We start from the raw sequence: 55240 nt of genomic DNA on the forward strand, positions 1-55240 counted from the left end.
TTTCCATCCAGTCTTCCTTGTTCTCTCACTTGTTCAAGCTCTTTTTTTTTTTCATTTCCCATCATCCCTTCTTTCATTATTAATTAGTTCAAAAACCTTTCAAATCCCTAAGAGTTGCCCTGCCCAAACTGAGTATGTGTATGCATTTGTGTTGCTCCAGCCAAGTAGGACTTCAGGACCCACTTTGCCACACTGACATCAGCAGTTGCCGGGCGTGTTCATAACTACATTGACCCTGTTGTCTAGGCGACCGCCATTATGTTGTCACAGAAGCACTTAAGCTAATGGAGGAGCCATATTAATGATGATGGTCTGTCCCCCCACCCTCTTTTCTGTTCTTTTCCTCACACACATACACATGTGCATACATTACTAGCAGACTTCTATTATAAATGGCTTCTTCTTCCCTCCGATGCCAGCTATAAATCGATGACACTTTTACCTGACCTGCTTTCTTTTACTCGTTTGCTGACACGCACTCAGACACAGACACAGGCTCTGTGTTTACCTGAGTCATTTCATTTAGTGATTAAACTTTTATTGAGGCCACATTGCTATTCTGTGTCAGCAAAAAGATGTAGACATCCACCCTTTTCATAGACATGATCTCTGACACGCACACAAGCACACACACACACACACAGAGGCAAACATACTGTATACAGAGCAGATGGAAATCATTATCAGTCATATCATGATTTTCTTTCAGTCAGAGTAATGCTACAAGAGATGCATGCGAAAAATCTCCTCTCTGTCAGTAAAGAGCAACTGTGTTTGTATATTGAGGATGTGTGTGCCTACATATTGTGCTTGTATGTGTACCAGTTTTTGACCGGCAGCTAAGTGTGTGAACATGCCTGTATTTCAGTCTGTCTGACTGCATGTGGCGTCTGTGTGTGTGTGGGTGTTCTTGCAGAGCACTGGTCAGCTGATCTTCGCAATAATGGACGTCAGAAGTTCAAACATGCTAGTGAAAGGAAATATTAGTCACAGGGGGATGGATGCATGATGGAAGATGGATAAATGGATTCAGCTAGTCAGCAAGTAGTGCAGTGTGTGTGTGTGTGTGTGTGTGTGTGTGTGTGTGTGTGTGTGTGTGTGTGTGTGTGTGTGTGTGTGTGTGTGTATGTATGTATTTTTTAATTCAGGTTTAAAAAAAAAATCCTGAGCATTTATGTTACTTGTCCATCCATCTTCCCCACGGACAGACAGAGGTTAAGTGAGTTTGAGTCTAACTGGCCTGTGTGGATGTGTTTGACAGTGTTCGCCCTGTGATAGACTGGTGACCTTGAAAAGCAGTTTAGAAAATTGAGCAATGGATGGATGGAGAATGAGAACATGGCTGAATTAACTGTAAATACACCACGACCAACCACTACCCTGTAAAAGATGTGTGCTCAAAGGGTACAAAAACCATGCATAGACTCCTGATATGACTGTTATTAGAAAATTGAATAAAAAAAGTTATCATCTTACATCTGTCCAAATGATATGGGCTATTGTACCTACAGTGGAAGCCGCACCTGCTAGTAGGCCAGAAGGTTACAGTAAGTCTGAACTCTACTGGCCATTGTAACTTTGACTGGAGCAAAGGAAGAAGTCAGGTCACGTAGTCTAAACAGCGTCAAAGTCTCCATAAGAAGGTTGGTAGCCTCCCCGACTAAGTGTCTGAATCTAAATGTTGTTCCAACAACTGCAGCAGTGGTTGATTTTGGTGCACAACATGGTGGTCAATGGTGATTATTGAAAGGCTGTGCCAGTAGTTTTATAATTACTAATTCAGATGCAATGACTGGAAACGATTCCCAACAGAGTGCAGCCAGACCCATATATTCACTGCATGACTGAATGGGTCTTGGAGCAGGCTAGGAGGTAGGTTCAGATTGGTTGGATGGGTCTAACAAAGGACGGACACCCAGAAGACCACTGTTTGTCTTCTATTTGTGTCCTGTGTAAAAACAAAAGTCAACATTTACTTATTTTTTTTTAACATTTACTCTTTTTTTTAACTAAGTGATGTAACGTTTTTAAGTAATGTAAGATTAACCAAGTAGATTTGGTGCCTTAACCGAACCAAACTGCAATCATGTCACAACGTTAACTATTATCAAAGTTCCAATATGCTATTGCTGGTGCTATCGATCGTTATTGATTAGGGCCTCGTAAACTGAGGTTTTAGTTAGGCTCCCACTAGCCCATATATTTGGGACAGACGTATGATGGTAACTGCCTATTCTGAAGTCCGACAACAGTCAGAACAAGCGGCATGGAATAGACAAGGTAGAGATTAGATAAAAAGCTAGACAAAAGATCCAATTTCAGGAAAAGTACACTATTACCGTGCCTACTGGCAAGCAGTGAGTCTCCTTAAGACACTAATACCACATTTACATTATAACATTGGAGAGAATCCCATGTTAATAATTTACCGACATCAGAAGTGGGTTTCATTATCAGGGACAATTTTTGTTTGATTTTCCAGCACTTATGTATTGTGATGTTGACATGAATGATAACTACAGAAACGACTCATTACAGAAACCCTGTTAGGACATTAACATGGCATAAACCTAAAAAGAAGGAGAAAGTAATATCAAAGACAAGCTAACCAGACGTTTCTTTTGGGTATATTCATAATATACGTATATGTAAGGATGTTGTGAACAGCCAGAGAGTCAAACAAACTATTCTGGTTCGAGCATACATCTCCCTTAAGAATCTCAAACTGACAGCCAGACAATACACTGCCTTTGGCTCAATAGTTCCTAAATTAACAAACAAGCATTTCTCCTGAACTCTGTCATTCAAGAAAGGCTGAATTCCTATCAGTAAGACTATGGTAGCACTTCCTGCAGGCTGTGACTGCATAAGAATTGGCTCTCAAACAGCTTGGCTGGCGAAATGAAGGTTAGGAACTCAACACAGGCGTCCAAGTCTCAGGGTGCAGAGGAGGCACAAGGGAATGAGAAATTACAGAACAAGAGCAGTCTCCATCACTCCCCATTACGTTTCAGTGATGTTTAGATCAGATGACTGGGGAAGCACCTGAAGAAATGTCAAGGATTAATCTGAGTATGGGACCATCATGAGGCAGTCTGTGTTCACACTATGCGGTGACTTGTAAGACGTCCTTGTAGCTTCCATCAAGAGCAATAATCTAATTTAACGATTCCCCACAATGACATCCAAACTGCTGTAGATCATGTTTAACAGCTGGGAACACAGCTGAGTGAATTCTTTGGCTACCTTAGTCTGCCCAGATTTCGGAAAAATTTGAAAAATGACCATTTGGGCCATTTATCCCACTATCCATTTTGTAATGCTGGTTGTGTTCAGGGTCACACGGGGACTGAGTCCAATCATTCACTCAGCCAAAGGCACTGACTTTAAGGTTTTTTTAATGACTGCCACACGACACAGACACCAAGCCAACAGCACTCAGTGCTACATTTTTTAGAGCTGTTGTTTCTACATTTGGCACATTTAAAAGTTAGATGCTTTTCAATCTATCTCACTAAGACTGTTGTAAATGAAAGCAGTATACATACTATTATCTTGTTGTGTGCTTCCACATTGTTTTTCTTACCACATTAAGACTAATCAGATGATCAGATGCTTATTTCAAATTGAAAATTACAGAGACATGACATTCAATTTATGTAAACTGTGAGTGCAGTTCCAGGCTGAAAATCACTGCCTTCTCTTGTAGAAAGTCTGTTGTGCTTCCAGCCACAAAAGTGCTGCACCTGACAAATCTGATAAGTCATACTTCAACTTCACTGAAGAAGGTAAACGTTGGAGAGCACCAAGGAAAGTTAATGCCCCCTTTTTCATCAGGTGTTTCCATCATTTTATTAACTCCACCAGGTGTATCTCTGCTGAATCAGCAAAGTCTTCTGGGTTTCAGTAACACCAGGTGTTGGAATCAATATGGGAGATTAGCAGGTGGAAATGTACAAGTAGATCAAGGCATCTCGACCTTCTTACAATCCCTCTGAATACAGATAATGAAGGTGAATTGCTGTAGTAATTTTGGATAATAAGGTTATCAGTGTGCTCCTTTACAAAGACTGTTTTACAAGCTGTTTTAGAAAAGGAGCGATACAATGCCATAATGTTATATACTTACAATACAGGCATTAACAAACTATATGCTTTACTATTTACAAATGCAACTTCTGCAGATTAAGTGTTTGATCATTTCACTGGTGATTACAATGACTACAATCTGCAGATGCAAAATGTTTTGATCTTGTCACAATTGCTAAGTTTGAGATTCTTGTTGGGCTGGTAATAATTCAAAAAAATTGTATACTGGAACTGATACCTTGACTTTGATGCTTATGCCTAAACTATACTTTTTTGCTATACTAATGTTATTTTTATGTAATTTTTTAAAAAGCACATTATATCTGACATTGCAATACAAATCTGTATTTTCCAGATAGACTAGTGGGAGAAAGTGAAACCCAAGTTATTTTCTCTAGCTTCAGATAACAGATGTCCTCTTAACAACTGAAACGTAAGTTATTGCTTGATGCCAAAATTTACCGATTTTCCCTTAATGCCTAACATGGAAGCCATCTATCCAGACCAATCAACCGTGCCGTTCTGAACTGCCCTTCTGAAACCTTGCTGTCACCATCTTGTTACTTTGGAACCAGAAGTGATCTTATTTGGAGAAGCTGGGGAGAAGCATTGGGGTGGATATGAGTCCTACACTACGTCAGCCCACCTACAGCGGAAACCTAACTGCACCACAGGCCTGTCAATCAAACAGACACAGCCCCAAACACCACTTTTTGAGGCCGAGTATCTTGATGGAATTATTTTCAGATGGACGACCAGAAAACTAATAAGAAGAAGTAACTTTAGCGAATGCCAACATAATGACATGGAAAAAAGATGTTGACTTTGTATTTCATGAGAGAAATTGAATGGGAGTCTGTGGAACCAGAGCGTTTTTGGAGCAAAACCCTAGCGGCCCTCGGTTGGTATTGCAGTTTCAGGCACTTCCGCATTGGCCTCATTTTTTCAGACCCAGAAGTTACGTCCACCTTTATATACAGTCTATGATCGAGACGTGACAATAAACCGATGTTCCCTAAATGAAACCGCCTCCTGGTGACCTAATTGTAGCAAACGTTATGCATTCTACAACAAAAATGTTTTAATGTGGACGTAGCCTTGGTATCAAAAAATTCGAACCAAATGACGAGGCATGTTTTTAACATTCAGTCGGTGCCATAAAGGTATCAAAGTTCAGTAACCAGCCCAGATTCTTGTACCACCATCCACTGTAATCTGTATTCAGTGAATAATAATTACAAGTAATGAATAATCTACAGGGGATGTGATTGTGTGACACTCATGCCAGCAACTCTAACCCCTCATATTAAACCTAACATTTCATTCTGCAGGCATTTAGCTGACTGTCATATACAGACACTACTAAAGACAAGAAATCTAGGGATACGATTAATTCCTAGTCAAGAAATCGATAGCATGCCACAGAATATTAAGAGTCTGACAACAGATGTCCATAATAACTCTGGAATGAACAAGTAGCAATGCTGGTTAAACAAATCAGAGGTAGGAAGATTTCATTGTGTGCATTAAACAAATATGATCCACTGAAAATCTGCTCCTATCTGACAGGCTGCAATACATAAAAAGCTCTCTCATCTCTTTTTTTTTTTTTTTTTTTCCAGCCAGAGCCAATAACATCATGACTTATTACTCCCCCACTGGGGAGCTCAGTAGACCAGGCTGACCTTAAAGACTCACTCCAGTGATGAATATCTAAATTTCCTCCCCTCTGAGTTCCTCATATCCATCTCTTCTTCCCCTCTTCCACCTCAGCAGCTGCGTAATTTTCTCCTCTTCCCTCATTGCTTACTCATTGATGGCACTTGAAAACAAGATATCTTTTCTACCAGTGGCTTCCTCCTTTTGTTTTTCTGTCCCTGTACCTTTGCCTTGTACCGCCTTGTACCACCATGTCCCCTCCCCCTCCTCTCCCTCTCCTCATCTCCTCCTCAGTGAAGGACAGTCGAGGTTACAAAGCTGGGTGATAGCCTGCAGGCAGAACACGCTCTCACAGAGGAGAAGACGGAAATTTACTGTCGGGGGGCCTCTCTCACCAGTCATATAGTCACCGAGTCCTCAATACCTGTTTTTTTTACCTCCATGCATATATATGGACTTTCCGTTACCCTAAATCAAATGTCAAATTCCCTGACTAAAAATCGAAAAATGTCATGACCTGTATAGAACATAAAAACAGGCTGCCGTTGTGCTGAGCCAACCCGGTATCACGGCAAAACGTGAAATGGACACGCTCGTCCACTACACCAAAATATGAAATAGCAACCCTCTCTAAGCGTGAAAGTAACACGTTTTCCTCTAGTGGAGTAAAATGAAACCTACTGCATGCTTACAGCCATGGGTCCATGATTTACAGGGAGAAAAAAACATACAGCTAAAACCCATTGTTGGGGTTAGGGAAAAGAACATGGTTGGGGTCAGGAAATAATAAACACATGGTTGGGGTTACGACACAAAAACAACTCAACAAAACCATTGTCACCTCCTGGATTCTAACTTCATCGTCCCCCATGGTAGTTTGTAATGCCACCCCTCCTGCCTCTTAACACCGCGGAAAAATGTCTTTTGTTGCCTCTGTTGTGGGACCTTAGTCACATGACTTTTAAGTGTGTAAGTTTCACACTTTCAAAACATTTAACTTTCATGACTAGACAGCCCTAAGCCTGTCTATTTCATGCTTTGCTGTGAGAGCGGGTTGACTGAGCAAACAAGAAACAGCAACATTTCTGTTAAAAATGGGCTCGCACATGCCCCTCCATTTGCACCGATTTTGAAAGAAATTAAATAAATGTCTAAATACCGGTTGTAGAGGCAAATAATTTATCTAACAAGAATGGTAAATAGCTCGAAACCTAATAAGCCACATTTTTTTTATTTCCGTCAGTGACCACTGATGCTACCAAACATGCACATTAACTAACGAACTAAAATTATAGCTACATATAGGCAAAATATTACATTTTTATATTCCATAACTTGGCCCAGACAATGACCAAAATTTCCTAACTTTATCTGTCTGGAAAAGAGTTTTTAAAACACGTTTGTCTTTAAGCTATATGTTCACTGCTTGCTGGCTTTAATTTAATATCTTTGGACAGATATTATAGAAACATTTATCTTCTCATCTAACTCTCAGCTAGAAGGCAAATAAGCATGAATTGCCAAATTATTCCTTTAAGGCTGACGTTGTTGACTTGAGTGTCCCTTACTGGGAAAATGTGCGCACAAGTTAAGAAGGAGCTTTCAGCCTAAACATACCAGCCTGATTCTGGACAGACGGGCTCCTGGGAGCCCCAAGGACTCTGAGTCTAAGGCAGAGGGACAAATGGAAAGAGACAGAGGGGGGGCATCATGAGGGAAGAGGGAGGGCAGTTTAAAAATATGATGTAGAGTTTTGGTGCCTCTCCCAGAGGGAATAGAAGATTTAAACTGGGCCAGAGATGGACCACACACACACACACACACACACACACACACACACACACACACACACACACACACACACACACACACAGACACACACACACACACACACACACACACACACACACACACACACACACACACACACACACTTGCCGACACGCATGTACACCAAACTGTAAAGAATTTAACCACAGCAGAAATCAGTCTGGGTTACATGAAGACGACTTCGACAAGAAACTTGTGCAGAGAGTTTAGCCAGAAAAAGAGGGAGAGAAAGAGGCAGAGAGGCTCACCTGAGGAGGAGACAGTCACAGGAACAGATCATTAAACTGAACGTGAAGGGCAGCAACAGACAGTTTGGACTTTTTCTGTTTTGACAGGCAGAATATATCGACGGTTGCATCATTACATGGGTAGTTGTCATCATAACGCAACAGAGAGCAGCTGGTGTGAATTAACAGACATCTCTAGAATAAATAGCCCAATACAACCCAGTCTGCCCTTTTTAGGTGGTTAGTGAAGCTATGACGTCAGTTTAGTTAGTCAGAGACATCATTTCTAATAGTAATAACAAAGATGATGTCATGATGGTATCAGTGGCATTGACATGTTTAGGAAATATTTCTGCATATTTTTTCAAATCATAAGTCTCCCCTATTTCCTCTGCACTCACGTATTAAATATGGATTACATCAGATCATCTATCTATCGGTTTTTTTTTAAATATATTTCATTCCATCAAATGTCAGCAAATGGTAAAATCCAGCCAAAGATGACCAGCAGTTCAAACCTCAAAGACAGAACAGCAGAAAATATTTACATCCAAGAAGCAGACACGCGTGAATATTTAGCATTTAAGTATGATAATTGATTTTGAAAGGCTCTGCACACACCCACATGTGGCTGACAGTCAGGTTAAAGGTGACTGGTGCTGAAAGTTACATGAGGTCTCTGATGGACAAGCACTATTAGGAAGAGGGGCCTTATCACAGAAGATATTTCAAAATGTCACAGCAAAAAAAGCACAGGTGTAAATATTACGTTTAAAGATGGCTTTAATTCCATTTACCTGCTCGGTTGTCAGTGTCCCGGAGACGTCAGTAATATCATCAGTGCTATCATGTGCTTTCCCATGATGTGCTGTAAAACGACCTGTAACTCGTCTCGCAACAATAAGAGCAACAAAGCTGACAGAAAAGTGGAGAAGAGGTCGAGCACGGAGCGAACACACCCACACAGTCCTGAGAAGAGGCCTTGTTAGGCAGCCTGAGGGGAAACACCGGAGTGGGCGGACCACAGTTGTGCAGGGCCTTTTGCAATTATCAGAATTACTGTCAATTCATTTTCTGTCAGTTTGCTAATTGACCAATTTCATTTGTCACTTCTCTTTCTCTCAGTATTTTCTCTGCAGCTTACCTCTCTCTGCCTTTTACACCTCGCACAACCAATTCTTCGATGTCTTTACTTCACTTCTTTTTTTTATCAATTACTTTCTATCGCTTCTACTGTTTCTGCTCTTTTTCTTCATTCCCTTTCCATCCACTTCCTCTTTGTTCCAAATGACAGACTTCCCTTAGTACACTAACAAATAGTGCTCTTCTATGTCAGGTCTCTTACTGGTGTGGTGCGGTAACTTTGACAGGGTAGTGTTGTTTCAAACCGCACTGACTGGAAATAACCTCAGCATGTGGACACATGACCTGCCAAACTATCTGCAGCTTTAATTGTTTTACCCAGAAATCAACTTGTTTTTGTGCCCTCCGTTTAACACACTCAATAAACACGTATGACTTCTGTCCAAAAATAAACTTTTTGTGAGGTGTTCAGGAACAGATGCAGCTTCCCCAGATGCCTTAATTAAAAAATTATTTTTATCGGTTGTCCTGCCCCTTCCTCTACTGAGCCAAGATGGAAAAACATTTAGGGTGGAAAACCTGCGTTCCAAAATCCATATTATCATACTATTTAGTATGCCAAAAAAAGATTTTGTATATCCCAATACATAGTATGTTCAACGTAGTATGCCAAAAGTACCAGGATGTTCAGCTGCAACTATGTTCTGGCTGCTCTGACTCACGACCCTCAACGCAGCAGAAGAGACGTCACAATGACTGAGCCGCCAAGACAGTTGGAGGAGCTAATGCTCCGCCTGCAAAAGGAAGAAGGAGGAGAAGAAGAAGAGGCATTAAAAGGACGCATACACGTTCCAAATCGCATCCTTTTTGTTTTTACTACAAACATTGCGCTACGGATTGCGACAGATATGACCGAGAGGGTAAAAGTTCAAGACACATTTTGATGATTAATTAGTATGTCCGAATTGTATACATACTACATGCAACGGGGTCGGTAGGGTAGCTGCAGTACGTACTAAAAGTAAAAAGAAATAGTTGCCTATGCGATAAGGAATGTAAGGAAAGTGTCCAAGGTTTCACACTTCTTTTTTGGACCGCTTTGAGTGTGTCATCCTGGTACTTTTCGTGCACTGCTTGTGTCTGTACTTGACAGTGTGAACTCACTCAAAATAGTACACAAAGCCATTTGGAACACAGCATTCTTCTGTGTACTTGCTATGATTGCCGACTGCGTCTATCATTGTCTGTGTTGTCACCTCTTCCTCCTGTCCTCCCCACCCACACCTGCGTATTCTTCCTCTTGGGCAGCAGGTGAAGTGTGTGGGCTCCTCTCAGGAGAGAAGTCGCTGAACCGGTGGTTGTAAACCATTAGTCACAGCGTGAGACATTAACCTCCATCAGCATGTCTCACTTCTCTAATCTATGGGTGCTTTGTGTGTGTGTGTGTGTGTGTGTGTGTGTGTGTGTGTGCGTGTGCACAGCCGTTTGAAAACTAGATAAATATGACTCATTAAATTATGCTTGTCATACATAATAGTATGTGACAAGTTGTCAGAGAGTCTGTGAGGTGAGTGTTTATGTGTATAAACCAAAATAGGAATGCCACATTTCCCAGCATACCTTTCTATTTCTCTCGATCTCTCCCTCCAGTTTTTCTCTTTTCCACCCCGTTCTGGATGAATCACACTCGCCCAGTGCAGAGCGGTTAAGAGCATTTCAGCGGGACATTTTCTCCAAGACAGCCTCCAGGCTGTGCAACGTTAAACAAATCCTCCTATGTAATACATGTAGGAAACATGTAGTGTAACTTTCAAATTACACAGGGACCTATAAAGGACACCAGAAGGACACTTGAAAACAGGTCCATCACTTGGCCTTTAAGCAGTGAAAATACTTGTAAGGTGTATAGAAACCTGATTTCTGGGCTTGTATGTTAAAATTCACATAAGCACGTAATTATATTTGACAGCACATTTAATGATCAATATTTAAAGGATCACATGTTTTTTCATGAGGGTTTCGAGTTGTAAATGGTTATAAACATTCAGGATCGCCAAACTTATCCCACACTGAATTTAATTAGTTTGTGTGAAGGTGGAGATTCACTATCAGGCGCCCTTTGCTGAGTCTGATATGCAGTTGTAGAAGAAAGGAGAATCACAGTGCAAGCAAGAAACAAGAAAAAAGCAATAAAGAAGCAAGCGGTGGATCTGACTGAGAACCCGATGACACTAAGCACCGCCCACCTACAGTGGAAACCTGACTGCACCCCCGGCCTCTTAATCAAACCAGATATGCCCGCAACTATACTTCTTATTAAGGCCAAATATCGAGTTATTGATGAGTTATTTTCAGAAGGAACACCAGAATACTCATCATAAGGAGTGAATCTAACAAATGTCACCATATTGGCTAATTAAAACACATTATTCTTTTCGAAAATGATTAAGGTAAATAAAGTAAACTGTGTTAAGTATGTCGCATAATTTAGGTCAAATTACTTATTTGAACCCAAAGCATGATCTTTTCCTTCACCAAGTTCTATTGTTTTGGACAACTTCTGAGTTTTTCTGGAGACAAAGACAAAGAAACAAAACGGGTTCAGATGAGGAGAAAGAAACAGGAGGGCTATTGCAAGGAGTGGGGGATAAGAAGAAAAACAAACAGACATTGGGGAGAGAGAAATGGAGAGAGATGGGAGATGTTGGCAAGAGGAGAAAAAGCAATGAGGAGATGATGAAAATTAAAGGGGGGAGATGCAGAAGGAGGAGAAACAACCAAAACCAAAACACCAGACATAAATTTGGCAGGTGAGGACGAAGGAGGGACAGTGAAGTGGTTGGAGGAAGAGCGGGAGGGAGAGGGAGATGCTGGGAATGAGGTGAAAAGTGATAGTGGGAGTAGTGTGGAGCCAAAGGTTTGGAGGGAAATATGCAGGCAAAGAAGGAGATATTGGAGGAGGATATGGAGGAATAGAGCGGGTGAGGAGAAAACATTCCCCTTGTAAGGAGTCAAAAGAGGAATGATTGGAGGGGGCGGGGTTTCATCAGAGGAGGAAGAAGAAGGAAAGGATGTAAAAGTAACATAAAAAAAACTATGACAGCAGGATAAAGAAACTATTTAAAATTGTTACACTAGCTTTTATTTTGAAAGCTACGGAGCCGTTATATATGGATATTTACTTATCAATAATTACTTGAATGTCTAAAGGACGGATTTCTGTCTGCTGACTGCTTCCCGTTTACTAATAACAAGTTATTACTTTATCAGCAAAACCATTCAGGCATTGGCCAGAGCCAATAAAGGGATAAGTAAAGGGATGGTGGCCCGAAAGAGAACTGCTGTTTTGGGCAGTAATAAAGGTCAGAGACTCAGGAGGCCGACTGCTGTCTGACAGCAGGACGCACGGCAACCAATCAGACAGACAGGAAGGACTCTCTCTCTCTCTCTCTCTCCCGCTCTGTGGTGGACGAGTGGGCAGATGGAGAGAGAGACAGAGGGGGAATTATTGGGGCGTGTGTGTGTGTGTGTGTGTGTGTGTGTGTGTGTGTGTGTGTGTGTGTGTGTGTGATAGAAAGCTGATAATAACAGTTGATTTTCTATACTAAATGTAAAAACATAATTATGTGAACAAAAGACAGCTAATGGCTATGTAACCTAATAATTACCCTGAATGCTATTTTGAGTGCAAAGTCCTCCATAAGAGCGACGCTCCTTAAAGCACCACGGGGTTTTGGGACACATCACCCATAAACTACTGTAATTACTGCTTGTTACAGACTGCTTACATGCAGCTTTTTGGAGGAATTCAGAGTGTTGAGTCTAAACTTCCCAAGTGCAAATACTCACTTCTGAAAGAAATCAACACCATCAAAAGGTTTTTCTTTTTCATTTATGTAAGTTAAATTATAGTCTCTGCAAATGTCTATGATAATTCTGTTGGTGAAAATAATGAAAATTCATCTCCTTTCTAATTATTTTTGTCAAAGGTTGTTTTGTTTTGTTTTGTGTGGATGGAATAAAAAATATGTTTCAATGAAAGAGATCAGAGTCACCCGAACATGTCCTTGGTTGTCCTCGGTGGTGCAGAGCACTGGACACAGTTATCTGCTGGAAAACTGCTCTTCTACTTGTGTTTAAAGGACATTTTTAACTCTTAACATTTGCCAGCTGCTTACATTTTGTGAATTAACGATACTTAATTGCAGTGTTTAAAATACATTCAATTCTGAACTTGTTATGATAAAATAATAGACAACGCAGGTTCATTGTGTTGCCTTGGTCACAGTATCACAGTATGCAGCACTTGACAAATGAAACCTTTGAATTTTGCCCTTCAGTGGCGAAAGCCAGTGTGGTGACATCATCTGTGTTCAATCAAAAACTGTCTGTCACTTGTCACTATAAGTCACATCACCAGCGCTCCTCAGCATACTGACAATCAGGAGGGAGATTTTTTTTTTTTTTCTACTTTGACCGGTGCAACCTTGAAACACGTACTGCTTTGGATTCTTTGAGGTTTTAAAATATCTTTAACAGGTTTAAATTTAACCTCTTAAATCCTGCAGAACGTCGGCTAGGAACGCTGTAATGTTTACTACCGCGCTACATCCGAGAGGGTAATAATGTTTATTGTGACAGTTACAGTCACCAGGTGCTACTGATGGATGGATGAAGTCTTATTAAGCTTAAAGGTGTTTTTTTTTCCTATTTGATCCAAAAAAAAGATTTGAGGCTTTTAGGCTCAGACTGAGCAAACAGGGACATCTGGTGGTTTGTAAACGTTACAGCAACCTGCACAACTGGGACTGACACACTGCGATTACAAACACGACTGGTTCTAACACAGATTTTAAGTTTTCGTTTTGATCCAGAAGAGCTACATAATTATGATGTAACAAGTCATGGTGGAAAAAAAAAAACATTATTAGCCACCTATATTTAAGATTTTTTTGTTGACAGTATGAATACTTTCTAAGTGTCGTTGAGGTTCAGTGTTGATTATAGGCTTGAGTATTTTAACATTGTGGTTGATATTTATGTAACATATTATTTAGTCTAATGTCATGGGACTGGAGGAGGCCTTTCATTCAATTACCTTTTATTTTTTTATTATTGTAATATTTGGTAACAGGTGACAACATCTTGTGTATGTAGGCACATTTCTTAATTATTGTCTCCCTTCTTATCAGACTGAGGTACATGTCACACAGTTAAACGACAAAACTGTCAGACTAAATAAATAAATCTCGTTCTGAGGCATCAGTAGCGTTTGAAGCCTTACACAAACAAATCATTGGAAAGGATTTGCAATGCTTTTACATCTGTGTTATAGCAGGTGGCAAATAGTTTCAAGGAGCACAGTCCTGTGTGACAGGACACTCCTCCTGATAGCAATATTACTTTTATTTTTGTTCAGATTTTCTACAGAAATCACAGGAGTACTTTTTGTGAGTTCTTTTGGCTGAGATAATAGTGAAGTGGAAATCTGATACTCCAGAGAAAATAATTATTCGACCCACTGTATATTGAGTGTTACTTTATGTTTTAAAAAGTATTTCTTTGCTTTCATTAGACAGGAGAGGACATGAACTGGGATGGATGAGGTTCATGTTCAGGGTTTGTCACAGAGGCCACCAGGGGACCTTAAAAGCGGCTCCGCCAAATAAAACAAAATACAATTCTGCATGTGCTAATAGTTGGGCAATAATATTCCTGTCATCTTTGACCATAAGACAGAGAAAGAGTTCATTCTGGCGCCTAATTAATACGTTTTAATTTTGTGTCAAATACTACTTTAAATTTTTAAGTACACTATTTAATTCCCTCCTTTACTTTCACCAGTACTTGTATTTTTACATCTCAGTATTTCTACCTTTAGTTAAGGAAACAAACTGGATGCTTATTCCTTTAAATGGATGACAAATAAAAAAATGTAACCCTTTGAAAAACATACACCACATGATCCACAGATCATGTCCTTGGTCGCCATATCAACGGATGTGACAATAAGAAGATCTTACTATCCAGTTGATTTGGTATTTCACCTTATCCAGGTCAATCTCACTATACCTTGCATGTCCTCTGTCTTCTGTTGTCCTTCTACAGACCACATGTCTGTCACCTCCACCACCAGTGACCTCGCCAACCGTCTCCCACACTGCACTCGTGAAGACTGCTGTGAGAGTGTCTGCCTCGGAACAAACATAAGTGCGGTGAAGTCCCTGTGAAGGAGGCAATCAACAACCTGCTCAGTAAAATAAATGGAGAGTAGAGAAAGTCAGGGTCAAGGACGTGGACCAGAATATGGCTGTTCTAGTTTACAAGTCCTGGAGTGACCCATACAGGAGGCTGTACTCCATCCAACAATTCAATTACAAAGTGCCCAGAAGGTAAAGTACTCTCACAAGTTATCAAATCTCAGCTTGATCTTAAACACGATGTCGCAGGAACTCCTTGTATCCTTTCATTGTTACAGACACATCTGATGTGATGGGGATCTCTACGACTGATCTGTCTTTTTTTTTTGTCTCCTTATTAATTTGACTATCAGTGAAGAAATTGTTAAGCTTGTTTACAGCCTTTCAATAATTGGCCCCTCTGTCTCAGCGCAGCCATGACGTCATGCTGGGTTGACGGTGTGGTCCTGCTCAGTGCTGTCCTGTGCTTTATCAAACGTTTCAATAATTATTAGCATACAGTAAACCCAGTGTCCCAATTCAGTTTGAAATGGGTGCCAGTTGGAATTAAGTATATCTAAATGTAAACTGGAAGAAATAATTTCTTGAAATTATGACCCACTGCGACCAACCAAAAATAATCTGGATAAACGTCATTACCCAGAGAGCACTACACAATGTCCACCTCTCCTCATTATTGCCAACCTGCAAACTGTCTGTCGGCAGCTCCTCTAAGTAACATTACATACACCTTACAAATTGTTTGTCTGGCTCAAAGAAGAACAAGAACAGAGTTAGTTCAAATCCTGCCCAACCAAATATGAAATGCAGGCCGGGAGCAGCAGGGTCAGGTTAGTGTCTAACAGCAAAGAACCTGTTGATGTAAGTATGAACAAAACGTGTCTACTATTCTGTTTCACCCCAGTCTAGCCCTCTGTGTGCTGTTTGTGTTTTTGTTGTTGTTTTTTGTTGACACAGACCAGCAAGGACATTTTAATGGTTAAATGCTTCCACAACAATGTGCATTTGTTTGGCAAAAAAAAAAAAGAAAAAAAAAAAGTCAACATTGTCCATTTATTTACCGGCGTTTCTAAAGCGCTCATCACGATCTCGTCATCATGCAGTTTGATTATCGGAAAGGTAGTCGGGACATTTCTAACTCGACCTCGATGGTTCTCTTTGTTCTCTGTCGCCATCTTGTGGACATTGACATTAGCACCGCTTCGGCGCGCTCGTTCAGTTTGGATCCAGCCGGCTGCCGTAGAGAAGAGCGAGCGTAACCCTGGCAACGGGCAGAGTTTAATTCAGTGATTAGCTGCAGGATTCTTCTGCAGCAGTTTGCATGACTCGTGAAGGAAAAACAAACATTAGATTCAAAGCTTTACCGACCGAAACCGAGATGGCTGCAAGCAACCCGTCCGTGTTCCTCCTCACGGTGAACGGACAAATCGAGGGCGCGAACGTGAGCGGCGCTTCTTTGTTTGAGCCTTGCAGCTAATCTCAGCTAGCATTAGCAACGCCCGAGTGATGTTCTCATGTGTGTTTCTTTTCTTTAATGTATAAAAGTGATTTTTATTTTTGGTTTTTTATTTTGTTGCGTTTCAGTTTCCGGAGTATGACAACTTGTACTGCAAATATTGTTTCGTCTACGGCCACGACTGGGCTCCCACCACGGTGAGGAGCAGGGTTGTGTGGTTGTCACCTGACCTGTCTGTCTGTCTGTCTGTCTAACCGTCTGTCTGACTGTCTGTCTGTCTGTCTAACCGTCTATCTAACTGTCTGTCTGTCTGTCTGTCTGACTGACTGTCTGTCTGACTGTCTAACCGTCTATCTAACTGTCTGTCTGTCTGTCTGTCTGACTGTCTGTCTGTCTGTCTAACCGTCTGTCTGACTGTCTGTCTGTCTAACCGTCTGTCTGACTGTCTGTCTGACTGACTGTCTGTCTGTCTGTCTAACTGACTGTCTGTCTGTCTGACTGTCTGTCTGTCTATCTAACTGCCTGTCTGTCTGTCTATCTAACTGTCTGTCTGTCTGTCTATCTGACTGTCTGTCTGACTGTCTGTCTGACTGACTGACTGTCTGTCTGTCTGACTGACTGACTGTCTGTCTGTCTGTCTGACTGTCTGTCTGTCTATCTAACTGCCTGTCTGTCTGTCTATCTAACTGTCTGTCTGACTGTCTGTCTGTCTGACTGACTGTCTGTCTGTCTAACCGTCTGTCTGTCTGTCTATCTAACTGTCTGTCTGTCTGTCTATCTAACTGTCTGTCTGTCTGACTGTCTGTCTGACTGTCTTGTCTGACTGTCTGTCTCCCTGACTGTCTCCCTGTCTGTCTCCCTGACTGTCTCCCTGTCTGTCTGACTGTCTGTCTGTCTGTCTCCCTGTCTGTCTGTCTGACTGACCGTCTGTCTGTCTGTCTGTCTGTCTGTCTGACCGTCTGTCTGTCTGTCTGTCTGTCTGTCTGACCGTCTGTCTGTCTCCAGGGGCTGGAGGAAGGCATCACTCAAATCACCTGTAAGAGCAGTCAGTCTTCACACAAGTTAATATGGAACTTCCCTTTGGAAACAACATTTAAGAGCACAAATCCATCTGGATGTGAGGACAACATGCACACACACACTTTACAGCACCACAATCTTTAAACGCCTCCGGGACAAAATATCGGGCAACTTTTATAAATTATACATCAAACTTTAGAAGTTTAAACGATATATAAAACGGTTTTGTTCATTTTCCAGGGCCTCAGCTTGTGGTGAGCGTGTACGGTCCTGATGTGTTTGGCAACGATGTTGTCAGGGGATACGGAGCAACACACATCCCCTTCACACCTGGAAAGTCAGTGTTATTTCTTCTTCTTTTTATTTTCCTTAAAAAATAATTTAAAAAAAACTACAGAAGTTAACATTTGAGCGGACTTGTGCTTCCAAAAATAATGTTTGTTTTTATTCCCCAGACACACAAGAACCATCCCCATGTTTGTTCCTGAGCCAACGTGGAGACTCCAGAAGTTCACAGGGTGGGAATAGTGTGTGTGTGTGTGTGTGTGTGTGTGTGTGTGGACATCAGGAGCCGTTATCACGGAAAGACACACAGTTCAAGGTTCATCTCTACTTGGGACAACACAAGAGGCTGATAGAGATTCAATGCTGCATATTTGCAAAACATTAATAGCACACAGTTGTCGGGGCACACGCGGGAATATTACATATTTTCTTGATTTGTGCGGTGAAGAAGTAAGTTCAACCCCGGCAGCAACGTGACATTAAAAATGAGCTTTTCTTCTCATCCGGCCGCAGGTTTACCTCGATGAACTCTTTGTTTGGGCCTTAACTGACCTGTCAGGAATCATAAGGCAGGACATGAATTGACATTTGGATGATCAGCTGATAATTACAGAGCTTGATAAACACTCAACAACCGTGGCCTCTCGGCAACAAACAGACGATCTGAAAATGAAGTTAATTGATGTCCACAAAGCAGGCAAATGTTATTAAAAGTGAAAAGTGTCCGTTTGCTATAACAGGACAATGATCCAAAGAAGAATCCCCATAAAATACTTGCAGAACCACAAGTTTCAAACAGTTCCCCGACTTGATGATCGCTGAAGGCCTGCGAGTAGAAATACGCTTGTACAAGGCCAGCTTCAAAACAAAGAGTGGGTGAAAATTCCCAAACCTTTGCTGAGGTCATGAAAGAAACGTGCATTACATTTTAAATAAGGTTTCATTTTTAATATTTGTCTTTCCCATTCAAAAATCAACAAAATATCCAATCGGCCCGGAGACTGTAGCTGAAGGCGATGCTCTTTCCTGCTCGTGCGCTCAGCCAAGTTGTACTTTTCTTTTTCTTCGCAGCATCGCTTTCTGTGTGCCAGATGACTGGTTGAATACTTTTTTAATGTCAGGACAAGCTCGCCTTTAAAAAAAAACCAATCAGTAGCACGATACTAACAAAACGATGTGAAAAGTGTGATAAGTGAAAACGTATTAACCTCGTGTGTAGAAACCGTACAACGTTCCATCTACTGTACAGAGTACTTGAGGACAACAGCTGAATTGTCCCCGTCTCCGTGTCGTTATTAACGCGGTTCTCTTCTCTCGTTCAGCTGGCTGTTGGGACGGCGGCCCGAGTACACGGACCCTAAAGTGGTGGCGCAGGGTGAAGGCAGAGAAGGTCTGTGCCGCATCCCCGTCTGTAATTCTTTAATGCCATAAAAGTAGCGCGTCAGCAGCTTTCACCTCAACACAGAAACGCATGTCCCACGGGAAATTGTGTCTCCACTCTTTTGGACATTCATTTGTTTGTCAGTGCGTTTTTCCATTGTCTGATCTTTTTCAGCGCCGTGTTTAAAACGTGAATGTTTGTGTTGCAGTGACGAGGGTTTGTTCCCAAGGCTTCGTCACCGTCTCCTTTCACATCCTGACTAAAGACATGAGGAAGATGGGCTACGACACGGGACCGTCCAGCCCCGAGAACGTCCCGTCTGCAACGTCCGGCTGGTCGACGGAGGAGCAACCATAAAACACGTAAAAACATAGAGAGACATCTAATTGGTGTCCCCGATGTTCTGCCCTGAAGGACATTTGGTGTCTGTCAAAACACACACACACACACACACACACACACACACACACACACACACACACAACACTCGCATTCAATATAATGATTTGTTTACTTCTTCTAGAATTACTGCAATGCAGCGTCTGGAAGTGAAATTACAAAAAAAAAAAAAGGATATTTTGTATTGTCAAGAATTTATAAAATTTTACTATATTTTTTACTTTTTAAAATAATATAAACTTCACCTTAAATGCGCGTGTTTAAATGTATTTTGTTTATAAAGTGTGTTGTTTAACACGGATCGCCTCAGTTGTTTCGACTTGAATCGAACACATTCTCCACCCAGAGTCTCGCATGAAAATGTCATAGTTTGCAACTAATGTTTGGCCATTCGGCTCAAAAATAAATCCAACAGAGGCGGCCGAGTTACAGAGCTGAAGTGATACACATTTTATTTTGAACCAATGCAGCTACAGTTGTCGTCATCCAACAGGGTGCGGCCTGCTGCGTTCGTTTGTTTAGATGCCGTTAAAATACCACAATGACTTTTCCTACAAAAACCCATTACACAGAATAATAAGGTATACAGAAGAAAAGTATGTTACAATAGTACAAATGATAAATTATATTATACAGTTATAATGCCAACGGTTTGAGCACAGATCCAAAAAAAAAAAAAAAAAAAAAAAGCAGCCTGCTCCCAGTACTATGCGAAGGGTAACTAGACGGACGTGAAAAAGAATAAAGGAGGCTGTTTGTGCATATAAAGACAGACAGCCTGTAAAGTCAGTTAGTCCTCTTGATAAAAAGCATAGTGAATACATAATGTAACACGGAGGAGCTTCGCTACACACAGGCCACATTTTCACTGCACCGTCGCCACGACTGAACCTGCTGCCAGGGATCAAGAACAAGTGTTCAACTGCAGCGTCACCTGACTGTTCGGGAGTGCTTTCTTTTCCTTTTTTTTTTGTATTTATTTATTTTTTTCCTCAATGCATTATTAAACTTTTCCACAATCGCTGGAGTCAAGTTTAAGGTCAGGCCGCAGTGAAATAAAGGCCGGTGAGAAAGTAACATGTCTTATCTGGAATATCATGGTAGCATTTCAATAAACGAGACTTTATTAGCAAATCTAACTTCGCAAAACACATCGAGCGTTAAGTCTTCTTATTGTTTTCCTACTCCCAATTTTTGCATATAGTTATTTGAGATTAAAAATGTTTGCTGGTCTGCAAGGAAGTGTCACATCCATTCATTCGGGACCACCCCACCCCCACCCCGCAAGCATAGAAATCACCACCACCCTCAGCATTATCATCAAAATCATACACACGGTTGGAGCTGTCCCTCCTTTTGCCTGAGAGAAATGAAGGTCCGCTTTCAAGAAATATCCACGGTCCTGCGGTGTAGCTATCATACCACGGCAGACCATGAGGGGGCGCCAACCCACACCAAAAGAGGGAGACACAAAAACAAAGAAAAAAAACAGAAGAAGCCTTCCACAGTAACAACATCGGCAGTTCGATTGACGGAACTGAAGAGACGACAGTGAATTAGAGAAGAAGGGTCGATACACCCGGTGCATTTCATTTCATCAACCCCGCCGTCCTCATCCAATAACAGACAGAAACGCTCAGCCGGCCGTCAGTAACACTTTCTCTCCGGGTAAAAATGTAAAATGGCTCTGAAATATAAAACAATTTAATAGTGGAGTCGGAGAGACGATCCATAAACGGAAAACAAAAAATGTCAGTGAAGGGTGACCCTAACGTCCAAAGCACTCCGAGAACGGCGTCCTCAGAAATCGCAGTCGCTACGACTTTGGTAACAGTTGTGCTTCTAAGAGAAGAGAACCACGGAGCCGACCCGGAGGGCGGAAAAAACAAAAAAAACACGTGTGACAGGAAACAGACAAAAGAGAAAACCAAAATGACATGTGGCTTAGCTACACAGCTCTGAAACTCAAAAAGAAAAACAAAGGCTTGGCTATGGGTTTACGTCTAACAAGTAAATAACATCAAAAAGTAACCAACAAAATAAACAACCGTTTGTTTACGTGACATGACTCGCTGCTGTTTGCTGCGGGATTCCCTGTGCTATCAATAGACTGGAACACACACCGTTCGAGAATATGTGTGTGTGTGTGTGTGTGTGTGTGTCCACTTGGTAATGTTCTTGTACATAGATTAGCTACGGCAAATCCAGTCGGAGGTAAACTCGCTTCACGATGCTGAGCGGCGGACATGCCCTTTGAACCTAGAGCTTTCTTCGCAACCTTGTCACCATGGTAACACTTCTTGATATATGGTTGCCCTCTCTCTCTCTCTCTCTCACACACACACACACACACACACACACACACACACACACACACACACACACACACACACACACACACACACACACACTCTTAAGGCTGCTGATGTTTAAATTGCCCCTTTGCTTTGAGTTGCACTTCAGAAACTAACTTGAGCAAATTCTAAGTCAGTTTCTACTTAGCTGAGTGAGAAATGGAATAACTTGCTCATTAAAGTACACTTGGAAGCTAAACGTATCTGTCATTCAAACTTCTCTCACACACACACACACACACACACACACACACACACACACACACACACACACCCCTCCCTCATCCCTTTGACCCTGGAAACAAACTTTAAAGAAATACACCTGTCCCGTGACGCCTCACTGCATCCTTGTGTTCAGACAGCAAAATACTGATGCCATCGCAGTTCATGTCCTCTCTGAACAAACACTGGGGGAGGGGGGGACTCAGTGGCAAATACATCAACATCTGGCTGTTAGTATCCGAGCAATAACAGTTCACCTGCATATGAGCACACAAACAGAAAAAAAAAAGAAAAGAAAACTGCGTTTACTCGTCTTTTCAACCCTTGCTTTTAAAAAAAAGAGGTGTTCATCTCCTCTGAGAAGTGTTTGTTGTTATTTCTGTGACACGTAGAGGTCAAAGTTTGTGTGGAGGGTCCGAAAAAAGGTCCAAGGTGAGGGGAAGTGACCAGACGAGAGTTGTGACTGAGCGGTACCGAGGGCCGAGGCGGTGTGTGTCGTCTCAGGTCGTCTCAGGTCGTCTCAGGTCGTCTCGGCGGCGAGACTTCCTCCCTAAACTAAGGTGTAACGGTGAGCCCAACAGTTGCAGAAAGAAAAGAGAGAGAGAGAGAGAGAAAAAAAAAAAGAGAAAAGCAAACAATTGTGCAAAATTCCTGCTTTGTAACACACACACATACAAACAGTATAAACACATCTGACCATCTCTCATCCTTACTCCAGTGTGTGGAAGTAAAACGCACTGGAATATACACAGTGTAAAAGTACTGAGATGTGCACACACACGCGCACGCACACACACACACACACATACACACACACACACACACACATAAACAGACACCAGCTGACAGGGCTTATAAAAGATTAGCTCTAGTGAAGAGATAAGATCCTGGCATTAGTACAGTCAGACTCTCCTGTCACTCCACCACAGAAGAGGAAAGGAGGAGTCCTCAGGGGAGAAGTGGGAGGGGACGAGGCGAGTGAGTGAGGGGAGGACAGGGAGGACAGGGAGGACAGGGAGGAGATGCTCGGTCCCGTCCTGCCTCTGTGGAAAAACTGTAAACACCACTGCTACTCTGAAAGTCTGTGGACGGACAGATGAAACTCTTTGTGGTCATCGTCGTCAGATCAGAATGGAACGCACAGGACGAGGCAGCTTGTAGCTTCGAAAGAAAGCGGAAGGAAGGAAGGAGGAAGGAACCAGGGAGTCGGAGAAGACCGGGCTGGGACCTGACTAGGAGTTGGTTACGAATGGATAAATGGGAGAAGAAATCTCCTTGTTCATTTGAAGCTTCTTAAGGAGCCAAAGTTGAGGACAGAGGCGGGGTCGCTCCGGGCCGAGCTGTCCCGCAGCCGTCCTCTCACAAGAGGAAGGGGTTGGTGGTTCCGGCGGGCTGCGAGCCGACCTGCGGGGGCATGCTCATCAGCGGCTGGGGCACGGACATGGAGGCTGGGCTCCCCGCGCCCGACCCCACCCCTCCCGCGGCGCCGACCCCCATGCCGGGCATCGCGTGGCCAACGGGCGCCATCCCGGCCAGGGGGACCATGGCGATCGGCTGAGCGGGCACGGAGGAGAGGGCGACGGGCTCCGCCATGCCGCCGAAGCCGGGGGGCATCGGGCTGACGCGCATCTGGTTGAGGGTGGGGGGCGCCGGCTGGCTCACTTGGAAGGGGTTGGCGTGGGGCGCCGCGGCTGGAGCAGAGCCTCCTGAAGAAAGACAAGTTCAGGACAAAGGAAGACGTCACATGTTACTGCGGAGGATCAGTACGAGTGGCTGACGCTGATGAACGTGATGAAGTGGACTTCGGTAGATTTAACTGGAGCCTGCTGGAGGCGCGCGCATCACTTATTACGAGTGCGCTGGTGTCGTCTTCAGCAGAGACTTTGGTGCGATTCATGTCGCGAACCGCCGAGTTTACGCCAGTGTAGACGGGACAGAGTCAACGATTCACCATAAAACCATCTGGGACGGCCGGTGTGCAGCTCCACGTTTCTCTTCGTTTACCGACTACATTTATTCCGTCTGTGATCGAAGCAGTACAAATTAGCCAACGTGTTGAGCGCCTCGAGAAGTCTCGTCTGACGTCGACATGCGAGGAACACTCGAAGAATGGAGCACAGAGCCGGGGGAAGACGTCGCCCTCACGAGGGATTATCATCAGTTACAACTCTTGATCCCCGTCAGCACCCGAGTTACAGACGGTTTTGGGAGACGTGCCTTTTCTATTTCGCCGTGGACCTGAGCAGAGAGAGCGCGTGGAAGTTCGTGCCAACGGGGGACGCTTAAAACGCTTCAGAAAACCCACGGCGGAGAAGCGATGAGCTGGTCGGGGTGTTTTAAGAGGTGACGGTCCCGTTTCAAGAGGGGCGGAGCGTCACCGTCCCGAGACCGAAAAAGCATCCGGTCAGGAGCTCGACCGGGCGGGTTTTCGTCGGCGTTCTCCGGGTTGTGCATCGTTAAAACGTTCCCGAGCGTCAGACTGTCAACAATCGAGTTCTACGGCGACGTTCTGAGGAAAACATTCCGCTCAACAACTTCGACCGAGGCGCGACGGTACTTCGGCTTCTCCAGCGTGACAATGCGCTCGCTCGCTCAGCGTTGAGTTTGTCGCCCCGCCGCCTCTACTCGCCAAGTTAGGCACCCTGACACATAAAATGTGACACGTCCTCTTCCAGCTCAGGTCTCGGGTCCATTTTTATGTTGAAAAAACCGTGTCTGCCTCAGGTGCTGCTTTTGATAAAACGACTGAAGTTGGAATATTTAATCGTGAATTAAGATGTAATGATATGTACGAGGACGATCGCTTCCCCCGGGTCTGTACGTTTAACAGCGCTGCGCAGTCTTCATGCCCAACAGGGAGCCGTCTTTCAACTTATTCATCCATCCTCATAAAAAATGTTTTTTTAAAAAACACATTTTCTTCACCCGTCTCTTTTTCCATCACGTAATTACATTTTTTTTTTTTATTTAAATACAGACGCTTAAAGGACGGAAAATACCGACCGCATGTTGAGAATCATATTTCAGCATATTTTCTCTCTGCGTTCCCACCTGTTGAGGCCAAGAATGGGTTGACGACGGGTGCCGGCTGGGCTGGTTTGGTCACCAGAGAGTCCAGATTGACCAGAGCAGCGTTGGGACCCAGGAAGGACTCCGGAGTCTTCCTGGTTGGGTTTGTGGTGCCAGAAGCCATCGAGGTGGGCAGCGGGTCGAAGAGGTCCAGGCTGCTGCTGCTCGCCAGACTGACTTGGGAGGGGAGAGAGGACGCGATGCCCCCATCACCTGAAGAACCGGACGAGAAGCAGTGGTTGTACTTCACTGGTCAGAGACCTTTTCTTTGGGTGTGTGTGTGGGGGGGTGGGGGGTAAAACCCTAAATTTACGGGACTCGGGGGGGATGTAAATAATTACGTGCGCCAATAACACGCAAGAGCCATATTTTGAGTTAAAAAGGGTTGATGCATGTCTTGTCCATTCTTGGATATTCTAGTACACACTAATCTGTGGCCCGTGTGCACCGGAGCATCCACATCCACATCCACTGTCAAATAACACTGACTTGATGCTATTATGAGAGGACGTCAGAGGCAGACAGCCTGGCTGGTTGTTGCGGCAGCAGGCAGACGGCAGTGGAGACATTCAATAATGCACACACACACACACACACACACACACACACAAATGTCAAAACTGTTGTCACAGAACAGAACTGAGATGTAGCGTCATAATGAGACCGAGCGTATTAACGCCCCATAAATATTGTCGATTTTGGCCGAAGCTGATTCAAACAGTAGCTTCTGTTCGTCTTAACTTCACTGAAGTCCTCTACAGGTCCTTCTCACCTCGTCCTTGACTGTGTCAGTGTTTTGTTTGTGTTGAGCGAGAGTTAAAGCCACCAATGTCACCCTCCCACACACAGAGACCTGAGCCAAACTATTCACTGGAACCCTCTCAGACACCAATCTCCATGGAGATGCAAAATATTGTCTGATGCAAAGTATCAGAATTAAATCCATTCGCAAGAATCGCAGCAGATCCGAGAAGGCTGCCATGAACTGGATGGCCCAGGTCCAATGATATATCTGGCAACGCACACATAAAAGCTGCATCGATTTACACCACAGTGATGCGAGACCAGACCTGAGCAAACAGCTGTTTTTCCACCATCAAATACAATTAATGCAGAATTCGATTGCAATTCCAAGTGTAAAGTCATCAGCTTAACAAAATGACTCGAGGTTTGAACGGTCTTTGCTCAGATCTGACGGTTATTTACATACAAAAGACAAGACACGTGTGTGTGTGTGTGTGTGTGTGTGTGTGTGTGTGTGTGTGTGTGTGTGTGTGTGTGTGTCTGCAGAAACACTGTCAGCAGACAGGCATCTTTTTTCACACACTGAGGGAAAACAACACAGACTCCGTGTCATTAGAGACAAAGACAGGGTGAGTACCAGTGGGGACAGAGGAGGAAGAGCGCAGGCTGTCAAACTCTGAGAAGTCTTCTTTGGACGTACCGTTGGACGCAGTGAACAGGTCAAAGCTACCTGAAAGGAGACAATGCATACGTACACACGCACAGATGGAAATGATCCACGGAGAGGACACAAAATTCCCAAACACGCAGCACGTACACACAAACGCACACAGACAAATGGAAACAGACAACGCAAGTGTGAATGAGTATGGATACTTTGGTAACTGAAAGCATGCAGATGGGCTTCAGTGCTTGTTGTTATGTACTGTTTGAGCACTGCTGAGTTTAAGAATAAAAGTCTTCAAATCAATAGCCAGCCATGAATAGATTTTTTTTTTTTTTCAAGCCTGAAAACTGAGGAAACTTTGAAAGATCAACTAAGTGGTGAGTTTATAAGCTCTGTGGTGGATGGAGCTGGAGACCACAACCAATGCTTTGGCCTGATGGTCACCTGTGTTGGAAGTCTTGGGGCGGGCAGCCGCAGAGCTCCAGGGGTCCGAGGCAGGAGTGGAGTTTGACGCCCAGGGATCATTGCTCTTCATGGGTGGGACAGAAGGGGGAGCGCCCCATGGGTCCACTGGGGCTGCTGGTTTGGGGGCAGAACCTGCGGGGAGAGGTTAGGTGCTGGGTGGGTGAAGGGTGGCGGTAACCTCAAAGGGAGAAAATGGCTGAAATCAGGAAATACAGCAGTAAATGTCTTGTGTTTGACCCCCCGATTACGAAAGATCCCAGTCTGCAGTCTTGTTGGAACAACAGAAACCTGAAACTAAGAAACACCAAAGTGCATCAAATCTTTATCAGATAAAAGTTTACTTTTAGTTTATCTCTGTCCTAGGACCACTACCTCTCTTTCAATAGCCCACATCTCAGTAGAGTATCACATAAATAACTCCAAAGCCGCCCTCTCTGCATCGCCAATCCTCCACACTCCTTTTCTTTCTCAACACCCCCCCCCACACACACACACACACACACACACCTCCCCCTGCTCTGCAGTAATGCTGCTGGACCAGTGAAGCAGCATTCCTCTTTAACAAAGAGTCACAGTACTACAAGCTGCAGGTGGATGCCTTTCTCTCTCTCTCTCTCTCACACACACACACACACACACACACACACACACACACACACACAGACAGAGAGAGAGAGAGAGTGTGTAAACTGAGCCTTTACTTAACTACTTACAGTGTCTGAATATCTTATGACGTGACCGTTTAAAGTCAGTGTTTGTGTGTACATGTGTGTATGGTATGTGTGTGTACGTGTACGTGTGCGTGTGTGTGTGTGTGTGTGTGTGTGTGTACCATAAGGCTGCCATGGGTCTGCTGAGGCAGCGGCGGCTCCAGCTCCGGCTCCGGCTCCAGCCCTGGCCCTGCCTCCAGCCCCGGCGCCCCAGGGGTCGGCACTGGCACCGGGTTCAGGAACATCCATCAGATCCATCAAAGACGACTGTGGCTACAAAGAAATGGAGAACGTGGGTTAAAAAAAAAAGGCCACACGACAGGAGACCGGATAAAAGATCATTTGAAGCGTGCGGACAAAGGATGAAATATAAAAATGGGACGAGTGAAGATACCGAGGGACTAGATGAGGAAAAATGTAGGAAGGACTAGATTTGAGGCCATCATCCTCTACAGCACAAACATAGTGATGCGCGCCAAGTCATTATGTATTGAGAAAAACATGAGCCAAAGTCATGCAAGTGAACTTCTTCCAGGCTTCAACTCTGCGCGCCCTCAAACTGCAGTCGGCCAGCTCATTCAGGCAGAATAATGACGAGTGAACTAGGAAGTCTGCTGCAAGTTAGTGGCGTCATTACTGCTACTGAAGGGGCAGACAGGGTGAGGCAGAACGAGAGGATAGGGAAGAGACCAGACTATTTCGGGAGCGGCTTTGTGATAATGGAATAACTGAGTCACCCCAGTCTGCACCTTTGTGTGCTTTTTACCTCTTTCTTCTTCTTCGCCAGCTTTGCCGAGCCTGGACCTTCTTTTTTACTCTCCTCCAGGGCCATCTGTAGTCGCAGGTCGTCCCCTCGGCGTATGCGCTCCTCCTTAAACACAAACGACACAATTAGCATGAGCGGCACGTGGGCAACTTCTCCCACTTCTCCTTCAAATGTTGACAGCTGAGCATTCGCTGTTGCTGGAGGGCACGCCATTTGCAGAAAGAGGAGCCAAATCGCACACACACTTTTTAAACTCCATCTTCATTTTCTATTCACCCAAAAACATGTTGCTGCTCAATTTCAGGTGTCTTTTCAGGGAACGAGCTCACTCTCAGAAAAGAAATGACACGCATGGATCCCATGCTTTGCCATGATAGCACGTGTGTGTGTGCGCGTGTGTGTGTGTGTGTGTGTGTGTACCTGCTCTGCAGCTTCTCTGCTCATGGCCAGGGCCAGCTGCAGCTGCAGCTCCTCCTCTCCGCTGGTCTGAGGTCTGGCCTGCTCCAGCTCTGAACCCGCGTTGGGCGACGTGGCTGACGAAGACACGTTCAACATGTTTGTTAACATCGCCGCCACACAGTGCACAAACCAGCGTGTGCGATGTCGCAGGCTGTGAACACGCTTTCTGCGCTGCGGAGCTGTTCGGACTCAGAAGGCAGCTCGCATCCATTTACTCCTGCATTCATACTGCAGAGCAAATACAGCGTGTTCGTGTGAAGGTGTGCGATTACATGTCGTCAGTGAGACTCTGAGTTACAAGTCCGTTCAGTATATTGGATTAAGTCGGGCCATGTGGCAGCAGCAAACACGCAGGCACTGCATGTGGTGAAGAACACACACACACACACACACACACACACACACACACACACACACACACACACACACACACACACACACACACACACACACACACACACACACCATCTGGCAGGGGGAAGGCATCACGACATGAAAAGACATTCAATTACCTTGTCCTTTTTTAATTCAAAGTGTGACTGTGTGTTAGGAAATAGTAACTTTTGTTTCCATGATGAGAAGAATCATTTTTGACTTCTCTCTGTCGGACGTCACTCTTTCATTTCTGTGTGAATGTTGTGGGTGTACAAAGGTGTTTTTACACTAAACCCTTTTTCTTCTGCTTAAATGTGATGTGCAAATTGTGCCCGGGCAGCAATCGTTCATGCTGTTCGTGTTCTTCAGCCTAAATAACAAACATGGTCTCTCTCCTTCGGTCCACCTCCTTTCTTCTCTCTCTTTGCTCCAAACTAAACCAGTCATGACTTGCTCTGCTGTAGATATGATCTCCCAAACACACACACACACACACACACACACACACACACACACACACACACACACACACACACACACACACACATGCGCACGCACGCACACATAGCAGCAAGAGAAACTCACATAAATATTTTTGTTTTTTTTAAGAAAACTGGCACAACGATGACGTGAGGAAAGACTGATGGTTAGTTTCACTATCAAACAACTAACTCTGAAACTTCATGCTTTGACTAACATCCTCCTGCCATGGGAAGACATCTTAGCAATACACGTCACATCAGCAGGTTTTCTATAAACATACAGTCTAATGTTTCCATCATGAGGACATGACACAAATACAGACATTTCCTTTATTGACGAAAAAGCTTCAACTTCTTTTAGAGGCTTAAATAAAACAAATGATTCTAAATAAAAATAAAAAGAATTGAATACCTCAGTAAATTAAAAACATGTGCTTATGTGTCAAATAAGAAGCAACATTACAGCCTAACTTCTGCAATTCTCCTCAGTACACGTGTGGACAGTTGTTGGCATGAGCAGTAGGTTTCTCCGAGCATCTTGGAGAACTTCATTCGTCTTGTGGATTTAGTCCGTCTCAGTTGTGTTCATGTAATCCCAGACTCGCTGGCTGCGTAATGTTGAGATCAGGGCTCAGTGGGGTGCAGACCATCTGCCGCGGGACTCAACATACTCCTTTATTTCTTTGTCTGTATAGAATGAGCGATCAGATGCCGCACTAATGTTCAGTGCGATGGATAAGAATCGCAACTTTATATTTGTACATTTTCTTAATAAATAATTTGCTCCTTCTGACGTTTAACTTCGGCCTCAGATCTCGATCCTCGTGTCCTCGGCTCCCTGCTTGACTCCTTGTTCTCGTCTACACGCCTCTCATTCGCCGTTTTGCTTGCCGCTTGTTAAACCAGGTCCCTGCTGTTCTGTTTCCAGGCTGCACATCTCCCAGGAAATGGACCGAGGGTGTAGGTGTGTTTGTTCAGCTACATCAGCTCCATGTCCGCCTTAAATAGACAGTGAACACGGCTGTACCAAAGATAACATGATCCAACTCCTCAGAATGTTATATTGACACGGTTATATGTAACGAGCTCAGCAAAACAAAACAAATGACGTCTGTTTTGAAAGTAGACGAGCCACTGACTGCTACAAAAGCACACAATGTACACGGCCTTTTTTGAAGTGACGCTCAGACAACATGCTTGCTTTCTTGTATATTTGATTACTCTATCAAAAGAAATATCCTCTTTACGCTGTCTTTGAATTTCTCCAAGTACTACTGCGAATGCAAACAAAACAAACAAAAAACACTGCAATCTGGGAAGTAGCGATTCAAAAAGACAAACAAACACAACTCGACCGCAACTAAAACACACCAGTTTCTTGCCCACTACTGTGGGAATGAACCATATATGGAGGATTGCAATTTCTTGGCACTCTGACAGAAAGCTCTGCCTGCCAGCAAAAAAAAAAAAAGAAAAACTTTCCAAGCTTTCCGGATTGTTCCTCTGCCGTTTCTGCCATTTGTCAGCAGTTTAATAATTTATCTATATCTTGTCATCTTTAATGACATTGCGAATAAACAAAAAGCTGATTCGAAGCTAAAACTCAACCTCAAAAACCTCCATTCGAAATAAGTTTTGACTCCGTGAGCACCCTGCGATTCCAGCTATGAATAGAACGCAGTGGGTTTTGGAGAAAGTGGAACGGGCTGATGACCACTAGTGTCATCTTCACTAGATTTATGTGGTGATAATAGCGCAGATGGGTGACAACCATGAACAACCCCCACATTTGTAGACACTCTGTCTCTTGCCTGTCCGGATAAAGAATTAAGTGGCCGTCCGAGACCTGTTGAGTGATGCAGTTTCTGAAGTGTGCATTAGATTGTCATTATTTCTTTACCGTCAGCAGAAGGAATGTTGCAAGTAAAAGCAATGATTGGACTGAGCGCTGCTCAAAGGGGAAAAGAAACCAACGCAGAGGGTGAACGACAAAACTAAATACATCTCCTGTGTTTACAGTTTGCCGTTCAACTGAGAAAAGAGACCACACACACGTGAAACACGCATGCATTAAACACAACGTGACTTTGGCTTCATGAGCGCATTTCTTTTTTTTTTTTTTAATTCTAATTGGTATTTTGTGTGCCCAAGACATTATGGAAAAGACTTAACTTATTTACTGTAATGAAAAGGGCAGCATTGAACTGGAAACAAAACAAAACACAAAATGAATCCTTGAGCAAGACCTGCTGTTACTGTGGGTTGGTTAACCTCGGAGGAAATTAAGGCCCAAGAATACATTCAGGGTCTTTCACACGCATGTAGGTGTTAATGAATGTACATGGACACGAAGGTGTAGGTGTGGAATGAAAGGTTGATTCGAGGTTCAGATAACTAAATCAAATGGTTGATTTTTTTTTTTTTTTTTTTTTTAATCAAAGAAAGGATTATGGATCAAATGTATTTAAATGTATTGTAAGTCGTTAAAAAAAAATAGTATGAAGAATGCCGAAAAAAATAAACACCACTGAAACCCATTAAAGAAAAACTAAATACATTAATGAGGCATCTATGTTTTATATATATATATATATATATGAGACAATTCAAAGCTATTTGCAGATGTTTTCAGATAGTTTGTGAACTGGCCAGCAGGTCAACACCTACAGTCACACCATTCATTCACACCCTGTCTGGACAACAATACTCGGAAAGTTCCGACTGGAATCTGAAAAATCCCCTCTGGCAACTCCCCCAGCGACAGCACAGCTGTAATCCTATTGGCCCGTCTCGCCATCAGTTTTCTCCACTGATGACTCAGCAGCGGGAGCTTCCGCCTCCGAACTACACACTCAAAACGTAACGCGCACGCAGGAATGCAGCGCGCAAGGTAAGAGATGAGCGACCTCTTCGTGCTGAGATCCACGCAGCCTGAGAGCTCGCGCACACACGCGCACACACACACACACACACACACACACACACACACACACACACACAACACACACACACACACACACACACACACACACACACACACACAGTCATCCTGCTGTGTCCAAAGGACTGGGGGTCAGAGTGTGAAAGGAAAAGAGGCCAAAGTTCACTCTTTCATTACATTTTCACTATTCTTCTCCGCTGTCCCTCGCAGAGTTACCCCGTTTCCTGAGTGTGATTTCTGTTTCTTTTCAACTCGAGCCCGCTCTCACTCCATCACTCTTTCACTCCATCACTCTTTCACTCCATCACTCCATCACTCTTTCACTCCATCACTCTTTCACTCCATTGAACTCAAGCTTTCGATAGGTTTTTCTTTTTTGCTGCTTGTGCAAGTTAGTCCAGTTAAGAAACACCAAGAAAACCATCCCTCACCACTTAAGTGGTAAAATGAGTATGAGGATCTGCTTATTATATGTATTTGGTTACTTATGAGTAACAGTAATGTTTGATATGACAAGCAGTTTCAATTAGAGTGCTGAGATACCAGAAACTGAACCTCAGTGCCCTCCATCCGCCCTCCATCCGCCCTCCATCCGCCCTCCATCCATCCTCCATCTATCCTCCATCTATCCTCCATCTATCCTCCATCTATCCTCCATCCATCTTCCATCTATCCTCCATCTATCCTCCATCCATCTTCCATCCATCCATCATCTATCCTCCATCCATCCTCCATCTATCCTCCATCCATCCTCCATCACTGTCACTCTGTCTCTAGAGAAATGAGTGTGTCATTGAAAAGAGGAGCAGATTCCTCTGTCATGTGGATGAAAGATGATTGAGGGGTGGACTGTCTCTTCCGTGTGTGTGTGTGTGTGTGTGTGTGTGTGTGTGTGTGTGTGTGCGTGTGTGTGAGACAGAGAGCTGAGGAATGCACCCATACTGCAGGACTGCAAGCCAGATACAGAGCAGGGGGAGGGGCAGGTTTCAGGATGTAGGCCAAAGTTACACCAACTGGGATACAGTAACAATAATGGAGTGAACTATAGTGTATCACATGTGCAATGAGCCCCGAGAGAGTGTGTTCATACTCACAGCCGTGGTAGGAGGCAGGCGAGCCCTCTGATCTGCCATACTCTTCACTGTAGGAAGTGGAGAGGTTGGGTTGAGACGAGCCTCGGCCAAAACCCATCTGACTGCTCCCTGTGGACACCTGGGCCATACGCTCTTTGGTCTTCAGAGCCTGAGACCTAGCAGGGCAAAAAGGACAAAAGTATGTCATCGATCCTCTTGACTCGAGACAAGCTTCTTATAATCTGTTGAGCAAAGTCCAAAATATGTATGAGACACTAAGGTGACTGGTCTTTGGGGGTCGAGACCAAATCATAAGAAGATGAACTCTGTTACCGAAACCGCCGTGAGAATCAGGACGTCAAATTGTCATAATTCCATGACGCGACAGCAAAATCATTATTTAGAACTGCTGCCAAACAAACGATCCCTTCAGGCCGATGAGCATATTTGTGGAAATATTGCAACGCCCTCATTTTTGTCAAAATCTCTTGTTTTCTGTGTACTGTTCCTGTGGTAGCGCGTGTTATGAGAAGCAGATGGATGAACAAATGAATGAATGACAAAGATAGGAGATCATGCAGGTGGCATATTAATCACAGTTTTCTAAATTCTCATGCAGAAACACCTTCAAGTGCAGCCGCAGAGAATCGCTGAAATAGTAAAGTCTATTAGTCTGGGAAAGATATCAACTCTGTGGCTATTTTCAGGTGCGGTTTAGATCTCTTGTAAAAGACAAAACAACAGTTATAGACTTCAAAGAGATCAATCGTACAGATCCAACAGTTATGAACCTAAAGTACACTTGCTTCCAGAGGGGAAAGATACAAAACTATACTTCGTAAAGACGTAGTAATCCCCGTGTGTAGTAATACAGACTTTATTTTTCTCAACTCAGACTCTTGCTCTGCGTTAAGGGGTCTGAATCCGCTGTATTAAAATAAATTAAAGATAATTTGAAAGCACTGATTATAGATTAATCATAGATTAACAGTTAGAAGCCAACACAGTGCAGAGCCACTCTACTGCTCACTGGATGGCGGAGGATGCAGTGCAGAGGTCTGCTACGGTTCAGGAGAGGTTTAGTCTCTTTGTTTCACTGCCAACACAGAAAGTCTGCAAACTCGACCAAAAACACGCAATCTGAAACGACGACTCCACGTCTGACGATTCACATCGTCGGAGTTTCAGGGGACGGACTGTGGAGGGAAGGCTGTCGCCGTCACATCTCCAGCCCCACGGTATCGGGTAGCACTTGGTTAATGTGGCGTTCGGCACAGCTTAATAAAGAACGTTGGACTCAAGGACACAGCAGCATTAAATGTTGACAAAATTGCTCCACAGATAAATAAATGCACATCGATCCCTACGTACGTAAAACTTTCGGTCTTACCTCTCTCCCTTGAGACGGTCCTCGTCCTTGAGGAGGACCACCAGCTGCTTGCTCTTCTCCCTGACGTTGATGCCCTGGTCTTTGCCGTCTCTGTCGATGTACTGGAAGTCCTTCAGCGTCTGGATGGCGAAGATGTTCTCTTTGCACTGCAGCGCCACTCTCTCCGAGCCCGTCTTGATCAGGTAGTCGAGCAGCGTGAGCGCCTTGTAGACGTGGCGCCAGTTCTTGCCGTGGTCGTTGAGCCGCTTCCAGATCATGTTCATGATCTCGCTGAAGGCCACCACGTTGTAGGTCAGGTCGGCGATCTCGGACATGAGCGAGGACGACGGGCCCCAGGGGTCGTTGGATGTGGCCTCTCGGACTTTCTTCTCTGCTTCAGAGTAGTTGTTGACCATGTTCTTCATCTGCCGGCGGATGGTGCTTGGCATGGTGGTGGTGAAGATGGGACAGACAGCAAGAAGAAGAAGAAGAAAAAAAAAAAAGTACACTCTCACAAAGGGAGAGGAGCGAGGACACCAATAGTGTTTGGGTAGAGCAGCCGGCACACACTGAAGGTGCGAATGTGAGTGTGTGTGTGTGTGTGTGTGTGTGCGCGCTTCAGGCGAAGGTCGTGTTGCGTGTCCACACGTCTGTGTCCTTTCTCACGGCGCGGCGGTGGCGCGTGTTTCTCTTTCTTGTGTAAAAAGTGTGCGGTGTGCGTTTGTTTATGAGGCGTCTCCAGGCCAGCGCAGTGTTCCTGAGTCCTCCAGAACAGCGTCTGTTAAAACCATCTCCACACACACAGCGCAGCCTGCGCACATGACCGCGCCATCACCTAGGACACACAGACAAATAACAGGTTAGTGCGGGGAAGAGGACGAAAAAGACAACAAGGAGAAGATGGACGACGGAAGCTGTGGGAAGGGGGGGGGGGGGAAAGAAAACATCTACAATAGAAAGGCTCTTAAACACTTACCCCTAATCACTTTCTGTCTGAGTAACTACGGACGTCTGCGTGCACCGCAGAATGGTATTTATTTAAACTTCGACAATTCACCTTTCTCACACTAAAGTCCTGTGCTGCACGCCAACAATCACAAAGAATCTAAATCGTCCTCCCTTTGAAAAATAATAAACAAAATTCCTCAATAATTTAGACACTTTAAATTGTTAAGCATCTGCTTAAACTGAAGTGTCGTTGTAATCCTACAGTCCACAGCTAAACAATGAGATCAGGCTTTTTTTTGTCTTTATAGGAGCAGCTGTCGGGCCTTCCTTTTTGAAACTAGACAAACATGTTTCGTACTTTCACACTTAGACAAGCAATTTCCATGCCTGCCTTCTTCTTCTTATTAGACAAGGCTGTGAACAAGAATTGTGTTTCCACTTCGATAATCTCACTTGAGTTTACAGTAACTTGACACAACGGCACATCACAAGGACAGGGTGTTGAAAAGGAATAATGCCCCGACAGTCAGGTCTGCGTGGTCATGCTCGTCTCAGGCGTTTTCGGGAGGATTCAGGTGGTAAAGTTGCACTGTGGGAGGGCTGAGGGAATCCATGTGTGCAGGCGACACACCAAATTTGAAAGCGTATCATATGGAGCGGCCTGGGATAATTTAACCGAGATTATATTCAACTAATTCAATTCTGAGCTGCCAGTTCATGAACAGAAGGAAGCTTGAAACATTGCCAATGTTGGGAGTATTTTTGTGACCCTACATCATCTAAATAAAAGCGGATAAAGAACATATGTGTGGTGTTGAATTTAATATACTGCCAAGGCTATTTGCTTAGATACCATCTTAGGAAGGGGAAGTTATCTAAAAGAAGGCATGCAAGCATTAGCTAATTTTAGCGGAGCTGAATTAACTCATTCGCTAATTTAATTAGAGATAAATTAAAGCAGTATTCTCAAACAATTCAAACCATAATAGACTCTTATCTATGCTTTTTTTGCAGCGTAACAGTATTAACAGAATGTGTTTCCACCCTTTGGTGGGTGGCAGCGAGAGATAAGCCATTTCCAGTATAATGATGCTGACTACAGAAGTGACTGATGACGCCTCTGTCCCCGTTTCTGAAAGATCAGCAGCCCAGCGACTAATCACTTCCTCACTGACACGCAGACGAGGATGGAAAGTGGGTGGAGACTCACAGCTGTGTAACCTATACAGCCAAAGTTCCCAAAGAAAACTCTCGACCATGCAAGAAGCCACTTGAGCATGAAACACGCAGCCAAATGTAACACACCATTTACCATTATGCGTCTCCCGTTTCCCAAATAGTGTTCTAATGTTGACGTGATAAGGGCTGCCTGGAAAGAAAAGCGCATTTCTGTGAAATATGATATCATAATAAACGTAAAAAATTTTTTTTTTAAAAAGCTCAGGTGGAAGAACGGCATCAAAAACCACATTGAGCACAGTCACACATAATCCCACCGCAAACGTAGCTAATCGCATTTAAAACATTGTTCTCTGTAATAAATAGCAGTTGAGGTTGCCTGTGCCTCGTTTCTCTGCCTCCCATCCAGCGAGCCCGATGATGACTTATCCTATTCGGTAATCTGATCTCTGCGCCGAGCGTGCACCGACAGGCCCCGCAACAGAGTGCTTTCGCCAACAGAAGAGAGTTAAAAGTGATTAGTAGTCTATGTGGACTGTGTGTTAAACTGCAACAATTCAATTTTTTTTTTTCAGTCTCCAAAATAGCGAGAGAGGTGGTGCGACGCTGACGCTTGTGCATTCATTTGTTTCGGGCAGCTTCCTGCCTCGCAAAGCCGTGGCAAGACAGCTGGAGGGGACGAGGGTGAGGAAACGAGGAGTGTATGTGTGCTCGGGGGGGGGTAAGAAAACAACTTGGCACATCCCATAAATTCACTTAACGCCAGTGAAACGTGATTCCTGTGGAGCGTCCTCCCCCCCCTCCCCCCCCCTCTCTCTCCCCCCCGCACCCCCCTCTCTCTCCCCCAGGCCCCCCTCCACCCAACGTTCCCTCGTCACCCTCCTCCTCCTCCTCACCCTGCATCCGCATGAATACAGCTCAGACCTAATGACACATCTGCTGCTATAATCACCTATTCACCCACAGCAGACAGGAGGAAGAGAGGAGAGTCTGTCTCGTCCATCCCACCCTCCCTTCGCATCCCGGAACAACCCCCCCCCCCCCCCCCCCCCCCCCCCCCACCACCACCACCACCACCACCACCACCACCAGCAGACGCCCCCGGCCCGCCTCAGCTCGGTCCCTTCAGTGCTCGGCTCACACAAGGCCCAGAAGAAACGCAAGCACACAGGACTTTGTGTTTGAGCGGAAATACATATTCATGTTTTAGCGCAGGTTAATGATGTCCAGAGGACTGAGCCTGTCAAACTGTCAGTACGCCGTGTGTGACGGGACAGTAACCAGAAAACCACTCAGTCCGGGGTCTTCAAATTACGACACATCCGCTGCCACCCGGTCTGTGTCTGACGGACTCGCATTGAAGCTGAAGAGATACTCAGTCCAGTCGGTTCTCTGCCGAACCGCTGAATCAGTGATTGTTATCCACAATACATTATTTTGTTGTCGGTGAACTCGATATTAAATCGTATTAATGGGCAACAGGTGATATGCACCGACAAGACGATACAGATTTCTCTACTTGTAGGTATATTCTGATACTGTCTTGAGGCAATATTTGGTTTACACTAGATAACATTTAACATTACAGATTTTCTATATTTCCTCTCCCACAAGCACACGTTGACTTTATCTTACTTGGCTGTCTTTACTGCCATCAAGCTATCAAAACTGTCAGTGCCGAAGCAATCTTAGACAGAGAACAAAAAAAATAATACAGTTGCTTTCAGGTATACAGCAAATGCACACAACACACTCTTACTAATCATCATCAAAAAAAAAAAATCATTCTGCAAAGGTATCTACAAACAGGGAGGTTAAGATCCAAATCACCCATCGACAATCCCGCATACGTCATCGTTAAAAAGCTTGGTCACTTCTCTGTCGCCCGTGATTTAAACACCAGAACCTCAAAACATGTGAACTGAATGACCCGTGAGTAAACTGCAGAGCACACACACAATGGTTCCTTTGACGATATGAAATTGTTAAGATAGAAAATAGATCATCATAACTGCGACACTGAATATTTAAACGTCAAAAGACCTTCACTGGGAGGAGGAATGTGATTGAGACAGCGATGTGTGCAACAGCACCACATCGCTGCAGAGTCATTCGACTTGGCTGGGCAGAGGGCTCACGGAAGTTGCTGCTATGTATTCAAAAGTTTTCCAAGTTCCTCCCAAATCAATCATTTGGCTGAGACAGCGCCGTGACCTCACAAACTTCGCTGGGAGTTCAACGGCCAAATATTGACCGCAAACGCGCATCGAGAAGAAAGCGCAGACCGGACGACCCGCGAGAGCTGTTCTGACGCGAGAACACCAGTTGGACCTGCCCCGAGCGAGCGTGCCCTCGCAAAAAAACAGAGGAAACTGTGATTCGCGTTAAGAAACAGCGTGCCGAGAACAGGTCCGCCTTGTCACACAGAAAGAGCAAAGCGGATCTGACGAGACAGACGGCTTTGCGCAACCGGGCTTGCGCGTAAAGTGTGATCGTATATTCAGTGTTGGGCAATTCAGCGGCGTGCGTAACTGTGTGAGATCGAGTTATCCGGTCTGTTCCTCAACCGTCCGTTGACTTCTTTTCAGCTCCAGTCGGGCGAAACCGCAAAACAACAAACACCCGCGTTTATAATCCTCAACTGCTCAGATACCCGGGGATTAAGTTCAGCCAAACTAGCAGTCGTGTGAAGTCTAACCCTAAAGACAGGCGAGCCACTAAACTAACGCTTGGTCCAAAAGCTTCAAGTGAGTTTAAGAGGAGGGATGAAGGAGCATCGACCCTCAGACGGGACAAGAAGCCACCTTCATCGTCACCACCACCACCAACCCCTCCTTTTGTCCTCCCTGGCTGGCCGAGAGAGACAAAGCCAAGTCGGGGACGGGAGGAGGACGGTGATGATGCATCTGTCACCCACTGTGACTTGACTGATCGTCCTGACAATAGACAAAGCCCTGCCTCTCTCTGTCTCTGTCTCTCTGTCGGGCCACGTTAATACTAATGTAAGCTGAAAAGAAAAACTCACACCAAAATCCCTTCGATTTAAGTCCCATTAAACATTCAACCCTTCCGGGAGGGGGGGTGTCAGCAAACACGTCGGTGCCGCCCAGCCGGCTCGGTTGTCCGGGTAAACAGACAGCGCCCACACCGGGAAGAAGAATCTCCCTAAAAAATTAAAAAAATTAAGAAAAAAAAAAAAAAAAAAAAAAAAACACCAATAAGTGCGTCAAAGTTTTGCCTCGTCCGGCCAACACTGTCAGTGTGATTTAATCAAGCCGTCATTTCCACCACAAGTCGGAGAAAAGCCTGAATTCAGAGGAGAAATCACGGCTGAAGTGATCGATAGTTAGCACGCGAAGCTAAAGTAGCTCGAGCTAAAAAAAATATATATAAATAAAAATAAATTTTTAAAAAAAACGTGATTTGTGCTGGGTAAACTGTCTTCACCATATTTACAACCATTTTTATTTTATTTTTTTTAATTTAAATGACCTTTTCGGAGTTGCGGAGTAAAAACGTGTCCAGCGTGGGTTCACGTTTACGCAGCGTCATTTTAACAACTAGCTCAACGTTAGCAAGTTGAGCGCAAACTTGCGGCGAGTGTTTGTTCGGAAAGTCAACAAAATGGACTCGTTACGCACACAGAGACACTCCGTGCCCGCGCTGGAGGGCACGTCCGACCAGCAAAAAAACAAAACAAATCACTCCAGTTCATTTCCGACATTAATATCACAACTTGGGCTTTTTTTTTTTGGAGAAACGTCGGACCGGCTCTCCCCCGTCTCTCTCCCCCGTCTCCCCCTCGCTCCCTCCCGGGTAAAAAAAACACAACTGTTGCTCGCTCATCCTCCGCGTGAAACACGAGAGAGTTTATTATAACCCCGCCGGTGGGGGGGGTTGTAAGTGAGCCCGACACCGACCCGACACCGACCCGTCTCGGCTCTCCAACCCGAAAACCTCTTCTGGTGAGGCGGTGAAGTAGCATGCTAAGCTAAGCTACACGGGAGCTCGGCGGAGACGTCGCGGTGAACTGATCACCGGACAGCCGGGAGGAAACAAAACAACTCCACGGTCTGGAGAGCCGGCGGTAACTCACCGTCTCGGGCCACGTCAGGTTCTTCTGTTGCTCCTCCGGGGTTGTTTTTTTTTTTTTTATAAACCCGTCAACGAGTTTCTGTTATTCCAAAAGGGAAATCAAACCCAAATCAAAACAGGGGACTTTGTTTTCGGCGTTCAAGGAGCTTGTTGCGCCTCCGCCTAGCTGTGTGCGGCTAATGCTAAAGGAGGACTACACGTATCTCCTCCTCCAGAACATGGCGGGCAGCGTCAGGGGAGGAGGAGGTGGAGGAGGAGGAGGAGGTGGGGAGGTGACCGGGAAGGGTGTGACCGAGGCGGCTTAGACTCGCCAGGGGCTTCATCCCTGCTGGAAGCCAGTTATGTCACTTCGGCAAGTCCTTTGTGACTTTACAGCAACAGGGCTAATTTATTTATTTATTAATTTATTTATTAATTTATTAATTCACAGAGTTTCCTCAGGAATGATTAAATCATCACTGGGGGGCCTGAGTCACTGGAAGTTGGTGGCAAGCATCCAGACAACTCAAGTACTGCACTTGAGTACAAATTCAAGGTTTTTGTACTTCACTTGAGGATTATCCATCTAATGCAACTTTATACTTCTACTTCATCACATTTGAGGGACAAATATTGTACTTCTGAGTCTATTCTTCCTTTTCCTGAAAGCTTTAGTTAGGAGTTACTTTTACGGTTACCGTTATTCATATCCTTCCTGTCCAGTGAAAACCATGTACGATCTTCAAAGTTGGTGATTTTGAAGTTACATGTTTGTGATAAATTGAAGGATTACATGTCCCTTTAGGGATTGGTGATGAGGCCAAACCACAAAGATGTGATGCTCTTATTGTGATGCAGTTTATACAGAAGTTCAAATTAACAGCAGAAAAACACACATTAATGCAGCTGTAATATTAATCCAAAAACTATCTAATCTAAATCTATTTCACTGCCTTTTTATTGGCTATTTTTACTTTTGATACTTTAAGCAGAATACATTTTGCCGCTACTACTTTTACTTTGCTACGGTTTTGAATGCAGGACTTTAACGTGTAGTCCAGTATTTTTTTGAGTATTTGTACTCAATACTTCTTCCACCCCCTGTTGGGAGAGTCTGACAACAAAATATATCACAGTGCTGATCGACATTTTCTGCCTCAGAATTGCAAATTAAAAGGATAATCCTCCTTTCAAACACAGTTCCCATCTTTCAGGTTCCTCAGGAATCTACTTGTCACAGGGATCATTCATTGTTTGAAGGGACTTTACCAGCCAGAAGAAACTAAATGGATTATTACACAAGCAGGTGCATGTCATGATTTGTCAATGCGAGGGATTGGCCGGTGTGCGTTGCAGGTGTGTCAGTACAAACCACAAACTTTGCAGGGCAGCATTCCTTCGCTCCTTTTCATCGGCCTCCGTTCAACCACATCGGCAGCAGAGCTTTAAATCGAGGGAGGGACTGAGTTATCACACGTGGTTTCAGTCACACATGCAGAACACGCTTTTGTTTATTCAAATCAGGTTCTATGAATAGACACTAAAGGTTCCCTGAGAAGTGTACAGCGAGCTATGAATAGAAGCGGATGTATGTTTGTGATGTAGTCGGAGAGTGCGTTACTTAAAAATAGAGGTACGGATCAGTACGTCACAGCTTTACATCTCTGCCAGCAGCACAGACAGCAAAGTTGCCAACAGCAACATCTGCAGGCTGGTTTTTTTTGTGTGCTATATCTCCTGGCACACAGTGACATTTTATTTTGGTATTTCATGCCCGATCTTTATATAGAGTATCCACTGAAGCTTTCGTTCGCTCTCCATGCTATGTTCAGAGAAGCCAAAGGAAGCCTAAGTCGAGCTGATGTAGGTGTGTTTGCCTCACTCTTTCTCTGTGAGAGAGTGAAACCGATAGAAAGACTTCATCCTGGTGAGAACAGTTTTTTTAACATCACATTTATGCAATTAGCCACATAGCTTTATTGCTCGAAACAGAATAGAGCTGAAATTTGCAATTCAGGATGGAAGAAAAACTAATTATACTGCAGGATGTGTATTATTAAGCACAAAGCAGATTAGATTTTGATAATATGTTGCCTACTTTCGGGGAAAAGATGGTGAGGTTGTACGCATCATTAAATAACAAAACATCCCAAGACATTAAATGACTGTCTAGCCATGTTTTTTATGGTGTGAATCCAGTTGTTAGAGACTCGTCACAACATCCACATTAAGAGCAGGACTCCTGAAAAATAAAGTTCGGTTTGGTCTTTTTACTGTTAAATAAAACTTTCAACTTAAAGTCTGAGGTAAGTTAAATTTTCACTGATCAGGGAATGATATAAAGGTGAGTTTTCCCACCATGAGTCCTGTCAATCAGACGACATTGTTCCTCCTGCAGGTCCAGTTTCAGCCAATAGAGGTCAGGAGTATTCTACTTTTCATTATGATCAGAGGGTTTTATTGTGACGTGAAGTAACTTGAAAGGTCTTTCTAATAGAACCCCTGCAGCCATGTGTGCCCTTTAATATGTGATTAGCACTAGCGACCCCCGATTTAAAAAGCCATTAAAGCCAATTAACATTAAACACCCACCAAAGCTCGCCTGCTTTCCTATAACCACCCCCATTTACAACACGTATACCCTATAAGAGACTCACTGGGCCCTCTGCTTCCCTAGCTGCATCCTTCGGTCAAATGCACTGGCCAGGTCTAGTCCTGATCAGAAGTCATTGAGTAATGCAGTTACCAGCACAGGATTGGTTGAGCAGCAATAATGTAAATCACATCTGAGCAGCATGTAAGTAAAATTCTTCAAAACCTGCATGGTCTTGATGCTAGTGCATGTGACACATGTTTATTCTCCTCCTGTCCCACCTTAAAATTTCAAAATGACAAAACATCAGAAAATGCATCAACCCAACAATAATCAGGTGAATCTCCTGATGTTCAGCTTCTGTCAGACTTTCCATATCTCACATTATATAACCGAGCAATGTTTGTCACACCAGCAGTTCAGACAGTAGATCACAGTTACAAAGGCAGTAGTGCATGTGAGTCATGTTAATTTGAATATCACACAGTAGTATGTGTGTATGCAGAAGGTTTAGGATACACACAGATGCATGTAACTGGTGCATCTGTCTCAAAACCTACAAAGTTATATAATCCGTAAAGGAGTAAACACTGGCAGGATTCAGTTTTTGGCCTGCAGTGGCACCCTCGGTTCCAGATGGAGCTGAAAATCAGCAGAAAAGAGAAAGGAGGACAGAAAGCATGAAACAGGATCATGTATAATACCTGCCTCTCCTGCCAGCTTATTAGCTAAATCTTTTCATGTGGGAATGGTTTGATGCTCATTAAGGGGGCAGGTGCAGATTTTACCTGGAGAAGGTGAGTAAGAAGGAAAAAAGTGCTTAACATCTTCAACTGTTGGCATTTACTATTTTTTGGGGGGCACAAGATGAGCTGAAGTTTAACTTTAGCAAAGCTGATATTTTTTCCAGTTTTTTCAGACTTCCATCACTGACAACTGAAAACAGACAAAATTATATCATGAAATCTGCAATTCACTAAATCTGAACAGTCCGGCATTTGGTTTGCATGCATTATGCAGTAGTTTCCAGCCAATTGCTATTGTTGACTTTTGTGTGGAACAAGAACTAACTGATGTGATTTGAACCAATAGTTAATAGTTCATCATATTTAGCTGCAAAATGCCACATTTATTCAAACACAGCCAGCTTTTTTTCTGCATAATAACCAAATACCAAATTTGATGTTTTATTTACAGAAACATTTTCTTTCCAGTGTGGCCACAAAGCTCCCTTTTACTCCCACCATTGATGCATCCATCACTACAGACACTCCTATTCTTGTGAAACTACTGATGCAGATAGAGGCCAATCCTGTTTTCACACAAAAACCCACTTTAAGTACAGATAACCTGTGAATAATGAATGGCGAGCACAACAGCGGGCCTTTCTCACACATATAACACAATTACATTTGTAACATCCTGGGTAATATACTGTGCAAGTGTGGTTCCATTTTTGAAATAAATGATTCCTCCTCTTATATCTTTTGTTAGGCTGCCTCAAAGACAAAATATGTAATCTAAATAAATAAATAAAAAAAACATCAAAACATACAGACATTGAGTATGGGCAACAGAAATGATAAATCCGCACACAAAGCTTTGTTTAAGCCACACAGCCACCCTGCCTATTGCCCATCGTTTATTATGTGCATGAAAGTGGAGAAAAGATAGAGGTGTGTGAGACCAGAAAGAGACGAGGCAAGACAGAGGGAGAAAGAGAGAAATGGGAGATCAAAGGTGTCATGGGTACAGTATAATAACACAAGGCGAGCGAGAGGGGAGAAAGAGCAGTGGACACATTTTTTCAGAGAGTAGTAGCAGAAAAGAAGACGGAGAGCAAGCTGATGGGAAAGCGAAACTGAGATGTAACATATCCTTTGAGGCAGCGCTTTTTGTCTTTGAGAGGAAGTTGAGAGATTTTGTGCCCACCTGCTTTTTCCATCTTTGCCCACTTGCTTCCGCTGACTGACAGACACACACACACACACACACACACACACACACACACACACACACAAGGACAGGACAGAATATTTGTGGCACTGAAGCAGAAACGCACTAGCTTGCGTACCAGATGTGTCTGTGTGTTGTGGTGAACACACATGCACCACGCCTGTGCTAGATTATGTTTACCCTGAAAATGGGATGTCAATAAAATATTTAACACTGCGTTTCATGTGAAAACATTTTCCTCAGTACATATTCCTCAGTATTGTCGGAAAGTTGGTCACTCTGAATGGACAACTGATGTTTATAATAAAGCCACTTCATAAAACTTTTAACCTTCCATTTTAAAACCTCAAGTGCTGTATCTGCTGGAAAAGGACAGAGGAAGTGATGTAACTGCATCAGCGGCGTGGCTGGAACAAAAGAAAAGAGCAGTGAGCAAGAGTGTGGTTGAGACAAAGAAAAGAACCACCTACAAACACTCAAACTTAAACAGAAAATCCAATGAAAAAACAAGTATCACCCACACTGTTTTTATTTTCTTTTTTTTGACAAGCTAAGCAGGGAAGCGCCACACAAAAACACAACAGCACTCGGCATTAAACAAACATTAGTATAGAAATGAAAAAAGGCTTCACAAGCTGTGATGTTTGTAGATATATTGATCTCTAAACGATCAGATGCTTCATCATGATGAAAATCAAATTCAACATTTCACACACTGATGGAAATCAGAGCGGAAAAATAGTTAAGGACAAAATGGTGCTTTGGCTCTCGAGAGCTGAAAGGCAGTTCCACTTCCTCTCCTCATCTTCCTCTTCTATTCTTCCATCACAACACGTCTCTTGTCTTCCTCCTGCAATCCGTCTTCTCGTGGCTGAGTCAAGCAGCCAGCTGACTGGGGATTTCCTGGACATGTCACACTAAAGAAACAACAGTCGCAGCTTTCCTGCTATCCTGCTTTGTCCACAGAGTTTGACCCCGTCCCAATGAGTCCCAATGGAGGGCCGGCGTCCTGTTCATTGTTTTAGCAAGGACTGTACACAAACTGACCAACTGATCTAGCTGTCAATCATTGTGTCAACTGATCTGGTCTGAATGAACAAATGCTTTCTAACTCATTTTGGTATGTTGTTATAGCAGTCCGAGTCCAACATTTGTACACATTACATTACATTTCATTTAGCTGACGCTTTTATCCAAAGCGACTTACAATAAGTGCATATCAACCATGAGGGTACAAAACCCAGAACAACAGGAATCAAGAAAATACAATTTCTTCAAGAAAGCCAAACTACAAAGTGCTAAAAGTAAGTGTCATTTTAAGTGCTACTAAAGTTCTGCTGTTCAAGGTAAAGTCAGAAGAGGTGTGTTTTTAGTTTGCGGCGGAAGATGTACAGACTTCCTGCTGTCCTGATGTCGTTGGGGAGCTCATTCTACCATTTAGGAGTCAGGACAGCAAACAGTCGTGATTTTGTAGAGTGTTTAGCTCGCAGCGAGGGAGCAACAAACCGATTGGTAGAAGCAGAGCGGAGGGAGCGGGCTGGGGTGTAGGGTTGGACCATGTCCTGGATGTACACTGGACCCAATCTGTTCGCAGCGCGGTACGCAAGTACCAATGTCTTGAAACGGATGCGGGCAGCTACTGGTAACCAGTGAAGGGAGCGGAGGAGGAGGAGGAGGAGGAGGAGCGGAGTAGTGTGAGTGAATTTCGGGAGGTTAAAGACCAGTCGAGCTGCTGCATTCTGGATGAGCTGCAGAGGACGGATGGCACTAACAGGTAGACCTGCCAGGAGGGAGTTACAGTAGTCCAGACGTGAGATGACCAGAACCTGGACCAGAACCTGGACCAGAACCTGCGCCGCCTTCTGAGTGAGAAGAGGACGTATTCTCCTGATGTTGTGCAGCATGTATCTACAGGAACGCGTCGTTGCAGCGATGTTGGCAGAAAGAGAGAGTTGACTGTCGAGTGTCTCTGAGGTTCCTAGCAGTCAGGGTCGGGGATAACACAGAGTTGTCCAAGGTAGTAGTCACTTTTGGCTATGTCCAGTTTAATGGAAAATAATAGTGCCATGTGTTATTCATTGGTAATGATGCTTTGGTGAAGTATTTATATTGTAGGTGTTAAGCCCTATTGATAGTGACAGTTAAACCCTAGTAAAAGTCACTCTCAGTAAATCTTTGGTATTGCACTTCCATATTTGAAGTCTATAACAGGATGGTTGATCGTGCACGGAGCAGGGAGAACCTATAACCTTCATGAGAAAGTAGTCCAAGTTTGTCACTTCATCAACATCAGCACTTTTTTGTAACCTGTGGTCCGCATGTGTCTGAGATTTCTCCGAGGATGTGAGTAGAGTCTGTATGTCAAATTTGATGTAAAATGCAGGAAATTGGCAACAGAGACCCTTGAAATGCTTCAGAAAGCCTGCAGCAATGAAGCAATGAGCCCGGAGAGGTGTTCTGAGTGACAGTCCGAAGGGTGGAAAGTCACAGTCCAAGACTGTTGTGTGGTTGTGCACCATGAATTCATCCCTCAGGGTCAGACGGTCAACACCGAGTTCTACTGTGACGTTTTGAGGCGTCTGAGGGAAAACACCAGCTGAACTTTGGTTCTCCAGCTTGACGAAGCAAACATTTGACACAACTTTTGATGTGCGCTCTTTGCACAAGCTTTAGGCGCACAGAGAAATCCCAGATGTGGGAATGTCTTCAAATTTGGCATAAATGTTTCCTTGGACTCAAAGATGAACACCGAGGATAGCAGCCAAAAGCCAGACAGAATATTATAACATTCACGGAGACACAATGTCTCTCATTCCTCCAAACCTTTAAATGCAAATTCTTGTTTTAGTTTGCAGTGCGGATGGAGTGAGTGTTCCACCCAGGGCGATTTGCTCCCCGCAGTCTGAGCGAAAGTTTCTCTTTGATAATGGCCATCGGTATTGTATTTTCGAGGTCCGACCAGAGATAAGTTGCAACCAAAAAGCAGGCGTGTGGTCTGAGTTTACCCTCGTACAGCGCGGGACACACATGCACACACAGGCAGTGTGTTCCAGGCCTAAGTTGAGGCAGGTGATGGTGTCTGCACACTGTTAGCCAAAAATGCCTACTCAGGCCATTAATGGAAAACACAGACTATTCGACGTAAAATCTCTGAGCTGGTTTTATCTTCCATTGAATAATATTTTTTTTTTTTTTTTTTTTATCTTGAAAAGTTTAACTCAGCTGCTTGGTTATCTTTTTTGGGAGATCAACATCGTGGGAGAACTTGTCACGTATTGTGGGAGAACTTGTAGCGTATTGTGGTTGCAACAGACACCCTTTTAGTATAACCCTGAATCCTTGCAAATCTCAAATGCAATACAAACTACTTAAAACTTGTATTGTAACATATATGTCGAGGCAGGAGGATGCAAAGGGAACACTGCAGTTTAGGAAATCTGTCTGCAACAAGTGCCAGTCAAAACTGAAATTGATATCTGTCAACTGGCTGTGTGCGATTTAACTTTTGTTTAACCAATGCCAATATATAATTTTCATATTTGCATTTTTCCTGATTCAATTCTTTACTTCTAACTTTATTCTGAATCCACTTAAAATGTCAAACTTAAAAGGTGAAAGACAAGGAAACAGCAAACACGAGCTCACTTTTTACTTTGGAGGTGGGAAACTACAGCTGGTTCGCAGGATGACAGCGGTGTCATGACAAACCACACACAAAGCTGATTGAAGCGAGCGCACACACACAATCCACAGCAGTCACACCATGTATAAGACAAATATATACACAGGAAGGGCCTCCCACTCTCTTACCTCGACTTGCGCGCTGCTCTCTCTCTCTCTCTCTGAATGTTACTCATGGCAGTGTGTTGCTGAGCAGCAGCCAGTCGTGTTTTTCCCTCACCGAGCTCACTCTCTCTCTCATCCTCTGCTCCGACTCTCATACGCTCTGTTGCTCAGTGGACAGACGAGACCTCCCCTCTCCTCTTCTACTCTTCCTCTCTGTTATTTCACTGTGTCCTCTGCTTTTTGGCATTTTCTTGTTTACATTTCTCCCTCTTCTCCCCTCCCCCCCCCCCCTGTGCCAGGGGCATTAGTGGGGGTCCCGGCGTGTGTGTGTGTGTGTGTGTGTGTGTGTGTGTGTGTGTGTGTGTGTGTGTGTGAGTGTGTGTGTGTGTGTGAGTGTGTGCTGGGGGATTTCGGTATGGAAGCAGTGGCATTATATACATTTCGTGCCACAGAAGGCGATGAACTCAGTTTCAACAAGGGGGACTTACTCAAGGTAAGAGAGAATATTTTACTTTATCTATCTATCTATCTATCTATCTATCTATCTATCTATCTATCTATCTATCTATCTATCTATCTATCTATCTATCTATCTATCTATCTATCTATCTATCTATCTATCTATCTATCTATCTATCTATCTATCTATCTATCTATCTATCTATCTATCTATCTGTCTGTCTCTGTCTGTCTGTCTGTCTGTCTGTCTGTATGTCTCACAACAGAGTTGTGGAGTAGCTGATCAACCACCTCTCCTTTTCCTCTCCACCTCCGCTGTGATAATTACAACAATTATAACTTTAGCGTCGACAGCTCTTGACGTTCTGTATCCAGGTGCTGCTGTTGCTGACTAAGGACAGATTTGTGTTAAAAAAAACAAAAACATACCAGCAAATAGTTGGCATGAGCTTCTGAGTATTACAAGCAGTGGAATTATTTCCTTTGGGAAAGGACATTTTACTGAGAATAATACAAGAATATGAATTTAAACCGTTGTAAATTAGGCTATATTTGTTATCTTTGCATCTTACTGTAAGCATTAAACCACCTTAAAAGAATTCTCCAACATGTTCATCAATACATGTATTGATTTAAAAAAAAAAAAAAAAAGTATACCAAGAACTAGGTGAGAGGACTTATTCTCTTACGCATGTGTAGCTGGAGCCAGCAGCTGGTTAGTTTAGCTTAGCATAAAGACTAGAAACTGGGAGAAGCTGCTCGCCCCGCTATCATTGGCTCTGAAACGATGAATCATGTTATATAATCTGTACAAAAACTGACGTGTAAAGACAACAAGTTGGGTTTTGTCATGTGGCGTACTATTTCTTGGGCAGGACTAACTACTTCCTGGACTATCTGCTGGTTGCTTGGCAACTACTCATGGCCTAGAAATAGCCCAGTGCACAAACCTTCAAACTTTATACTTGAAACCAGCAGTTTCTTCCTGTTTCCAGTCTTTGTGCTGAGCTAAGCTACCTGTCTCCTGCCGATACGGTTTCACAGTATTTAGAGAGATGATGCTGGCATCAGTCTTCTTGTATGTCTACAAAAGTGAATAATCATATTTCCCAAAAATGACGCTTTAAAAATTGTCTAATTTTGCTATAACTGGTATAGGCAAGGCAAGTTTATCTCTATAGCACATTTCAACAACAAAGCAATTTAAAGTGCTTCACATAAAACCAATAAAAGCATCAAAACATAAGGCAAAAGAAAAGGACATTTAAAAACAATTAAGAACAGTGATTAAAACATTAAAAACAGTGATTAAAACATTAAGCAAGCTAAAAAAAATAATAATAATAGGATGAAAGTCACAGTGCAGTTTAAGACATCCCTAAATCTGGTTCAGTGAAAGTCAGCAAATAGAAAAGTCTTGAGTCTTGATTTAAAGGAGCTGAGAGTTGCAGCAGACTTGCAGCTTTCTGTGACTTTGTTCCAGATATGTGGAGCATAGAAACTGAACGCTGCTTCTCCATGTTTAGTTCTGACTCTGGGAACAGAAAGGAGACTCGTCCCAGACGACCTGAGGGGTCGGGAGGGTTCATAAGGAAGCAGCAGATCAGAAATGTATTTTGGCCCTAAACCATTCAGTGCTTTATTGATCAACAGCAGGATTTTGAAGTCGATTCTTTGCTCTTCTGCAAGTCATTTGTTTGGAGCTGAGTGTCTGTGTATGATGCAGCCAATGCGAGGTGGCATTTAGATTTGATGCAGTGTAAAGACCTCCGAACTGGAGGGATGTGGTCCAGTTTCTTGGTCTTAGTGAGGACTCGAGCTGCAGCTGTCTGACTGAATTTTTAGAGAGACCTGTAAACACACCGTTACAGTAGTTGAGTCAACTGAAGATAAATGGATGGACAAGTTTAGAAAACAGTATAACAGTATTTTGGTTTCTCATGATAATACGCTCCGTGCAGCGCTGAGACTGATCCTGCACAGCTGGAAGTTATCGTAGTAGAAAATCGTACCCCCAAGACATCGACAGTAAGCCTCAGAATTAAAGAGCGAGTGCTTCTCTCTCGACTTTACGCTGTGGCACCAGCTGTTTGACAGGCAGACGAGGACAATTCCACAATAGAAGTCACAGTGAGATCAGCTTGTTCACTGGATTTTGCCTCTGTGGACCAGCATGTCTGTGCTGCTGCAGGTCATGCTTTGTGTGGGGGGCAGCTCTCACTTTTTCTTGACATTTTCAACCTTTATTTCTTGCTTTCATTGGTGTATTGCTATCCACTTAGAATCCAGACTGTTCTCTGAGGGGGTTTCAAAGGCTGTCTGCCAAATGACAATTTTGAGTTAAGTGGAGGGAAAGACTTGATCAAATAACCCATGACATGCCTTTGATGATGTCTAACAGTATAATATTGCCAGAGGAGAGAAATGACCTTTTATTGTATGGAGTAGCATTGTATATTATTCATCCCTGACCGCTTCTCTTCCAACTAGACACATGAATAAAGATGGTTCTCATTTCGCTGTCTGCAAGTCAGTTGTTTGGAGCTGAGTGTCTGTGTATGATGCAGCCAATGCGAGGTGGCGTTTAGATTTGATGCTATGTCAGTGAGTCAGGAGTCGTTTATGAGAACTCCTGCTTTACAGTCACAGTGATGTATTTACAGCTACTAAAATGGGGCCACCTCTTGAAATGTAGCGACCGTACTTTCTGTCCTGCTGCTGTGATAAACAGTCGTGTTGTCTCTGCCAGCAGCTCTGGTTCAGACTTGGTTCAAATGGTAGCTCTAAATAATTCCTCACGTTTGTTCAATTCTGCTTGAAGCTCCAGATGGCCTAAGCTTTTCAACATCACAACAACTCATCATACAAAATCTCAATCATTTAAATAAAGAATACAAAACAGACACTTTCATGTCGCAGCTTACTGGTGCTTATTTTTGATCTTTTAGCTGTCTATTTTCACACCAGATTGTCGATGAGGATAAGAGCGGGCAGATCTGTCTCACTCGTTTGGTTACATTGTTTTTCACATGTCTTATTGTGCTGAAGCCATGTGGAACTGGATCAATTGGACTGAGTAGAGTGTTGACTCATAAAGAAATGATAAAAATAGCCTCGTGGATATTTTCTTTTTTTTGAAGGTAGCGGCTCTGACACTCGGTTAAAGGCTGGAAGATAATGTGAAAGATAAAGTTTAACACAAGGGAGACAAAAGTAGAGCGCAAAAGCAACTCTTCACTCACTGGCTGCAACTAAAATCATATGTATTGTTTGTAATTGTTAACCGTTCTTGTTTTTTCAAGAATACTTGCTTTTATTTTGTTTGCTTCCTGGTCCAACCAAAAACCAACATTTCATAAATGTGTTAACAAAGTCAAACACTTATGTTAGTTGTACAGTTTTACAGATGTATTACTGGCAGGACAACTTTGCCTAAATAATTACTTCAAGCCTGGTAACATCCTATACAATTTAATACGCAGAACTGGTATGGACCTTTTATGTTTAAGTAGAAAGGTAGTAGTTGACTGAGTTCACAAGTGCAATGCGTAAAAGTAAGTTGCGTCTTGTAATACCACTTTGTATGTTAAAAGGCAATAATGAGTCACTGAAGCGTCCAGTCTGCCTGCTGAGTTTTGGCTGTTTGGTCAAATCACGCATATTGTTGTCCTGCTATTAAATCGCAGTTAGTAATCGTTTTTGTCTCTTTAAACTGATGAGTTAGATTGGACCAAGTACTGGATGGACGAAAAAAAATCAGCGAGGTTTATAGTTTACATCATATATTGCTTATCTTAGCTTTCAGCAACATCACCGCTGAAAGACAACAGCCACAGCAAAACCATGAATTGATGCCACTTGAAATGTTTTTCAGCTCTGTTTCTGCTGTCTCAGCTGCACTACAGATCCATTTTGAATTGTCCAAACAGGGTCAGTACACCTGGTTTGTTTGCTGCATACAGTCGCCTCATTTTGGTAGATCGATATGTGATAAGCCAATTGAGCCACTCACATATAGCTCTACAGTAACTGCTCTGAACTGTATATCAACAAACAGCTGACTTATTTACCCGTTAGTAAAGTTATACTATTAGTCACACTCATAAGATTTTGCTGCATATCCAATGTGAGCTGTTTACCTACCAGCCTAGAAGAATTGTTGCGAGTGCAGCATAAAAGCCGTCTGCAGCAGTTTCTTGTTTTGCCAAAGAGTTTGATATTCATATTCATATTCACATTTCTGTTGTTTCATTCATCAAAACAACAAGAAAAGACACGTGTTCTTTTTCCGCTCATGTTGGACTGAGGGCAGACTGGACGCGACTCACTATCACCTGTTCTGGTATTACACAACAGTGCATTCGGGGCTGGCTTATTAGCATGCTAGTAGACATATGCAACTCAATATATGGATGTCAGAACTGCTATTCCTTTGCATTCTGTGGGAAAGTTTTAGTTGATTTTTGAAAGTTGACAGATACACATCATATATTGCCTATTGAATATGTAAACAAATAGTGTTCTCTCCAAAGAGGCTCCAGGGTAAAGTTAAACACAACAAACACGGGTTCTGTACTTTACCCAAAGATTTCAAACTCCTCTGATTGTTGTGTTGTACCCGCAGTAAAATGAAATGAAAAATCAAAATCAAAAAGGACATAGAGAAGGACCTGCTTTAGAAGTTGGAAAATGAGATGTGAAGAAGACGGTACGTTTTCGAATAGTTCGAACATTTCACATCTGTGACTCACAGTGATAAATTGAGGCTCTTGCTCAGTTGGTGGAATAAATAAAAAGAGCAAAATACTCAGCTGTGCTACTTATTCAGTCCAGCAAGAGTCAAAATGTTGGAATGAACTGTCTAAAATATTGTTTTAAAATGATTTCTTCTCGCTGACACTGAAACCACCACCTTATTGA

General features: G+C 43.5%; 3 protein-coding genes across 5 annotated transcripts in view; 2 read left to right on the forward strand and 1 right to left on the reverse strand.

The window, feature by feature from the left end:
- Positions 1–16359: 16359 nt before the first annotated feature.
- Positions 16360–19973, forward strand: b9d1 (B9 protein domain 1). Its single transcript, XM_069149737.1, has 7 exons — positions 16360–16529; positions 16673–16741; positions 17550–17661; positions 17805–17901; positions 18020–18082; positions 19172–19239; positions 19439–19973. Exons 1-7 carry the CDS (start codon positions 16410–16412, stop codon positions 19585–19587), a joined length of 678 nt encoding a protein of 225 aa, XP_069005838.1. The 5' UTR covers positions 16360–16409; the 3' UTR covers positions 19588–19973.
- An 82-nt stretch (positions 19974–20055) lies between these two features.
- On the reverse strand, positions 20056–41751 carry epn2 (epsin 2). 3 transcript variants are annotated; one of them, XM_069149735.1, is made up of 10 exons: positions 41549–41751; positions 35347–36160; positions 33978–34132; positions 29047–29159; positions 28627–28731; positions 27983–28133; positions 27130–27282; positions 26719–26748; positions 25257–25487; positions 20056–23911 (listed from the first exon to the last, which is right to left on the reverse strand). In XM_069149735.1, the coding sequence occupies exons 2-10, from the start codon at positions 35772–35774 to the stop codon at positions 23565–23567; spliced, it is 1713 nt and encodes a 570-aa protein (XP_069005836.1). In that variant the 5' UTR covers positions 35775–36160; positions 41549–41751; the 3' UTR covers positions 20056–23564. The 3 variants fall into 3 exon arrangements, with proteins under 3 accessions (XP_069005836.1, XP_069005835.1, XP_069005837.1); XM_069149734.1 differs by having other exon boundaries at positions 26656–26748; XM_069149736.1 differs by lacking the exon at positions 26719–26748.
- Positions 41752–49951: 8200 nt separating this feature from the next.
- Positions 49952–55240, forward strand: part of grapa (GRB2 related adaptor protein a) — a 37510-nt gene continuing 32221 nt past the window's right edge. The window contains exon 1 of the mRNA XM_069149720.1: positions 49952–50354. Within this exon, the coding sequence (XP_069005821.1) occupies positions 50277–50354 (78 nt within the window). The 5' untranslated portion in view covers positions 49952–50276. The remainder of the gene's footprint in view (positions 50355–55240) is intronic.

The sequence above is a fragment of the Embiotoca jacksoni genome, unplaced genomic scaffold (assembly GCF_022577435.1).
Source record: "Embiotoca jacksoni isolate LCO1_2020_lvr unplaced genomic scaffold, fEmbJac1.0.p SCAF_15, whole genome shotgun sequence".
NCBI classification, from domain to species: Eukaryota; Metazoa; Chordata; class Actinopteri; family Embiotocidae; genus Embiotoca; species Embiotoca jacksoni.

Excerpts from the sequence above, each read along its gene's own strand:
- b9d1 (XM_069149737.1), top strand. The coding sequence starts at position 16,410 with ATGACTCGTGAAGGAAAAACAAACATTAGATTCAAAGCTTTACCGACC. Across the intron at positions 16,742-17,549 it reads ACGACTGGGCTCCCACCACG|GGGCTGGAGGAAGGCATCAC; the intron begins GTGAGGAGCAGG and ends GTCTGTCTCCAG. Across the intron at positions 17,662-17,804 it reads GAGCACAAATCCATCTGGAT|GGCCTCAGCTTGTGGTGAGC; the intron begins GTGAGGACAACA and ends TTCATTTTCCAG.
- epn2 (XM_069149734.1), bottom strand. The coding sequence starts at position 35,774 with ATGCCAAGCACCATCCGCCGGCAGATGAAGAACATGGTCAACAACTAC. Across the intron at positions 28,134-28,626 it reads TGGCGAAGAAGAAGAAAGAG|CCACAGTCGTCTTTGATGGA; the intron begins GTAAAAAGCACA and ends ATTTCTTTGTAG. Across the intron at positions 27,283-27,982 it reads AGACCCATGGCAGCCTTATG|GTTCTGCCCCCAAACCAGCA; the intron begins GTACACACACAC and ends CTCTCCCCGCAG.